This window comes from Myiozetetes cayanensis, unplaced genomic scaffold, assembly GCF_022539395.1.
Source record: "Myiozetetes cayanensis isolate MyiCay16 unplaced genomic scaffold, myiCay2020 scf10, whole genome shotgun sequence".
NCBI classification, from domain to species: Eukaryota; Metazoa; Chordata; class Aves; order Passeriformes; family Tyrannidae; genus Myiozetetes; species Myiozetetes cayanensis.
The window spans coordinates 27,475,919-27,536,076 of NW_026086605.1; the positions used below are offsets into that span (position 1 = coordinate 27,475,919).

The 60,158-nt window shown below is 43.4% G+C and overlaps 2 protein-coding genes across 2 annotated transcripts; both read left to right on the plus strand.

The window, feature by feature from the left end:
- Positions 1 to 17,697: 17,697 nt before the first annotated feature.
- On the plus strand, positions 17,698 to 19,278 carry SLC18A3 (solute carrier family 18 member A3). The gene has a single exon (XM_050340177.1). It carries the CDS (start codon positions 17,698 to 17,700, stop codon positions 19,276 to 19,278), a length of 1,581 nt encoding a protein of 526 aa, XP_050196134.1.
- Positions 19,279 to 24,478: 5,200 nt separating this feature from the next.
- On the plus strand, positions 24,479 to 53,246 carry CHAT (choline O-acetyltransferase). Its single transcript, XM_050340104.1, has 14 exons — positions 24,479 to 24,541; positions 26,451 to 26,642; positions 28,781 to 28,899; positions 30,329 to 30,382; positions 33,017 to 33,197; positions 34,161 to 34,338; positions 38,733 to 38,902; positions 40,955 to 41,055; positions 41,248 to 41,376; positions 41,894 to 42,016; positions 43,456 to 43,597; positions 46,696 to 46,758; positions 50,843 to 50,980; positions 52,677 to 53,246. The coding sequence occupies exons 1-14, from the start codon at positions 24,479 to 24,481 to the stop codon at positions 52,944 to 52,946; spliced, it is 1,923 nt and encodes a 640-aa protein (XP_050196061.1). The 3' UTR covers positions 52,947 to 53,246.
- Positions 53,247 to 60,158: the final 6,912 nt, after the last annotated feature.

Here is a 60,158-nt window from a genome sequence, read left to right on the forward strand (position 1 = left end):
AACTAGAGGTACACGCACACTCTCTGTGAGCAGACCTCAGGCAAGCCCTGAACAGGCAGCACTTTACAAAATTAATTTCATCCTCTAAAGCAGAAAACACAAATTACCCTTTCTCCCTGAGGAAAGGGGAGATGGTGGAGGATGTGACCAGTTGAGAGTAGAGAGTTGGGTGGCTCATTCCCTTGTGCTCTCAAGGGTTTTGACTATCATTAAGCACTGAGGCAAAAAGAGCACTGGTCACTGAGTGACAGCTTCAAGGGCCTGCTGCAATGTACAGAGACTGGCTCTGATCATGGATTACCTCATTTATTGAGCAGGCATAATATTCTGTGCCACTGTAGGGTGCAAGTCTCTTTGGGCCGTTTTCTCTTAGAGAAAATAATACTGATCACTTACAAAACACTCAGATGTGTTATCTGTCATCAAATATATCAGCATCATACTATTTTCCTTTTCGAGGTCTTCCATACCTTTTTACAGTAATTAAGTACACCACATCAAAAACCAAATCAGTGCAGAGTCACAGTGATCCCCAACATGTCAGACAACTCATGTTGTTTCAGCATATGATGGAAAAAGCTGATCAGAGGACAGCAAACAGCCTTGCAACAGTAATAATTAGACACACTTCTCCTAATTTGTTGCACATGATCTTCTGATGTGTGCTGCAGGCTCACCTGCCTACCATGCTATGGAACTGCAGACAACAGAGGACCAAGTCTAGGCAATCTATGCATCCCATAATTCCTCCAAAGGCCCTCTTCTAGGCATTTCCCCTGCTGTTCTAAATATGATCAACAGACTGACAAAGTTCATTTTAAAAATGAGCATTGTCTAAGCCTTCTATTTTGACACTGATATAGCCTTACCAACACTGGTACAAACACTGCTTCAAAATTAGAGACAAAAAACACAGTCCAAGACATTCTCCTTCAAGGGGACTGGTGCTGCCTGCCCCATTAAACGTCTCCTCCTCCACAGGTCTCCATAAAGCCAGGGCTGCTCTCACAATCACAGATCCTCTGTGACTGTCCCACTGCACTCACAACAGCCAAATACCACCATTTGAGAGCACCTGCTTAGAGCAGGGATTTGGTGATCCAAGATGTAAATATAGGAAAGTGAGACAGGAAAGGATACATAACAGAATTATGGTTTCCATCTTTAGTTTCCTGAAGAAAACCCTGTTCTGTCAGTGTGACTCCAAAGGTGAAGAGTCAGTTCCCATCACCTGTCACAGCAAGAAAAGAAAAAAGAAAAAATCACCTTTGGATAATCGCATCCTGGGGATAATCATGTTAGCTCAGCCTGACAGATGCTGCAGATCTGAGAAGCAGGAGGAGCAGATGCAGCATGATATGGGAGCCCAGCTCTTCATGAAAGCCACCTTCACTCCTGGGTGGTTGGAGCCATGCTCTGGGCAGGGGTCTCTGCTTTCCTGGGCATCCCACCTTCCCACAGCAATGGCAGCACCTGACTGTTGCTGCAGCATCCAAAACTACAGAACAAAATGGCATGATCTCCTTAAACCACAGAATCTACCTGGCAGTGGATTTCTGAGTGATTACCACATATCTCAGGTTGTCCCTGGACTTTAATCACCCAAGAAGTGTGATAATCTCCAAAATACACGCCTTAGAGTGTCTTTACCAGTAGCAGAAATTACAGTGATGGATAAACAATGAGCTGTGCTTTCCACATGCGCTTGGATCTGGTATGAATCCCAGGAGCCAACTCATGCCCTCTTCTGGGTCAAGTGCAGAAATCATGTCTCTCCCTTCGCCACTGCCAGCTCAAAGGTACGACACAAGGACATCTCCAAACACACCACATCAAACATTTGCTGACTAGATACTTGCACTCACAGCTGGGAGACGGAAGGTCATTCAGTGCTGTGCCTCCTCTGAAAAGATAATATTGCTTGGAAGAAAGCTGCTGAATATAGATCATCAGTCCCAGACTGACGGCACAAAGTGGCAGAAAGCAGAGCACTGAGAAGGGTTCTCTGTGATAACGTATCTTCAGTTTTAGAAATTGCTTTTATGTTCCCTCAACAGGGAATAGCTTCAGTCTTTGCTGAAGCTTTAGTAGATATGAACTATTTCTGCTGGATTTTGAATTAGTAGTGGACTACACAATTTCCTGCAGAAATCAGGGTGTCCTCTCTCAGCACCCATCCAGACTGTATATAAAAGAAGGTTGAACAAGACCAGAACCAAGAGGGTGTTTAAATTCAAAGATGGCACTGGAAGGATGCCTGAAAACACAGGAAATATTCTTTGGAAGAAGGCCAAGAGGTACATCTCAGACTATAGTTACAAAATAGTTTAAACACCTAAAGCCCTGGCTGGCCCCTCCATTCCCCAGCTTGTCTAAGGAGCCCAGCCAGGGCTCAGCTTGTGATTTATTTTAGACTTACAGGACAGAGCTGGCTATAGCAAGTCAGAGGGACATTCATTATCCGGTCTCCTCAGGCCAGTGGCCACTGGCAGCTCATCTCACTGCAGCCTAATCGGCTCTAAGCAGCCCAGACAGAGCAGCTGCCATTTGCTTTGTGCTCTTGCATAAATGCTGAGGATTTTACTCTGAAATCTGGATTTGACAAACTGGGAACAAATAAAGATAGCTGATCATGACACCCAAGCATCTGAGCAGACTGCCCTTAATAGACAAGAACTCTGCCAGAAAGAAATCGGTTTCTTATACTTTTAAGATTTATGTATTTGTTTGCTGTTCACCAAACACATCCTTTGAGCAATATTAATCTCCTCCGTCGTGACACGTCTCCACTGACATAATCTTAATGCATTACTGAAATTACAATAGACAGAAATAAGGAGGAAAAAAAGACAATGCCACAAGTGAATTAATATTTGATCCACTGATTAAACTACAGTGTATACATCCTCAGAGAGAAGAAACTTTTGTCATGATCTTTATTAACCGTTTAGAGAGTATAAAACTAGGACTTCCTCATACAAAACTCCTGTTGAAGTCAATAACTTTAAGGTCATTCCTAAGTGAGGAAGAAGTTGTTCTATCAAGCACAAAGATACCAACATTTATCAAGGAAACTTTTTATGTCAAAAACACTGTCTTGTACTTCTTAATTCTTTTCAAATAGTTCTACCACTACATACATACCATTACCTAGTAAGTCATCTAGTGAAAATATACATTTACTAACAAATTTTCTGGACAAAGACAACTCCCATCAGGGTCTCAGAGGCATGAAATCAGACAGCTTCTGTGCAGAATTTAGTGTCAGCAAGACACCAGCCAAGAACACTACTTGGTAAAGCAGCAAATCAGGCTTTATACTGGTAAGTAATGGAGAATGAAGTTTATATATCAAACACTCCGAGAAGTAGGAGGAAATATTAAATAAGTGTGTTCTGTTAACCTGAAGGTGGAATTAATTTCTTGGTATTCCCCAATAACTAAATTCCTTCTCACTTCAGAAAAGCGAGTGGTTTTTACATGCAAAAGGTGGCATCAGACCATTGCGCTAAGGAATGAAAAGGCAGAATTTTCTTCATAGCTAAAATATGAAAATAAAATGTTTTCCCACCAAAAAAAAAAAAAAAAGTCAGAAATGCTGTGCTGTCAGTAACAATAAAATACTACCTAGAAAATAGTGAGTTGTTGTAGAGGGAACCCTATCCCCTGCCAGACTGCATCTCCTGTATCAACTGGCATATGTGCAAAGTGAAATGAAATTCTATTAAATAATGCCTCTCCATTCGCTTACACTCTGCTTCTTCTATGCTCTCTTTTTCTTTTGCGGTTAAAAACGTTCCTAAACAGTACGCAGTAGATAACCGGTGTGGGGCTGAGATGAAAAAGAAAAGGGCTTTTTCCACCCCAAAAAACACACGCTACCTTTGCACCCCCTACTGGGGAAAGAGGTACGAGCAAACAGCCCAGAGCTCTTCCCCCATCACCCAAATGTAACCACCGAGGATCGGTTTTCACCTTAAACAGTTCGTTTCTTTTAGCCCCGTGATATCAGTTCGATTCTAACCATAATCTTCACTGACTTAAGCTGTAGTCAGTGAAAAGTTTACACATAGGATTAGTGCACAGTAAGAAAAGCTTATGGAAATCCCTTATTTATCACATTCCTGTAAGGTAGCTCAATTCTTTTCTTTTTGTAAGGAAGGAGTCCTCTTGTGCTGAGTAGTAAGGCTGTTTTAATACCAAAACAACTCTAGCAGCAATATATCATTAAATAACAAGGACAAACATTTTCTAGCTACTGAAAATCGGGCCTCTGCTATTGACAGACAGAAATGACTGGGGCAGATTTTCTATAGCAAATCTGGCAAGCCCTTTTCTGGAACTTTGACTCTCTCTTTTAGGTCAGCAATAGCAGATAATATAATATAATATTTTTATTCTTTTCAGTATTTTTATTGATATAAATAGTGATTCAAGCTAAAATTTTCATGTTAGTTAATAGAAAAAATGTGTTAAAATAAAAGTATCCAAGAAGGCAACGAAAGAAGTTAGGTATTTGGTTATCCCGGTTTATCAAAGACAGCAATAAACGCATTTCTGAGAGCATCTCTGCTGTTACATTTATAACCAGAAGGTGGCATCAAATGGCCACAAATCTGTTCCGAGTGTCCTTAACTGCTGCCTGGCAGAGCCTAACAGGGAAGGGTCCTGGGCATTTCACAAAGCGTAAATCTGTCGTTTAAGATACTGGGGTAAACTCCTTGGAATTAGAGCACTGCAGTCAACGACTAATCTGTGCGACACTAGCAACAAAAGTGTTTTATTTCTTCCCTCACGTTTGTTCCCCCTCATTCAACTGGCCCCTAGCGTATCTACCCTGCCTTTTCTGGAAGTCCACTGAAACCACAAGACTTAGAAGGATCCCATGTCCCTTTGTGTGTACAACATGTGCAATACTCTCACATGCAGTAGTGGAGCAGAATCTCAAAAACTCGGGGGAATTTCAGAGAAACTGGTTCCCATTATCCTTAGCACATATTCACATCATCTCCTTTGAAAAGGTCACATTAGAGGAACTGAGGATTTGGTTAAACCCTCAGTTGGTTTGCAGCAATTCTGAAGGCCATGCTGCCACCCTGCCAGGTTTTACTGAGAAAGAAGTCCTCTCAGTCACTGGTCCACAGATGGGAGCCTTACCCAAGTGCAGTGGAAAGACATCCAATACAACTGGGTGCACAGATACAAACTGAAAGCATCTCTCACATGCTTGAAGTCTCGGGAACAAAAGTGCACACACAGTCACCTGCACGCTGACAGCAAAGAGAGCCCCAGAGTTTCCATCGAGCAGGAGGCTCTATTCCCTCCTGCACTGCTCTAGATCTGCACTGTTCCCCTCAGTCCCGGGGCTGATACCCACTCTTGAGGGGTGGGACACCCCAGAGCAGGCACTGCCCTGGCTGCTCCACCAGCTGTCTGTCACAGATGCAGAAGAGCTGTCCCGTGACATAAAAGAGTGAAGGTTAGAAGGATGCTGGGAATATCCTGGTAAATCTGCTGCTACAGAGTAACCCTCACCCCTGCACTGCATGCAAAGCGAACAGCAGAATGCACGAGCAGCACTAGAGACAGCCACACGCACAGGTTGCTCCACAGCTCCAAGCTGCCCCTCAGTGCAGTGGCAAGATTTCCAAGTGGACTGCAGCAAACAGCAGAGCAGGGAGAGAAGAGCCGGGGTCCTGCTCCCCTTGGTCTGCCACATTCCCACATCAGGTTGTGGTCACACCATCCTCTTTGAAGGAGAGGGCTTTGCAGCCACAGGGCCAGCCATCAATCAGACAGTCCTGCCTAACAGCACACAAACACAGGGTGCTCTGCCCGGGACGAGCTGCTGTCTCACCACAGGCTCTGCCATACTGACAGAAAAGGACTTTAAAACAACAAAAAAAATGTTTTTTCTCTACTAAGATACCTCAAGATGGTTATTTAATTTACCATTTTTAATGAGTTGGTCATTACTCTTTTTTTTATTGAAGCCTTGTCTTACTTTTTCTAGCGTTGCCCCAGCCCACTGAAAATAATACATCTGGGAGAAGAAATTGCCATTTACTAAAAAAAAGTAAAACTGAAAAAAGAAATAAGTAGGCATCCAAAGTCACAAAAGGGAAGGATCAGTTTCAGGATATTCCAACTGTAATGCAGGATAAGGTGACAAGGTGAATACTGGGACTTCCCTCTTTCTATGATCATTTCCATGCAAATGCAAAGGAGACTCTTGCAAGGAAGAATCCAGTTGTTGGAATTATTTTGTATTTACACAGAATAAGTAGCAATTCTCTCAGTGAGGTTTGACCTTCTCTCAAATTATATTTGTAGCTTTGCTTGGGAAAGAAATAAAAAGAAAAATAATTTTTTTCCTGCTCTTCATATAAATAATTCAGAGATTTCTGAGTGTTTGGAAGTTTCTTTGTTTTGAAGAGAAGGAAGGGGCTCTAGTGATGGACATCTAAAGAAGAGATCAGCTTTGTCAACACCCATGTGGCAGCCCAGACAAGATGAATATATGCATGCAGAGTAAAAGCAGAGAAATAAAATTCAGGGTTGGAATAAACCTTGCCATTTGGGCTGTCATTCATCTGGATCAGCACAGCCTCCTGACAGCCCACAAATCTGCATTCCCTTTGCCTGGGATTTGGTAGTGGAAGGACAGGGAGAACAGGCTGAGACCATTTCTCAGCCTGACATGAGCTAGACATGGTCGAGTCACATCTGGACCTACAATGTCAGCATGGTGTGGGGGGGGGGGTGTTATGTGTGAGCTCTATTACTGCTGCCTCAGAAAAGGTGAGGCAAGGCAAGGTTTGGAGTGAACAGGCAATGGCAGGTAGCTCTGATCAAGAGCACAGTGATGCTCAGTTTGTAGCACATGAAACTGCTGAAAGATTGAGTGCTCAGAGAGACTGAGGGAAATGCAAACAGAGCCCCCGGAGGGGAACCATTTTTCAGCAGGTCACGAGCAAGCCAATAATGATTTCCACTTCATTTGTATGTGTGCTAAACATACTTGGCATTACTTCAGAGACTGGGGTCAAAAGTTCAATGATTATAGATCTTTGCTAAAGGCATTGTGCTAGAAAATGCATCTGGATAGCTGCTAGGGGAGGGTCAGAACCAGGTTTGCACTAACCCTTACCCCTGCCCTGTCCTGGTAGAGTTTCCCAGCTGAGATCTATTCTATAGGCAGATGGCACACTGAGAAATGGCCACAAAGCTCATCTTGCACGTTTCCTCAGTGCCAGGATGCTTCAAAACAGTAAACAGGAAGCAGAGCAACTAGGGCCAGCATTCCTTTTGTATCTCCCAATAGCCTTTCCATGCTGCCCAGAGCCAGCAAGAGCCTTTCTTTGCTCCAGACTCTTTTCAGCACATCCTCCAAAAACATATCTAGAGTACAACAGACACAAAAATTGAGTGATGCACATATGAGCAAGGGGGAAGGACAGCCATCTTCACTATTAGCTGCCAGGGAAAGGTAATTACAGAAGGGCAAATTAGAGCACTTGAAATTAGCCAGTGCCTAACACAGAGAGTGCAAATACTTCCCCTTGCAATAATCAGCATACACAGTCTTGCTCTCTCTATAGTGGTGCCTGCAGTTGTTGAAGCCCTTGTATATGTTTCAACACCCACTGCTTTCTCAACACACAGGACACTCTTTTTCCAGGTACAAACACAGTACTTGGTCTTAAGGGTATCCTCAGGGGTCTTTAAGTGTCTGCTTAATGTCATTTCCCCAGGGCAAGTAGTAGCAGATGGCTGTTCCGAACCCCAGGGCAGCTCTGTAACAAGCCAGCATCCATCTGAATACCCCAGCCCCTGGAGCAGCACAGCAGGGTCAGCAGGCAGCTCCCTCACAATCACTGCCACTGCCTCTCTGGAAATGGAGGGTACTGCAGCATTAGCTGCTTCACTGCTGGCATTTCCATAATGCAGCAGCAGCAGCAAAGCCAGTCCCAGCATTAGCTGGTGTGCCTTGAGCCAAGAGAAACACTTAGCAAGCCAAGGGTCAGACAGCCAATAACTTAGCTTACTGGAAACACCACCAGCATTTTAACCTCATCCTTTAGGCTTTAGTGGTCCACTGGACTCACAGTGTCAGCATCACATGCTCAGAGATACAAGGTAGAGTTTCCTGCCCACCTCTAAAGTGGTCCTTACACTCACCCTCATGGTCGCAGTAGCACTTGGCTGTTACTGCTTGGGGATGAACCTAAGAGAAGGTGCAAAAACATGTTTCTCTGCCTGAAGAACATAACAGAGCTGCAGGGGAAAAAGAGGGTCAGGTACACAATCACAATTCTTGGAGTGTCCCTTTGCACCAGCTCTTGATTTCTTCTTCACTCCTGCCTTTTTCTGACACATGCCTGTGTGGCAGGGACTCCCACAACTCACTGAGTTTCAGCACACAGTTTGACTTTCTTTACATTGAACTGGCAGGAAAGGAGGAGATTTCTGTTGGCCCCAGGTGCACTACATTGACTTGTTTTCCAGGCACGAGTAGCCTCACAGAAAAGAAATCTTCCAGGGAAGCCACAAGCAGACTCAAGGGAAATGGAGGACCAGAGGCTTGCATTAACTCACACAGGGTTTGGCTGAACTGGATTCAGGTAATGAATACTGGCTGGTGAAGATATAGGCTCATTTTTCAAGGACTCCTGTGCAACTTTCTTTAACTTGAATAGGAGCTTGCAACACATGCTGTAAGGGCACAAACCTGATAGACATGCATTGTCAATATGACTTTTCACGAGGTTGGGAGGGGTAAAGGAAACAAACTAATTTCTTTTTTTAGCCACTCTCCCCTTCCCCCTCCTTTTTTCGTAATTAAATTCACCATAATGACCACTGTAATCTAAATCTAATAAGAAGTCTGAGTTTCTGGTTTCCATTGGCAGCCATTTGCACTGCTCAATTTAGGCAACTCACTAAAGCATACGAACAATATTGCAAGACAACCTTCTTGAGTCAGTGAGTAAGAAGAAAAGCTTACCTAGACAGTACTAAATCACTAAAATTGATTGCACCCTATTGCTTATGCTCCTATTGCACTGGCAGGAAAGGTATGAGCTAGCTTATTTACACACGCACACAAGTGAACTCATTCACACACAGCTGATTTCCACTTCAGAGCACTGAAAATTAATAATAAAAATAATTAAACCTCATCAGCATTTGGAAACCCCAGAGCCCCATTGCCAGATCCTCTGAAAATGCATCAGCCTCCTCATGAGAGACTGGGGCTCGGTTCCTGCAGAGACCGGCTGCCAGAACTACCACGGCGCCTGGTCGTCACACTCCAGCAACAGATTATTCCCTGGTATCGACCCCCCTGCTCTGGGTTAATTCTTTTAATTGTCTCACCACATCTTTTCCCATTAGGCTGAGGTAACTTGTTTAAGCATACACAGATTGATTTACGACAGCACTAGGGATGTTAATCAGATGCCTGCTCTCCAGTTAATGCACGCTTAGTGAGAGATGCAGGACAGCAGTTTCCCACATGGGAGCTCTAGCCTTTTGCCTTCAAATCATAGGCAGCCTCCCAGCAAGAGCAGAATTACAGGGCTCTAAGAATAGGTGGCTTCCACAGCGCTATGGGTAAGGCAAGGTCACTGCATCCTGCTCTCAGTTCTCGAGTGCCATCTTCTTTAAATATAGCAGCAATCAAGGAAATGGAAAATCTCTTTAAAAGTTCACTGTTAAGGAAATTATTGGACCCTACTGAACTCCTAAAAACCTTGTCAGGAGGTAAAGGGTTCCCTTCAAATGCTGTCTCATTTATCTCCAATTAGAGACACTTTCCTTCACAGTGTATGTTCAACATCCTTTAGCTCACTGCTGCATGTTCCCTGCGTTTCCCTTTTACTCAAGGGATGTGCATAGTGCAAAAGCCTGCAGAGAACAGCCTTCTGTTCCATACATACAGTTTAGGTCATGCAATGCACAGAATACATAATGTTCAGATACTATGGAAATAGTTGAAAAATCGAGTTCTCAGCAGTACCAGTAAAAATTTGAAAAGTCTTTGGAAAAAGAATAGGACACCCTACAGATCCAAAGTACTTTCCATTCTATTGCCATGTTCACAATTAAATCAATTGGATACACTCAGTAAAAATGAAGTTCATCTGCAGGTGCCACCATCTCACTGCTTGAGAAAACTGAAATTCTGATTCTGAATCCAACCTACATAACCAAGCATTCTTTGAGATTACAGCAGGGACAACACCAGTCCCATCACATTTTGACAGCAAATCCCATGCATTTTCCCACCATCAAGAGGGCTCAGAGCAGGAGATCTCTCAACTGATTCTCCCAGGTGATCCTCCTGCTACCCAGCCGGTCCTGCCTTGGTCAGCAAATGGACTTCATCTCCTTAGATTTGCAAATCCCCCAGAGCGCTTTCAGTGCAACTTCTAAACACAAAGTTACTGGATGTGCTGAAAATCTGAAGAAGAATTTACATAAAAAAATTGTAGAAATGATCTCTCGAACTGAGTTCCAGACCTGTGTCAGACTCTTTGAACACAGCAGAAGGGAAGCTGATTTGAATGCAACCAAGAAAAGAGAAGAGCAAATACAAGGTCCAAAAGTGACTTAACTGATGGCAGTCCCAGAGGCTTTGGGGAGGACAAACAGTTCCACAGCCAAGCAGGGACACACTTCCAGAACCAAATAACAAATGGAAGACCTGCACTTTCACAGTTTTCTTACGTGACTTCTCCTGCAGCCAGCCCACAGTCAGTGATACCCCTCCATCCGTGCTGTGCAGCTTGGAACCTGCTCACTGCAGCCCTTGAGCAGGGCCAGGGCTGCCCTGGGCAGGGAGCAGGAAACAGCCCCATGGCACTGGCCAGGCCAGGGCACTGCCCAACACTGCCTGTCGCTCCACTGACAAGCCCAGCTCTCATCCAGCAAGGGTCTCCAGAAGCATCAACCAGCCCCAAGGAAGATTTCCCAAAGGCCTGCATTGGCATAAACATGCTAAGGGTGAGACATCAGGAACGAGAAAGGAAACTCCACATGCTTCCAGCCCAAGCAGGGAAGCAACAGGATGTGCCCTGGCCCTGAGAGCCAGTCAGTGCAGTGCAGATGTCTAATGTTAGGTATCTTGTACTTGCAGCATGTTCTTTGAGAACAACCTTCATGCTGAGAGCAACTTCTAATATTTTCAAACAAAGTGAGAAGCAACTGTACAAGCACCTTCAGATGATTCATGAACAAAGATCAAAAAAAAATTACCTAATGCATTATTAAGTATAGCTATTCAACTTTATTCAAAAATACCCAAGGCTGCTTTGATAGACCTAAAAGCACCAGCAGGAGCCACCGTCCTTTGTACCTTGCCAAGAAGAGCCCCCAGCTGGCAAGGGCCACATGGACATACTACTCTGAAGCTGCAGTGACAACAAAGATCTCAGCAAATAACACAAGTGACAAAAAGCATCACAAAATCATTACCTTCACTCTTTCGCCTCTACCATCAATCTGTGCCAATCCTTCACTCCAACAGCAGCTTCACAGCAACACTGGTTCATCCCAACTCAAAGTTAGCCTCAGCTGCTGCCAGAGCCCATCCTCCCCAGCAGGATAAGACTCAATCTTATAAGTTCCTGAGGTACCAGCCATGATGCACACCTGATTCCCCTTCCTAAATTTGTGTGCATACTAATCCTACACACCTGCAGATATCTACAAGGTGGCTTCAGTCTCCACCTGTTTTACCTATGCAGCAGAAAGGACCATTTCCTCCCCTTGTTCTCAAGTGTTTTCAATGCTTTGAAATGCCACAGCTGTTCAATATGGTAGGGCAGAGTATGAAAGCTACAGAAACATAACTTTATATGAACTAAAGAACGCAATGAGAAGGGAGGGGCAGGACTGGTGATAAATTCTGCCACAAACAAACCTAACATGTAATATATGCACATGAGTAAATACCTAAGGCACTGAGTAATTATCTAGGTTTATCTTTTCTGACTTTCTTAAGTCACACTGAAAAGTAGGATCCACTACAACATTATGTTGTCTTCAGACATGAACACCTATTTTGCCTATTTCATACTTTACTCAGAATTGTCTCCTTTGCAATAATTTTGTAGAAAGGCGTTAGAAAATTGCCAGATGCCAAAGCTTTCCTTGGCAGTGAAATTTCACTTAAATAGTGAGGATACAAGCTGACTTATATCCTGTCACTGGGGTATGTCATTTACAATATATCCTGTAAACATATATTTAATTATTTGCCAAGATATTTGCCTTACCATTTGAGTAAAACATATTCAGTTCATATTCAGTTCATTCTGCTTGGGACAATGTTGATCACTTTGCAGATTACCAAACCAAAATATCTGACAGGTTTTTTGAAATATGCTTATTCTGCAGTCAGCAGGAGGAGAATGTCCAGAATGATGGAAATGTACATTTAAACTGTCAGCAAATCAGATTGCCAATCTGATACCTCTTTTATAAGCCACAGAAAGTATTTGTGTCCGTGGCAGATGTGTTTCCTGCTACCATAACTCTGAGAGGCTGTTAAGCAATGAGGAGCTAATGAGGAAGTTGATTTGGACTACAGCAATGTCCCAAAAATGAGCAGATATGAGTGGCTAGTGGAAAAGCATACTAAGAAGACCAAGTAGCATCAAAACATTTCTTCAGCTCCTGTTTCCTGCAAAATTGGATCAGAAATGAGTACACACATGAAGTTAAGGGGTTTTGCAGCAAGCATAGATTCGGTATTTTTACAATTGAAAAGCTGAAAAACATGGTAACCTTGGTAAAAAAAGTATATTTTTGCGGTTGGTTGGAGAATATTTTGACAGGCTTCTGCAAAAGAGTAGAGAAAGACACGAGAGGACAAAAGTGATGCTAAAGTAGTCAGAAGAGAAGCAGTCATTGGGAAGAACAGCATCTTCCCAGGTTTTATAGATGCTTCTTATATGTCAAAGATGGACACCATTTGTCATTCTCATTTATTCTGGGACTGACATAGCAAATGTTTGAAGGATGTAAAGAAGAGCAGAAGGTGGTTTAAGGTGACACATATAGTAAACATAGGCTTAGTGGGAACAAAACAGGAAAAGAAATTTCAAACTGAACACCAGGAGACTACTCAAGTCTTGAATGTTACTGGATAGCTAAGTATTCTATAAGAGAGAAAGTGGAAACTCAATTTGCTGGGCTATTTAAAAGTACAGACATAAATTTATCAGAGAGAATACCCTGTACTTCTAGAGTTGGAAGACACACCATAATTTAATAGCTCTCTTTTAACTCTAACTGAAGAACTGTCTATTACAACTAACAAGAACATCAACAATTGCTAGAGCTAACATAAGTTTAGACAGAAATCCTTGAACCACTTTGTCTCTTATTCACATCTAAATTTCTGTCTCTCTCTAAGCATTATTGCCAAAAAATTAAAGCAGTCATGAAGTATAGGTTTAACATCAATTAAAAAAAAAGCCAAACCCTGATCATTTACCATTCCTCAAAAAAAAGGGTTATGACAACCATTTATAAAAAGAGCAGTTTTGCTTATTGAACAAACCTATTACAGGAATGGATAGGCACATTTTCATGTGCAATCCCCATCCCACGTTACACCTGCATCCCATATGAAGTTCTGAAAGAGAACTACAACAATTCTGGCCTCCCCAGAAGGCTGTGCCTCATGGCTATTCCCACTAACACCAAAAGCACCCTTGGCTGAAGGGGCTAAGGCTTGCCCACCCCATTCTGCCAACCAGCCCAGGAGGAACCCGAAGCAGGACCTTGGGCACCAAGCCCTGCCTGACAAACCCCTGCCCAGTGCCATCACATGGCACCACCAGCCATGGGACTTGCCAGCCCCTGCCAGGACTCCCTCTTTCCCCTGCTCTCCAAATCTCCTCTGCATGCCTTTGTGTGCCCCTGACTGTACCCATGTGTCCATCTGCCTTGGCAACAAAGATTTTAGTGCCCAACAGGAAGGGAAGGAACCTCAGCTAATACTGACATATGGGAATGTGTTAATGGTCAAGGCAAAAACCAATGTTTTCTCAATAATTCCACTCATGACAATAACTTATTGGCTTCCATTTGACATCCCAACCATTTTCTGCACAAAAATGCTTTTGAAATTAAGTTGAAAATGGACCTTATCTTCTATCTCCTCCCTTTTCCTCTACCACATTTCTAAAGGCTATAACATACTTGTCAAACTGGTGAGCCTCTCCTACTTGGCAGAATCAGATTATCAGGTCTTTTAATCAGAAAAGAAACACATAATTAGTTTAGTACTAAGTGCTAAAAAGTATTGCCATATCCTTAAGAGGACAAGCTCTCTACTGCAGACACTAAGTACTCGGGCTATTAAGAATATTAATATTTTGCAGACCTGTGGAACTCTAAAGTCTCTGACTCATTGTGCTTGGACACCTCACAGCAAAAACCTTTTCTCCTGTGGAAGGCTCCTAAGGATTAATTTAAGCCCATTCTTGAAAGCCGAGTGCATCACAGCAGTTGTTGCTTCTCTCCCTCTTTCTCTGTAAAATCACCCTGATACAGCATCAAAAACAACTGTCATTCCAGAGCTCAAGGACTATCAATTCAGCAGGCAGCAGGACAAGCATGAGCAGGCTGTACACAAGTCATTTTATCTGTTTAACTACTCAGATATTTATTTTGATGTTTGGACAGAAACCTTTCTCATTTTTCAAAATTCTCAGTGCAGGTAGGTTTTCCTTTTTAAAATCAAGTGAGTGTTAGAATTGTGATCAACTGGTCATATTAACCCTCATTTTCCCCTTGTGTTCAGCTTAAACTGATACCTTCATCAGACATGTAGGTTTACATGCTTATATAGGGTATATATTTTCTAGGGGTTTTTTTTTTCTGAAATCTTGAAGATCCTAAGTATAATTTCCTTTCCTGGGCCCTGGGCTTTTTTTTGGAGTCAAGAATAAATTCCTCTTTATTGCTCAGTAGTCATCACGAGTGACTTTTCCTTCATCTACAGCCTCTAGAATAAAGACAATGATAAGAAGTCCTGGTGCAGTCAACTCTGCTCTTTTTGTAGGCCTAAAATCTTCTCTCTCTCCTTGACATTAACAGTGGCTTTTCAAAACCGCATGTTCTGCACTGGAGGACAAATGAAGTACATCACCTCCTCCACATTCCTGCTCTCAAACTAAATATTTGTCACATCTCAGGCTTTGGGATAAAAGCACAAAATTTTAAAAGTCATCTCATCTCACCTTGAAGTCCCTTCCCAAACATAATTATAAATTTCTAAGCCAAACACAAGGGAGACTTTTTTTCTTACTTTAATTCACTATGGGTCCATCAACCTGGACCACGTTTGAAGGTACATTTTCTCCCCATTAGTTCTGTCTAGTCAAACAAGCTCACGTAGCGATGACGCATCTCTTGCAGATAAGGGTATCCGCTGATTTGATTTACTAAGGAGGCTAAATTTATTATGCAACATTTTACAAGTATAATTCTGCTTTCTCTTGATGGTAATAAATTCGATATCAACTCCCCTGAGACAAGAGAACCAGTCCTTTTATTATCCAGACATGACCCCCAGAGCCAGATTCCATTTTAGAGACGGGAAATGACCATATCTCTGATTAAAAGGGAAACTTTAATCAAATAAAGTGCCTCATCAAGCGAGAGCCAAGATTCCAATACTCCTGACTGCAGCACAGCAATGATCCAAAGTCATATCTGCCCCCAACCCATTACCGCTTACTGCAAACGTGATATCCATCCCAAACAGGAGATGCATCCTTCAGCAGTTCCATTATCATCTGGGTAGCTGCTCCTACTGTGCTCACAGTCCCACACAGAAACACGGTCTCAGACAGACCCCAGGGTTTGCTTAAAGAATCAGATAAGAATGACCTTTGTGGTGTTCGGTTTGGGGTTTTTTCCCAACGAAATCAACCTCACAGGTGACAAATATCTTGAACCATGCAGCCAAGTGCAGCAACCATGGCTTTCAGCTCGGGACCCTTCCAGTAAGACTCTTCTATTCTTTCACTTACCTTTCTTCTAAACCTTGAATTTAGCTTTTGAAGCATTTAGGATAATAGCTTATTTGAGTCCCAGGTAAAGAGCTTTATCCCGATTTTCAGTGGTGTATTTCTGTAGTTTTACAGTAGAGTAATAAAGGAATTACAAATAATGATAACTATGACAGTATGGATGTCTAGGGGTATTTTTATTTTAACTGTGCTTTAAGGTTCTACTTCTGTGCAAGCACCACTGGATCTGTATGCCACTCCATGCAGGGATCCATCTTAAAGTCTTTCTGGCCATCTAAACAGTTTTCTTGCAACAGAGCAAGATACAACAACTGACAGATAAATCATCTCCCTTTCAGCTGCGAAAGTCCAGCTACGCAAGCAAATGAAGGTGCCCGAACTCCACATCTACTCAGGAATCACTCGGCTGAAAGATGCAGTTATTTCATACAGCCTTCTGCAGAGATCCTCCTCGGACCAGCCCACATGTCATTTCTGCTACAGGAGTAATGATATGCTGCTTTATGGTACGAGTTATTCTTAACACCAAAGCCTCACCGAGTGAGGCCCCTTGCCCCGCAGGGCTTCCAGCTGCCACACTGGCCCGGTAAAATGCGGGCAGAACGCAGCATCACCGCACTTGGGCATCATCTCCTCGGTGTTTGTCCGAGCGTTAGACACTCGCACGCAGGAAGACGGTTGCTCTCCTGCTTTCCAAAAGAAGCTCCCATCGTCTCCCCCACCCCCGAGGAGGGGCAGGGCTCAGCCCAGCCCTGCCTAACCGCGTTCCCGATTAGTCCAAGTCCCCCCCGGGTGCCCTCGTGCCCTGTCCTGGCCCGGCTGCGCCGTCGCGGGCGGAGCCGCACCGGGTGTTGGCGGCGAGCTCCGAGCAGCTGCGGGGTTTGACGGCGGCAGCCGCCGCGTCCGGCTGCGCGGGGAGGCGCAGGGTGGCCGGGGAGGGGGCGGCTGTTCCGGGCGGCCCCGGCTCGGGGGACACGAGGTCTTTGCGGCTCGCACCGTACAGGGGTCCAGCCTGTAGTCAAGGACCTCCGCCGGCCAGCCGGGCTCCGCCGAGGCAGCGGCGGCACAGGGCGGCACAGGGCCGAGAGCAGCCGGGACCGCTGCCCGCAGCACCGACGGGCGCACGTCGGAGCCAGCCCGCTGCCGCCCAGGCCCGGGGAGAAGCGATGGAGAGAGGACTCCGGGAGGCTGCAGGAGAGCCAGAGGTGCGTCCAGCGGCACTCTAACACCCACGGCCGCCCGCGCCATCGGGCCGGCGAGAGTTGCCGTCGGGCCCCCGTCTCGGGGGCGGTGCCGCCGCCCCTCCGTCCCTCCAGGCACACGCCCGGGGCGGGCAGGCCCCGGAGGCACCCCCGCCCCGCAGCCCCCCGGTTGTGTCCGGCGCGGTGCAGCGGGGCGGGGCGCGGAGGGCGGGCGGGCGTGCGGCGGGGCCGGCGCGGTGGCGGGGGCGGGTGGGGTTTCCGTGCGCGGCGCTTATTAGTGTGGTGATGGAGGACCGGCCCCTCGGAGCCGCCTCGCAGCGGCGGCTCGGGCTGGCGGCGGCCGCCGGGAGGTGAGCGGCAGCGGCTCGGGCAGCGGAGGCGGCGGGGCCGCCCCCGCCGTGCCCCATGCGGGCGGCGGGGCGGCGGCGGCGGCGCTGAGGGCGATGTCGGAGGCGGGGGGCGCGGGCCGGGCTCGGGCCGCCGTGGAGCGGCTCTCGGAGGCGGTGGGCGAGCGGCGGCGGCAACTGGGCACCGCCATGGGGGAAGCGCGGCGGCAGCGGCGGCTGCTGCTGGTGGTGGTGTGCGTGGCCCTGCTGCTGGACAACATGCTCTACATGGTCATCGTGCCCATCATCCCCGACTACATCGCGGCCATGCGCGGCGGCACCGCCGGCCCGTCCGCGCCCGCGGGGGGCAACGGGAGCGGCGGCGGTAACCGGAGCCTTCTGCCGGCGCGGTACCCGCCGGCCACAGGGGGCAACGAGGACGTGCAGATCGGGGTGCTGTTCGCCTCCAAAGCCATGCTGCAGCTGCTGGTGAACCCCCTCAGCGGCACCCTCATCGACCGCGTGGGTTACGAGGTGCCGCTGCTGGCCGGGCTGGCCGTCATGTTCCTCTCCACCGCCACCTTCGCCTTTGCCGAGAACTACGCGACGCTGTTCGCGGCGCGCAGCCTGCAGGGGCTGGGCTCGGCTTTCGCCGACACCGCCGGCATCGCCCTCATCGCCGACCGCTACGCCGAGGAGCCGGCGCGGAGCCGCGCCCTGGGCACGGCGCTGGCCTGCATCTCCTTCGGCAGCCTGGCCGCACCCCCCTTCGGCGGCGTCCTCTACGAGTTCGCCGGCAAGCGGGTGCCCTTCCTGGTGCTGGCCTGCGTCTGCCTCCTCGACGGGCTGCTGCTGCTGGCCCTGGCGCCGCCCGGTGCCACCGGGGCACGGGCCAACATGCCTGTCGGCACCCCCATCCACCGCCTCATGATCGACCCCTACATCGCCGTAGTGGCAGGGGCCCTGGCCACCTGCAACATTCCCCTGGCCTTCTTGGAGCCCACCATCGCCAACTGGATGAAGGATTCCATGGGGGCCAGCGAGTGGGAGGTGGGCCTCACCTGGCTGCCCGCCTTCTTCCCCCACGTGCTGGGTGTCTACGTCACTGTCCGGCTGGCTGCTGCGTACCCCCACCTTCAGTGGTTCTACGGGGCCCTGGGCATGGCCATCATCGGCGCCAGCTCCTGCTTGGTGCCAGCCTGCAGGAATTTCGGGCAGGTCATCATTCCCCTCTGTGGCATCTGCTTCGGCATCGCCCTGGTGGACACAGCCCTGCTGCCCACCCTGGCTTTCCTGGTGGACGTGCGCCACGTCTCTGTCTACGGCAGCGTCTACGCCATTGCAGACATCTCCTACTCGGTGGCGTACGCCCTGGGGCCCATCGTGGCCGGCCAGATTGTGCACACCATGGGCTTTGCACAGCTCAACCTGGGCATGGGGCTTGCCAACGTGCTTTATGCCCCTGTCCTCCTCTTTCTCAAAAACGTCTGCCAAATGAAGCCCTCTCACTCGGAGAGGAACATCCTCCTTGAGGAAGGACCTAAGGGACTCTATGACACCATCAAAATGGAGGAGCGCAAAGGCATGGGCAAAAGCCTGCAGCCAGCGGGTGAGATGGATGAGAATGGCATGGACTCATATCACAGGGACTTGAAAGGGGTGTCAGAGGAGGACTCATCAGACTATGAGTACAGTTAGATTTCCCCCATGCAGCCCAGCCCCATGAGCAAGGAAGGACATGTGGGGGAGAGAGAGGGAAATGGGGGGATAAAAGTGTTACTGCATTATGTTTCTGTACTGATGTGCAATATATACAGTTTAACCTTTGTCATGATGTAATGGCTTTCTTCTAGATTTATTTTTAATTGGTATTTCTTTCAGCATTCTGGCAAAGTGGATAGGGTGGGGAATGGGGGAACTATACTGAAGAAAATTATTGGAGTAATCATTGGCATAAATCTGAGGGGATCCTTCAAAAAAACCCACCAAAAAGAAAACAAAAAACCCATCAGCCTTGTAGCTGGGGTATAGTTGTGCAGAGTGTCCTCAAGCTGAAACTGTTTGTGACATACTGTATATCTCTGTAAAAAATACAAGAAAAGTAAAAAAAGTATGTGTAAAATTTCAAATGGCTTATTCAGGGACTTAAGAAATCTTGTGTATATATACTCAGACTTTCAGTTGGTTTCATATATTTAAGAAGAGCAACAACTGTCACACTGTCACATTCTATTCTTCCTTGGGAATAAACTGAAGTATTGTAATTTTTTTTTTCTCTCTTGTGCTGCTCTCCAGTAAGTGCAATCTGCTGTATTATGTTGAAGTCCAAATTACAAGAATAATGCAATCTGAATAAATGGAATTGAAGGGGATCGATTGTCTTTTGTTTGTTGTTGAGGGCTGCTTGAGGGAGGGAGCTAGTTGTCCTCATTGTAACCCCTGCACTAACAATTAATTCCCCATTGCACAAATCTCAGTACCTACCTAAATTGCACAGGAGACGACCCCAGTACAAAATGTTCTCATTCATTTTTCACAACATGCCGGGTCTGAGCAAACAACATCGCAATGCAAACACGCTACCAATTGCCTAAAAACAGCTCCTTGTATTCTTATTCGAATTTAATTTTAATTCCCACAGTGATGAATTTCAATTTTCGAGTATTTAAAAAATTACATGACCAGCAGTTAAGAGATACAGTACTAGAAAATGCCTTTTGTGGCGTTAAATGCTGCCCCAGTTGCAACATGCCCGACTCATTGGGTTGGCAGGGATTAAACAAAACAAAAGATGGGTGAAGTACTTCATTCAAACATTCGCAAAAAGTGGAAACCTTCGATCCAACCACAGTGCAACCAGGCTGCATGATTTTCCCTGCAAATTTCTGTCGATACGGAATAAAATCGTTTATTTAAATTCCTAGATTATTAGGAAACAAAATAAATTACTTGTAATCTCAAGAGGGAAAGAAAAAAATTACGAACGGCCACGGCGGCTGTTTAAGGGCTCCCACCCGTCCCTGGGGATCCAGGCGCCGCGAGGGACCGGCGGACGAGCGGCCGGTGCGTTCCGCGGGGCTGCGCGGGACGCGCGGCCCCGCAGCTCCTGCCGGGGCGGGCGAGTCGCTGCTTAAGCGGCGCAAAACTCATGGAAACAGCGCGACGGCTCTTTGGCACGGGGGTTCGGCGAAGGAGCGATGGCCACGGCGGTGGGAGGTGAGCCTCGCCTCCCTAAACCGCAGCCGCTTCTTCGCGGTAAGCGGACACAGCGGTGCCGCCTCCGGTCCGCCGCCCGCGCTCCCCCTGCTGCCGCCGGCCCCGGGGCAGCTCCCGCAGAGCCCCTCCCGGTACCGCTGCCGCCCGGTCGCAGCATCCACCCCTCCCGGCAGTGTGCCGGCAGCCCACCGGCAGCGCCGCCCGCCCCTGTGCGGCCGCGGAGCTTTCAGGAGCAGCAGGTGCCCCGCGGCGACACTGCTCGGCGACGGCGACAACCCCCGTGTCAACGCGGGCCAGCGAGCGCAGTAACCCCTCAGGGCTCCCCTTTTCCCCGCCGCCCAGGGAGCCTCTCGGCTGACCCCGACGGCGGTGAGAGCACGGGCGAGCCCGGCTCTGCCCGGCTCCCCCCGCCCCCCTCACGGGACGCGGCGGGCACGGGCCGAGCTGGCGCCGGTGCAACCGGCGGGCAGAGCCCCTCGCACGGGCGGAACAGGCGCGGGGCAGCGCAGTAACCAACGCCTGTTGCGCGCAGCGGGAGGGGCGGGTAGGGCAGGGCAGGGCAGGGCCGGGCCGGGCGGTGCGGGGCGGGGAGGAGCCAGGCGGCGGCGGAGACGAGCCGCCCTTCGCACGCCCCCGCCCAGAGGGGACCTGGCCGCGGAGGAGGCGGCGGTACCTTGGACAGAGCCGCCGCGACTCGAGAGCCCGCCCGGCAGCCGCTCCGGAGCGCCCCGACGAGCAGGTACGGGCGGGCGGGCTGCGCTCTCCGCGCCTCCCGCTGCCCCGACGGCGCGGCTGCAGGCGCCGGGAGAGCCAGGGGCTTGGGAGCGGGGAAAGGGGGCGGCGGGTCCCGCGGAGCGGAGCCGAGCGGGCTCCCCTCGCCAAACAACGCGGCTCCGGCGGCACCCACGGGGCCGCTTGGTTGCCGCCGCCCGGGTGTCCCGTCGCGACGGGAGGTTCGGGAGGGAAGGTGGGCCCCCGGGGATAAGGCTCGGGAAGGGCTTGGGACGCGCCGAGAGCCTCTGGCGGAGCGTGGGCGCTCCCCGACAGGTCCGGCGCTGCCCGCAGGGAGCTCGCGGCCGGCGACAGGGCGGCTCCTGGCTCCTCTGGCAGTGTCATCGGCTGCAGCAGCGCGCACTTCACACTTGTATTCCTGATAACGCAGACATCCCTCTTAACTGTAACCAGAGATTCCTGAGAACTTTAAGCTTATTCTTCTGATAACACCGAGAGTGAGGATGACTAGAGAGACGGGGGCCGAGTGTATTGCCCTAACAATATTATATGCTGCAAGCTGCCTCCTGAGTCCACAATGTATGGAGAACTCAACTATAAGCATATGGGCTTATTTCAGTTCTCCTCTGCTATCTGCTAACAGAGAGCAGTGCCTTTTGTTGTGGATTTGAGTTGCTGCTTTGAGCTGTGGGGAAGGCCACCCGCTCCTCAGCCTGCTGTGACTCGCAGCCACCCTGCTAAGCCTCTCACCCCAGCCCTCAGCTAAGTCAGCTGTAAATAAAAACAGCTAGGATTATTTTATATTTTTTGCCTAATAACTTTGACAATACGCCTCACAGCCTTCTAGTGAGCAACTTTGAAGTCATCTTGAATTTCTGCAGGATTTTCTCCTGTGTCAGTTTTCTTCGTCCTTTATTAAGCAAATACAGGATTGTGTGTGATGTTAAGCTGTCACCACTTGAACCAGAGACAAAGCCTCCGTTCATCCCCGTGCCAGAGAAAAGCACAGTTCAGGCTACCACCTCCAAACTCCTTATCACACTGTTTTCACAGATATGCGGATCAGGTCTATTAGTAGTAGCATTTCCCAAAGACACGGAGCCAGTATAGATTTGTAGTGGGCAAAGAAAGAAAGAAAAGAAAGAACGAAAGTCCCAGTGAGAAGAATACTTGCAGGATTTTCCCTTTAAGGGAATACAGTTTTAGGGGCTCTAAAGACAAAATGGCTGCTCTGTGTTTGAACACAGGTGGGGAGCCAGTCTATAAACAACTGGGCAAGCCACAGTCTTCCAAGAGTTACAAGACATGACCATTATTTGAAGTGCTTTGACCCTGTGTTGCTAGGAATAGAGTGCAGGGCTGAGTGATGAGACCTGTGCAGCACACAAGAGGGAGCGAAGCAGCACAGTGGGTTAATGTGGCCTCTCCATGAGGGAAATCATCTCTCACCTGGGTTGAAATTGTGAGCAGATGACAGATCAACATGAGTTTGCTGTGTGGCTCATTGCAGGGCCCCGGGGACATGTCTCAGCCTCATACAACCTATTTCACAGCACATGGCTCCACTGAAAGCCATTGCGGGACAGGATCGACACCAGGTGTCAGTGACCACATACACGTTGGCAGAGCTGGAATAGCCAAGCCAATCCTCAGGAGAGGAATAATGCACTGCCCATTGCTAAACAGAACTCTTCATCTCACTTTCATACACTGTAGGCTTTTTAACCCAATTGTTCTTAAAACCTGTTTTAAAAATATCTCAAGTGTCCTGAATGTATAGTCCCAAAGATTACAGAAAAAAGGTATTTTCTACATAGTCAACACATGTTGTCTTTTATATTTTGCATACACAGAGTGGAAAGTAATTAAAATAAAACCATCAAGATCTGACTGAACACAAAGAACTTGCTCTGCTTTAGCTGTCTTTATACACTATCATAACTGAATGACAATTGCTTGGTGTGGGCATTATTATGCCAGAAGAAATACATGTATCATGTAGCTTACTTTCGTATAGAAAAGCAGTAAGAGGCATCTTTAGAAGGCAAAACCAGGATAAGCACAAAACCAGAGAGACACCAGTGGAAGTATTTGCTCTGTCACAGATTACTTTTGTGACTTTTGGCAGGTTAAGCCATCTCCCTGGATAGTTGTGTGCTATTTGGGAAGACCTCTGTATGAAGCACAGTGTATGCCACTGCTGCCAGTCCTCCCACAGCCAGCCTGCCTTAGGCAGTCTCATGGGGTCCCCCAGCCCACATCTATGCCCCAAAGCACTGGCACCCAGTGAGCTTCTAGGTTGCAGGGGGCAAAGGCACATTTCCATCAAGCTCCTTTCTACAGCTTTTACATCTTCTAGCACAGCAGCTCACTGTATCTGTGGAACCACGCAGTGACAAATACATTTAAAGACTGTGGTGCTTTCATATAAAATGGTAAATGGAGGAAATACAAGATCCTTAGACAGAAAATTGCAGCCTTACTATTACCTGTGTCAGCATAAGTACACTCAAAGAAAAGTCACCTCTTTCCTCCAGCTAACATGTAACAGTCATATAAAGTGCACAGATCACGCCACAATAAATTGCAAAGTAAATTACAGTGACAAAATAAACCATGCTGAGAAGGGACCTTTTATGAGCATCAGATAATTCTGAATAAATAAATTTATAGCAAAATGAGACAAACAGAATGTCAGAGCAATCTCCAAAGGGCTCAGTTCAGCTACTTTTGACTGCTATACTTCTAGTTCTCTCCAGCTTTGCATTCTGAAGCTCCTGCGTATGCTTGCGCAGGGAATACTCCCCTCGTACATTTTGGTTATAAATAATGGGTACTGACAGGACTTTAAATCTCTTCTGTTTCCAGAACTGAGGCGTGAGGCTCCATAAGTGCCCCCAAGTGACTTCAATTTCTGTCCTCAACAAAAGACACCAAAAGAAATGCAGAAATGCCTGACCTAGAAAAAAACACGCAGAAGAAAGAGAAAGATACATGCAGTAAAGATGAGACAGTAAGTGACTGTTTCCGGGAAAACAAAAAGAAAAACAAAAAGAAGAGACCTAACAACTTTTAATACTGTAAATTAACGTAATTTGATAATCATTGTAGCCTAAGCTCTGTTCCAGAGCCTATTTCTTTATTTCAGGGAATGCTTCTCACATTCAAATATACTCTTTCTCCCAACATCCTGTGAAGAATTCCAGTAAATGAAATATTATTATACAACAGCAGATGCGTTGCTACCAAGTCAGGGATGGCATGTAATTATTTCTTAATAGTACAGAACTATCAAACTATCACATATGATTCATTTTAAAGCTGCTTTAGGAGATGCCAGATGTGTGTGCCTGTAAGTAGTCAACCTCTTGGGTTTAAAGCTTTTTTCCTAAGCAGAGTCATGAACTGTTCAGTAACCTAACCCAGGAAGACAGGGCTGAAGCAAGGTATCAAAAAGAAATACCGTTTAGCACATTGACCAAGAAATCAATGGCAGAAGAAATATGTCTTGACTAAATATGGCTTGAAACTGTAGAATTGCCATTCTCTTATTTTTGAGATCCAGGATGCATTACAGGCTAAATTGGATTTGCATTTCCATCATTAACAGGTAATCCTATGACACTTCTTATAAGTATCTAAAATCTTCAGTGTCTAGATAGGGAAATGTAATGCAGCACTGGCTTTTCTGTGGATGTCAGAAGGCAGAGCTGGTATTTGAGCTCAGAGGACAGTGAGTCCCTGCCCACTGTTCATAGCATTTTCTCCACCCCCTCCCTCCCTGCATGCACTAGCAGAGAAGTCTGCAGCTAGATTTACTCTGAGCAGCAGGTGAGACAAGGTGACTGCTAGTCCTTTCTTCCAACCAAAATCACACTCTGGTCCTGCTGTCCTCTGAAAATCAATGTCTGTTACACTAAGATGTATTAAAAAAATTGTGAAATTTCCGTACTTTGGGAGATAGGCAAAAATCTAATTAGAAAAAGAAACCCTCCAAAAGTTTATGGCCTACACTGATCACTAATGGACAAGCATAGCTGCATTAGATGCTCGTTTCTCAGCTGGGAGACACAGCCACCTCCCTGAGGAGCCATGCTTAGAGCATCACAGCCTTTTGCAATTTCCCAGTCTTTTATGAACTACCTCCTTGTTTGATTTTCCCACTGCCCCCATAACTGCTCTGGCTTTTAAATGACTAATTACACTTCACTTGGTTAATTCTACATTAAAAAACAAAGGAAGCTTAATTGCATGGGTAACATGAGACTCTTTCCTTCCCACATACTATTGCTCCAAAACAGGATAAGGATAAAGCGAGTATAAACATAAATGTTTTATCAAGCTGACTAGGGGGGTTCCAGACTGACTGACAGCAAAGGTTTGCCAGAGTAAAACACAGGTTTACTGAGGACTGTACATAGTCAGTACTAATAAACAGGAAGACCTACATGCTTTTTATTTCTGTAGTTTTATAACCTCTCATATTATCAATTAGACAAGTATTAACCCATGGTTTTACTAATCACAAGCTAAATGTACTTCTTTACTAATGAAATATACCTTTTATTCAGTCATTATATTACTGTGCTGTCATGTATTTGCAGATTTCCTAGAGTCTAGCTGAGACTATATGCTTGCATCATGACTCGTTGTCCTAGGATTTCTAGAATTTTTACCAAGGAATATTCTCCTTGGTAGTTTTCCACTACTCCCCTAGTCTATCCATTTGAAAGCTTTCAAATAGAGTTACTGGAGAGCACATTTGAAGTAATCAGGCCTTCAGCTGCTAAAACAGAATAAATCCATTAAAAAATGGATGCAATATATTAATCAGCAACAAAAGAAAAAAAATAATTAAAAAAGGGGACAGATTAGGAACAAGTAGAATTACTTGCTAATATATGTATTTTTTTAATGACTAGGCAGTGCCAAAACTTCCAGTTCCACCACTGCAACAGACCTTAGGCATGTACCTACAGTGCATGAAACACTTGGTGCCAGAGGAGCAATTTAAGAAGACCAAGGTCATAGTGGAACAGTTTGGAATTCCAGGAGGCCTGGGGGAATCCTTGCAGAAAATTCTTGAGGAAAGAAGGGAAAAGACAATGAACTGGGTAAGCAAATACAGATGAGAAAAATAATTGCTGTGTTGGCTGATGCTCATTTACAAGCTCCTTCTGTTGTTCTATATGCAATCACTGTTTTCTTTCAGCTGGGCAATGCAATCAGGGGTCACACATCAGATTCTGACAAAGGCAATGAGTATTTCCAACATATTAGGCTAAATTTTTCAAATTATGTAAAAATCTGTATCACCATTATGCTTTCAGATCAACAGTTTGTTGGCATCAATGAGGACGTTCATTCACCTCAGGTACATGCACAGAGGTGTCAGCAAGACCTGTAGGAAGCACTATATTACATCATTTTTGGATGCAATTTCTTCCTTTCCCTTTAATAACAGGATTTAGATTTTTTTATTGAAATGAAAAATGCTTTCTGATAGGGCTATAAAAAGTGCCTTGCATACACATCTACCCAAAGCTCTGATCCACTCAGATTATTCTGGAATGGAATATTTCATGATAGGAATTACTCTTTTAAAACTGAACTATTATTTTCCATTCGCTGTGACACTATACCAATGTATTTACCTTGAAGTATTTACTTTGTCAAATATACACATACATATACGTGTATATCTATCACACAGACCACACTGAGACCTCAGCCTTTTTAGAAGTCCAGCTTTCTACTTCCCAAGGCAGGAAAATTAAATAAGCCGTAGCTAAAGTAGATTTTATCACTCCACAAAGTTGCAGTTCACCCTGCCTGCATTAACTGTGGGGCAGCTGAAAACAAAAACTTTACTGAAGTCCTTCCATCCCAACAAGGAAAATGGTTTCACGGATTCAGTGAAATCCTGCAGGCTTGCTACTCATGTCACTGAATTGAGGTTCTCCCTTTACTTTTCAGTTGTGTGACACACAAGAAAACGCCACCAAATTGCTGCTATAATCAGGGACAAAAAGGCTACAGTACTGGCAGTGCTTTTATTTTAAAAACACTGCTTCATTTCTGAATGAAATGCTGCCCGATCTTGTTTTGTTATTTTGATCGTAGAACTTCATGGGTTTGGTGTCTAAGCTAACCATCATTTAGTGTTCCTGATAGCAAGTAGTGTTCCAGGAGGCAACTGCTCATTTGACCACTTACAACATGAAAACCACAGAGGAAGGATTCGTAAACATTTTCTGAAAATGTGTCAATTTTAAAAACTGGTTATTAAAATGAAATACCTGATTCTTAAGATAAATCAGAAATGGTTTTATGCAGAATTTAACTTGCCAGGAGTGTAGCTCTAGCATGTTCTCCTGAAGACTCCAGAGACTGTGGGGGAAGCATCTGTTCTAACTGCAATGAAATATCTCGGAGGAAAACTTTTTCAACTGATGCATGCATTTGTAATTATTTTTGCATAATTTCGTTGTTGTTTATAGTTGCCATATGCAAAGCCTGCCCACTCAGAAAGACCATTTGATCATTTTATGAAAGCCTCCGTTTTCCAAATAATGATTCTTCAATCTCTGCTCAGACATAAAGGAATGAAGTTATTGTACATCTGTGCTTTCAATAAAAATGGTTAGAAATTTAGTAAGTGTGTTTGTCTGGGTCAAGCATCAGCAATCTGTATTTGTGTCAGTGGACACAGAGGGAATTCTCCAGGAGCCCAATCCACATGCCAGTATCTGCAGGACTAAACCATCAGGCCTGGAAAATTCTTTTCTTGCTCTTTCTTGCTACAGGACAGTATCTGATGGCTAACAATAGCACATCCTGGCATCATTGACAAATATTTGAAGCCGCTTGAGGAAAGCCATCACCAGTAAAACTCTGTCCCATCTATTAAACATATCCTAATCACAGTGCAAGAGTTATTATGTTGTACTCAAGCATTTTTTGGTTGTAGAGAGAAGGAAACAACAAAATACTCAAATCACCATGATATAGAGCTTGTTTACTTTTTAATGGAACACACTGTAAATTGCCATTGATTGAAAAATAGGATTATGGAATTGCGGCTGACTTCAGCTGAGCTGAGGTCGCGGAGCCCGGGCTGAAAATGCTCAGCAGCTCCATTAATCAGAGCCCAGGCCTGACACCAGGAGCACCAAGCCCTCTCCCCTCACCCCCGGGGCTGCCTTTCCACGTGCTGTTTGTAGCTTTAAGATTTCGTGTCCCCTTCCCTTAGGTGTTTAACTACTGGCTGGATGACATGTACCTCAACAACCGGCTGGCTCTTCCAGTCAATTCCAGCCCAGCAATTATCTTTGCTCGTCAGTATTTCAAGGATGTAAATGACCAGCTGAGGTAATGTACTACGACTTTGCAGCTTTTGCTAAATGAAAGGATATTTTAAATGTACTGCTTTTGCAAAAAGACCATCAACTTTCATTAAAAAATAAGAGCTGTAGCCATTAAATGATTTCCTACTAGGCCTGCTGACTGAGGGCAGTGTTTCTGGGGTTACTCATACTAATATTCAGAAAGGAAAATGTCATTACTATTACATTTATTGCATGAAAAAATGCCATGAGATTTATATTTTTAAGGAATATTTGCAAAGCTTTTTATTGTATGTAATCCAAGTAAACCACTTTGTGAGGAAAAAAATAAATACTCATTTCTGCCACATAGTTTGAAGGAAAATAATCTTTAACATGCCATCACTGTGACTTGTAGCCACCCTGCAAACTGAAAAGGCCACGCTGGCATTACATAGTCCCTTTCAGATGCCCGAAAGGGCACCAGAAACACAGGGGATCTCAGAATAAGAATTCAGAAATCATTCTTCTCCAAGAACACTGCTTCCTTCAGGCCCATAATTCCCAGCCCTGAACTGATCTTTCTCCTTTGAGCTACTGTGGGCAATTACTATCATTTAAAAAGTGAAAAGGTAAGCACGTAGCCAAGCACAGAATATACCTCTCCAGACACCCTTAAAACAGGGTTCCATTCTTCAGCCTTTGCCAAAACATTTCCTCCTTTTAAAACAGCAAAACAGATCAAATCCACCTTCATACAGTGCAATTTTCCTCCTTGCTTTTAGCACTCTCTAGCTGCTCATTACTGAAATAATTAACTGCATGTGAATTTATGCTATTATAAAACAGCCAGAACCTTGAAACCAATATGCATTATTTTAACATTTTGTGTAGACAGCTAATGCATCTTTTTACTTTAGTTTAAATATAACTATAAATGCTTCCATTCACTACTGACTAAATTTATGGTGCACACAGCTTTCAAAAAACCTCCCCTTTGCATTTTCTAGTGCACGTGCTTTAACAAGGAAATATTTTTCTCAGAGCCTCCCATTCTGACACAGTGCAAATGGACAATGTCAGGAAATAATACACCTGTCCTCAGCTCTGCAAAAAGAATATCTGCTTAGGACAGGAAGTACTCTAATAAATTGGACAGCTTATGAGTATTGATACTGAAACCCATGTAAAGGATTCAAATAAATATTCAGCCCCTGTTCCCATTCTCTAAATAAATGCTTTCAGGCTTCCTCCTGTGTTCTGTTTAACCATTTGAGGGGGCTGTCTCTAGGATTTCATATTTCTCTTGACATGAATTAAATTTAGGTTTCGGGTGGGGGCAGGGAACTCTTCTTGCCAAGCCAGAAGACTTTCTCCCCTTATGCTGTGTCATCAATCATTCCTCTGTCTCTCAGAAAAAGCCCAGTGTTGCCAAATGACAAAAGACTGATGTCACTTCTATCTGCCACTTGCAGGTTTGCCGCCAATCTCATTTCAGGAGTGCAAGACTACAAAGCTTTACTGGACACGTAAGTAGCTTGGAAGGAGAGCTGCTGCTTGAGTATCCACAGGGCTTCTGATTCAAAGGTGCTCTCAATACAAAATTGGGCTGTATTGCACCCCTCCATCATTTGGAAGGGCTGGGGCTCCAGCATGCTTCAGGGTAAGGGCTTCAGCAATTTTTTATGCACTTTCTCCTTTATTACTGCAATATAACAGGTAGAAGAGGGATCCTTTTTGATGGCTGGTAGTCATCAGTCTAGCAGGCACAGGGCAGCACAAAAGGACAGGCACAATCTGCCTAACAGTTATTGAGAACACCAGAGGAAGTCTGTGCTCTCCACACCCAAAGAGCAGCAGCACTGTGGGTACACAGCCTGCACACCTTTGCTGGCACTCTCTACCTGCCAGGGCACTGCACCCCTTCCACGTCCTGCACTCTGCATTTGGAACACCAATCCTCCCTCCCCACAGAGAAATAACACATTTAGGGGAAGGAAGCCTCACCACAGACAGGCTGGCTCAGTAGCTAGTCAAAGTAAGTTACTTATGCAATTGTTACTTTCTGTATATATAGACACAGGGGAAATACAGGATTCTTCAAGTTGTGTATGAGGTAACTCATAATATTTACATAGCAGTTCTTAACCTCACCTAGTATGTTTCAAGTTTACTGCTGAAACCACCACTCCCTGAAGAATAGAAACAGTGGAGAGCCAAGCACAACACAGACCACACTATAGTAGAGACCAGATAATTTTCTTGTCTGGAAATACAAGAAGCCTATGTGATATGCTTTAACCAATGCTTATTTGGATTAGGAATTCAAACAATAAAGTTCCTGTCATCTATGAATAAGATAAAGAAATAAGCTGTTTGATGTTTCACTTCAAAAGTCTGACAGCTACTCAGAAAGTATAGCAGAGCTACTTATTTAAGAACATGTGCTTTTGTCCAAGATATGCCTTGTGACTGCATACACCAGCACTGGTGTGCTGGGAAGTACTGTTGCATACTGCTGGAGTTGCATCTTTATGTGACAGCATCTGAGATGAGATAAAGGAACCACATTGCTCAAACAAAGGACAATTTAAATTCTTACTGTTTTGACCTCACTACTCTGGAGCCAAAGACTCCTGTGATCGGATTTGCTTGTCTTAAATCAATAGCCACTGAAATCCTCCCTGCTGTATTTTCATTTGTTATTTCTGTTTGATTATCACTGTGTAACTATGAGGACACCATAATCGTAGCATTTTCAGTTCCTTGTTGTTAAGGACTTGTACCAGCAAGTGTACTGCTCTCTCCTCTTGGATCATCCCACATGCAGATGTACAATATTTCAGCCCAAACCCAGGTGTTTAGCTTTAACCGTGCAGATATTCCACTTCAAACAAAGGCTACCTTGCTAATATGAAAGAGTTGTAGAATCTTACACAGGCGTATAAATAAGTACAAGATTTGCTGGTGCCATCAGTTGGAGGTAATAACACCTTTCTTAACTGCTATAAGTACAGATTGTCTTCTATTTAACCTACCATGCTATCCCACTGTTTTCTATCATCATAGATGCTCTTTTAAGTGTGGTTAAGTATAAGGGGATTTCTGCATTATGCAAAATGTGGGAGAACACCAATGACCCTGTTTTGCTGATAGGGAACAAAAACATTAAGCACATTTATGAGGAAATAAGTGATACAGAAAGTTTGAGAACTGGGAACTAAAGTGCATATCCCTGGTTCAGAACTGCAACAGTTCTAAAGACACGGTTAAACAAGATAAAATAGCATAAGACATTACCCCTTATCAGCTGTATGACAGTAACCCTCCTTGCCTGCTTCTTTGATCCTGCCCCTCTCTGCAAGCTAGAAATGTACTCCTCTTTTGCTGAGGGAAAGCCTCTGTACCACAAGATCCTCTTCACTCCTGTGGTCCCTGCAGCCTCTCCCAACCAACAGCACTATTATTTTCTTCTCCAGCATCAATGGGGTATTTTACAATCCATAATCATAATTGGGATATCACCTTTTTTTTATGGCCACTAAAGAAGACTTTTAGATGTTGTTTTCACCTGCCTTCCAATCAAAAAGGAATAGGTTTTCAATGCATAATACCCCGTAGGTTTAAGTAAGAATTAGCACAAAATCAAGGATCTGTGGAACACGGAAATTCCCTCCATATTGCCCAAGTGATTCCTGTTCATCAAGCAAGGTCCTCTCACACGCTCTCTAACAACACTGCACAGCACAGGGCCACTGTGATTTGCAGGGAGTTTCATCAGTACCTTTCTTCAAGGTGCTATGTCTTTTCCAGCTGTTCTGCTGACTTCCATCCTGCCAAGTTTCCGGGATCCCATCTAGGCAGGCTTCCTACGCGCATTCCAAAGCTGCTTGTGACCTGCTATTCTTTCCATTTCCACTAGATCATAATGCAATTGCTTAATGAATATGCATGAAGCTGCCACGAATGATGTATTTAACTTTGGTATGGGAATTCATCTATTTCCCTTATACTGTAATCTCATTTTATTATTCAATTTGTGTTATACCTGATCTAATTGTAACAGAACAAAGGACAGATTAGATTTCTTTTCCCTTCTGTCTCTCTCTCCCCTCTCTCCCCTCTTTTCCTCTGGCTTTGTTTTTCTCCTTCTCTTTCTGCAGCCATGCTTTACCTGCTGATTTTTCTCGTGGACAGCTGTCTGGTCATCCTCTCTGTATGAAGCAATACTATGGACTCTTTTCTTCCTATCGCCTTCCAGGACCTACCAAAGATACCCTTGTGGCCCAGAAAAGCAATGTAATGCCAGAACCAGAACACATCATTGTTGCTTGTAACAATCAGGTAAAAGAGTTTCTTTTTTTATACCTTTCTATATTTCTTAATTTGCTTTAATTTCACTCCAGAAGAGCCTAATCTAATCTCTGTTCAGAAATGCAATTAGCATGCTATGTATGAGCTCACTTCTTACCAAGCGTTTGCAGTCAGAATTTCCAAAAGATGCTTCTGCAGCATTTTTGTCCTTGGCCCACATTATGTTCCAAGAACAGTGATGCAGAAAGTAGGAACATGGCAGAATTCATTTGCTCTCTCTTTCAAACAAAAATGTATAATACACAGAGATGAAACTGCCGAGAAAAAGTATCTGCTTAGAGTGCATCTGCTGGAAATGCGCTTCTCTGGGCAGTCAAGTATTGGCACACAATATAATGGTATATATATCATGATATAAATGTGAATGGCACATACACCCTGTAGGGGGGCCTAAGCTGTGCCTGAAGAAGATAGCAGAGGTGCACGCAGAAATACTGAAGCATTAAAGTGAATCTGCCCCAATCAGTAACTGCATATACTCAGCAGCAGAGTATATTGGTTGAGCAGAATACCTTATAGCCCAGCCTGACTATTTGCAGTACTGGAGTCATGCCTGCAGGCCTTCTTGGAATGAAGGGGTAGATTCCAGTGGTCCCTTTTCCAGGAAGTCCTAGGTTATTTCTAAACAAATAATACCATGATAATTATTTACATATTTCCTAGTTTTATCTCTTCAGGTTTTTTTAAGCTTATTCAAATAGCATTTTGTTTTTTGAGTCCAATATACAATGTAAGTCTCCTGTAGCAACTGGTATTACACTGGTGTTAAAACACAGGAGGAGTGAGCCCTGGGACAGTCCCCAGTGGTTTTGTGCTCCACTGCCTGCCTCTCCAGGCAGGACTTCAGCATCTCAACACCTGCCCCAGGCAACAGCAAAATGTTGGACCACAAAGGGTCTGACTGTTCTTCTGACTTCTGTAATTTTTTTGCAGTTTTTTGTTTTGGATGTTGTCATTAATTTCCGCCGTCTCAGTGAGGGAGATCTTTTCACTCAATTACAAAAGATAGCCAAAATGGCAGAGAATGAAGAGGAAATGCTGCCTCCAATTGGCCTGCTGACAACAGATGGAAGAACAGAGTGGGCAGAGGCCAGGACGATCCTTATGAAAGGTTAGCAGCAACCATCCCAGCTTTCTCTTCTTCATCATCTTCCTCCTCTTCCTTCTCACCATCATTACTTTTCTCTGCTGGGAGTGAACGTCACAGCAAATATAGGACTGAATGTGCAACATTCCTGCTGAATTTTTGCAGCAGCAGGAAACTCAGTATGTGCAAGTGTTCAGATGTGTGTTACCAGGGGAGCAGCAGATGCGGCTTGACCCTTTGGCTGCGTATGTTTATGTGTTAATGCCATGTAATAACTCTCACTCCATTCTCTGTTTTTCATTGCATAAATTACATTACATCAGATTTTGTGATTTGTCTCTTTCTTCACATCCATTTTGCAGTAGGAATGCATTTACCAGTTGGGATGATGCATTCTCTTAGCTTTTGACAACTGTCAGACATTTCTGATCTTATCTAACAAAGGCATCTACAAGTTAAGCACCTACTGAATATGGCTGTGTACTCACTCTAGCCAATGGAGAAGGTACCACAGCTGATGCAACCAAATCTTAACTATCTAGGAAAGACAACACCAGTTATTATTTGGGGCAGTTCTCTCTCTCTTCCAACAGGCAGCATTTAGTTGTCTCAGATTCTGGACTTGAATGTCAAACTTTGAAACGGTTGAAAATAAAGGGTGGGGTTAGTGATCTTTATCACACCATGCCTAATGTATTTTATTGAGAAGCTAAACACCCTCTTTTTGCCATTTTACATGTCTGAAGTATTCACCTTTCCTTCCTGAAGATAATGCTAATTCATCTCTTTATCTCCAGTGCAGCAGTGCTACAGAAAATATTGCTGGTTTACAAATGCCCTGGAATATAGAAGAGTTGCCAATAGTCTCAAAGTATGTTTACCATCCCAAGGAAGATTTCCCTTCTCTTGTTCAAGTATTTTCTGTGCTTATAAAAACTTAGTATAGATAAATACACACACACACACACGGAGTCCTGGCCATTATTTCAGCAATATTATGTAACACCAGTCTCATCTTTACCTCTTCCCCTTCTCTTCCTTCCCTTATTTTAATGATAACTCAGGTAAACACCTAATCATTTGTTTGCATGTCACGCTTTTAAGTAAAACAGTGAATGCCTTGAAACCTGCTGCAAAATCATCTTGTAAACCTACATCATCGGGGGGGAGGGGAATCAACAAAAGCTAGCAGAACCATCTCTATAGTGTTTTTAGATGGCCTGGCATTTGCCAAAATATTCATTCTAATCAGGAAGCAAACCAACTCAGTCATGCAGCTGAAAAAACCCAGATCCTGCACTAGCAAATATCACCATATAGCACCCTGGTGTGAGCCTTCTCTTATCTAAGCAGGATCCCATCCCAGACCGCTGATATTAGCACAGCTCCTCTATATAGGAGAATGCATTGCTGTTACACGTGGATACAAGATCTTTAACAGCCCTTTTTTCTTCCTTGTCTGTGATGGCGAAGTGTTCATGCAACAATAACTAACAGAGGGAGAGAAAACCTGTGAAGCAATGTGAAGTGAAAGGGGTCATTCCACAGCTGTTCTGATCTGGGCAGGGCAAGAGAGGATGCTGTGGGACAGAGAAGACCTATTACAGTGCTTTGCAGAGGATACGAAGGAGAGATATCCATGGGCCTGCACAGACCTGAAAATAGATGATAGGTCTTCTAGGTGAGAAGATTTCAAAGATATTGTAATAATCCCAGCCATCAGTGATTTATAAACACACTCATTGATGTAACTGCCTTCAGGCTGCAGAACAAACTCACTCTTCCTAAGCAGAGGAAGTGAATTCTTACTGCTACCAGGGCTGCAGTCCCATGCATACTATATCTGAATTTGGTTCAGTACTGTCTTTTCCTTTTTAAAACTAAAACCAAAAACCCCAACTAACCAACTGCTGACTGGCCAATTCAATGCAATTGTGCATAAGAAAGGCAGAAGGACAAGAAAAGTCATGCAGGGCTTTAGGCTTGTTCTCACACTTCTCTGTTTCAGCTCTTGTCATGGTTCATGAGTTCTTGTGCAATTTATTGCCTGCTTCACAGGATAATTTTTTCAGTGTTTGATCAGCTCTCTAGACATGTCTGTTTCCTTCTGTAAGGCCATCTTTCCCCTACTTTTCTGTTTCTAGCAGAGCTTAATTTTATTCACTCTGATACCTACACTCCAGATACCCTGAAGCCATATGTCAGAGTAAGGGCTTCGTATCTGTCAGAGATGTGTGGGTAGCAGCCACAATGAAATATATATAAACCTATCAAACAACGTAAAGCAGAATGCTGAGCAAGCTGGGAACAGTTTGTAAATCACCATCCAAGCTGTTTTTTCTTGAAGGTGCCTCTCTGCAAACACCAGAAGCTGATGTATACCAGGCAGCTTCCATTCACAAGGATCTTTTCAGCCTTTGCATCAACATACCCAGACCATCAATGAAAAAAAATACCACAATTATGGTCAGCCCTGCAATGGGAGATACTAAAAGAGCTTTACAGTCAAGAGGACAGGGACATGGCTTCTTCCTTATGAAGTTTATGAATGCTTTTGAAGACACCTCGTAGGGATGCCGGTGTTTCACATGTAGGGTGATCATTGGCAGAAAGCTTAACATGCCCCATCAAATGCAATCTCCTGGCTTAAGTGTTTGTAGGAGCTGGCAGGCACTGGTGCCAGCTAGGTGCCTCCAGTAGGATTCTGCTTCTGTGGGTGAGAGAAGACAACAATCTTCACTCCACCAGGTCCCCACGCAGCCTGCAAGGAGCCAGGCTGACCATCCCTGTCACTTGGTCCCATGGCTGCTAATGTTCCCTCACAGGAGCTGCCAAACAGCAGCACACAGTATTTACCATAACCTGCAAAAGGCCACAGCTCCCCCTCTCCCTTCTCAGTCACTGCTGTCACCTGCTTCTCCCTCTCCTGACACCTTTTTAATTTCTTGCATGTTTTAGCTCTTTTTCACTACAAAACATCTAGAGAATGAACCTGGATGATAACAAGCATCTGTTATTTTTCTAGCTCCTCATTAACCTATGTTACTCCTTCTAGGAAGGTGCATTTTTTTCTTACTTTGAAAAATCTTGTTCTTTCAGAGGATCCATCTACTTTTCATATGTGCAAACCTTAAAACCATGCACATATTGAAATGGCTCCACGTACTTTAAATGCGAATCATAATTGTTTAATTTTAAATATTTTTCCATTCTTTCAGCTGAAATCATCTCCTGAATTGAGCACAGACTTGTTGAACTCAGCACAAACTTGAAAGAAGTTTTGATCAATCTGAATTCATATCTCTAGTTAAGAACGTCCTGAAACAAAAATCGTTTACACCAAAATCTAGCAAAACCAGTAGATGAAAGTTGACCTGTTAAGAATGGAAGGAATTCTAAACTCACATTTGAAAGCCCTTTTTCCTTTGATCTTGTTAACAACCATTTAATAATAATTAATAATGTTATATGCCTCTAAATAAAACAAGTTCTTGTCATATGTTCCACACTTCTATACTTTCAAATTAAGAGCTATATTAAGTGCTCACAATCAGAAATTTTCTACGCTTCAAACTGGTCCTCAGATGCAAACAAACCCTTAAACTTTGTAATATTTTTGAGTTAGATAAAGAATCTGAGAAAAAAATGCACGTAAATACACCACGAATAAGGAGGAACACACTGAGGACAAGGTAAAAATAGTCTCAGTAGTCCAACTCTATAAGCAAGAGTGTCAGGATAGGGAAAATAAACAGCAAGAGATCCAGAAAAACCCCATTTTATTCAGCAGTTCACTAGTGACAGGAGGGAAGTGGAATGTGGCAACCTATGGCTTTGGCAAAATCACGTTCAAAAACTAAACCTCACAACCTCACCCACAGATATTTTCCTCATGTGATGTAGGCAATACAGGCTAATGACCAGGGATAGGAGAGAGAAGAGGGTTTTGATACAATAACACAAAAACAACATGGGGTTTCAATGGGAGAACAGCACAAAACCAGTACAAGCCCTGCTGTTCCAGAGCAGAATACTGCAGCAACCACATGAGCCCTGAAATTTTCTATTTTCCACCTGTCCTCTCTAACTGTTACATATAAAATAAGTAAGCATTGCTGGCTTTAAGAGTAAAATAGATCTATTTTGTAATATAATTACTTCAGGAAATGAAAGGCAGAGAAAGAAAGTGGATATTATTGAATCACATGAAAGATACGCAGAGATATTACAAAAGTTAACACATGAATTAATACCTCGGTATAATGTTTCCTTGCTCTGAGATGATCTGCTGTGGAGAGAGCTCTGCAAACACCAGCTCCCTGCAGATCTCCAGTGCTGTCCAAGGCAGCAGGGCTCCCCAGCCAGTCCTGCACTTGGAGGCAAGAGGATGTGAACATTTCCCGTTTTTTTATCCCCAGACTCCACTAACCGCGACTCTCTTGACATGATTGAACGGTGCATATGCCTGGTGTGCCTGGACAGCCCCAGTGGGGTGGAACTCAATGATACAAACATGGCATTGCAACTGCTGCACGGAGGAGGCTACCACAAAAACGGGGCCAATCGCTGGTATGACAAACCCATGCAGGTAAAAAACCTTACAGTGCGCTATGATGTTGCTTGCACGTGGCAAGGGACTCCCATTGCCTTGTGGCAGGGACCACTGGGAGTCAAGTGGGAGAAAGAGGGGAAGGTGGTGTCAGCATCTGGCCAGGCAGGGTTGGTGTGAGCAAGGCTGTTCCTCGCAGGGCAGGGGGAGGCGGACGGACTGCCCTGCTGGCAGTGTCAGGGCATTCCCCAACACAAATGCACTTTCACATTTTCCAAAGCTGCCCTTTGCACTTGAGGAGGTAAGACAGATACACAGACATGGGGGTAGGTAGATATCTGATATAAAAAAGAAAGAAGAATGCAATTTTATTACACTCAATCAAATGAAATAAAAATGCTGGCCTGGCATCCCAGAATGAAAAAGAAAAGCACAATATTTTTCCTCTGTTTTCTCTTCTCCTCCTCCACATTTTCCTGACATCCTACAAATACTACAATTTAGCATGTGTATAAGTCCTCACTTAACAGACTGTTTACTCATTTAATGACATCCTTGTTGAGGCTTTCCTGGAAGTATTGACTTCTCCAGCCTTTTTCCCAATCAGATTTTGATTGTCATATTTGAAAGTGTCTCACAGTTATTTTCACACTTTGCAATAGACCCAGGATGAAGCAATGTATTAATCTCCAACTGTCAACAATGTTGACACCTCATGAAAAATTGAAAAAACCCCTGGCTGATACATGGCTTGCATAATGCTTGTTGCTCTTGCCATATCTAAGAACAGTAACATGAAAAGAGAAACCCCTAAAACAATTTCACTTCCACTGACCTACCCCAGTGAAAATACATTTCAGTAGTCATTCCTGATTTATGCCACTGCAAATGATGTTATTAGCAAACCCAGTGCTGCATTTTGGAAGAAATAATTTGTCTTTAGTTAGAATCCTGTTATTTACAGGGTCTCTTGTTGAGATGTTTCAAGCAGACGAGAGTAAACAAGATTTCTTTTTGTTTACTATTATAAGGTAACAGAAAGCAAATAAAATTGCGTAGTATAGGGGAAAGCTTCATCTGTCCAGATGTATTCAGACCAGCAGTTTAAAAGTGAAGAGAAATTCTTAGGGAAATAAGATCCCATGTTCTTTCATGCATACACATATTATGTAGGAAGCCATTCTCACAGTGGAACTTGTTCTTTCTCTCCATATTCTTCTTCACCTTTGCAGTAAGGCATCACAAAATGTCCAGGTGAACCTTTTGCATCATGCACACACACACGCTCTGTGAAAACCTCATGGAAAGCAGGAAGGCAGGAGGCATGTGTGTGATGCAAATGCACAGAGTGAGCTGAGGGAGAGAAGTCCAGCCAAATATACTTCAAAAGAAGTGTGGAGGAAAATCCAGAAAAAGGACAGGAAACGTGTGAGACAAGTTGCAGTATTGTCCTAGACATCTGCTTTAGTTTGAGATGCAGAAATAACCAACTGCATGGCTGTATCACAGAATTAGAGTGCAGCAGGTTGTCACCAGCTATGCCACATGTACACAATGAAATAAAGAATGAAGACAAGTAAGAGGGAAATGAAGAAAACACCTCAAATTAAAAAAAAAAAAAACAAACTTAAAAACAAGCTATGAGAAAGCTATCAAATAAGGATGAGCTTTGTAATAAAATGGGACCCTATGGATTTCCCAGATCTAGACGTTGCATTGTTCCCAAATGTGGAAGGAGAACCCTGGCCCGTCTTTCTATCGATGGGTTTTCTGTACCATAAAGCACATGCTAAGTCAAATTTTCAGACTCCAATAGGAATTCCTAAAATTTACATTCTCACAGGACTCACAGTCTGAGATAGCAGCAAGAAAGGGATTCCATGCAATGCCTTTCACAGGACAAGAAAGTGTCCTGTGGTAGACCTGTAAGTCGCCCACTGCTCTGTAAGGCAAGGAAGATCCTGATATGAGCAATGAGAAAACCACAGGAGAATAATAACGTCTCCTTTAGTTAGTTTTCCATCATGAGTAACTTGGCCAGAACACGATTTATTCTCTGTATATCTTGTACCTGTTCTTTTCCTTGTTTAGTTTGTGGTAGGAAGAGACGGAGTCTGCGGCACCGTGTGTGAACATTCCCCCTTCGATGGCATCGTCATGGTGCAGTGCACTGAATACTTGCTCAAGCACGTGTGAGTTCCCTTTCAGTACAGCTTTTGTACCCACTCCAGCCCCTGGGGAAGCCTCTGCCAGTGGAAAATTCCCCCTGATGCTCTAAGACCCATAAAACTATTGGAAACCAGTGATTCACCTGCTAAAAAAGCAGTGCTGAACAGAGCGATTAATCCTGTGACCCTAATGATTTCTGTCTCATATACTAACAGGAAAGAAAATTCCAAGAAATTGGTCCGAGCTGATTCAGTGAGCGAGCTTCCTGCTCCACGGAGACTAAGATGGAAATGTTCCCCTGAAATTCAGACACATTTGGCATCATCAGCAGAAAAACTCCAAAGGTAGAACAGATGCCTCATTTTTCTCAACAGTAACTGCAAGCTGGGAACTACACAGCACACTGTGTGCAGGCATGGGTTTCCTCCTAGAAGGCTTCCTGCCCTTCTGCTCCTCCTCATCTTCCCAACCTGGACATACCTAGCATCTCTTTGTGGGCTGGAACTACTTCACTGTATTCAGGAATTGCATTACCATTGTTTTCCTCCCCTGTAAATATTAGGAATGCTAAAAACCACCAGAAAAAACAGTTTTAGTCCTATTTTCACAGGATGCAAACAATGCAGGTCCTCTGTTTTTGTCCTTTATGGGTTTGAGCTGATTCAATCTGAAGCCAGAGCAACAGGGATGCATAGGGGGGGACAGTAGAATACAACTGGTTTAAATCAATAATTTGGATTCAGGAATGTAATTTGTTTACGTTCATATTGCTCCTCCAAAGGCTAGTTCTTTTCCATCCTTAAAAATTCTATAAGATTCTTGCATCTCCTCCTGGAGTAACTGCTTCTGCTTGCTTTCCAGGATAGTGGAAAATCTGGATTTTATTGCCTACAAGTTTGAGCACTACGGAAAGGAATTTATTAAGAAACAAAAGGTTAGCCCAGATGCCTACATTCAAGTAGCACTTCAGCTGGCATTCTACAGGTAAGGTTAATTCAGATCATAGGAACAAGGTACACAAGGGTAGTGGTTTTTTAAAAGAGAGTCCACCCTGCATGGAAATGAGCGATCATGCCTAATGGCTACAGGAGAGGCAAGATAGAAATGGACACCCAGTTCTCAGACTACTCATTTTCTTTGCTCCCTTTGCCTCTTTGTGCTCATCATCCCTGTGTCCTACACATGCCTTTCCCAGCCAGTACCCTCCCCACAGCTGTCCCTGCCCTTGGCAATGAGAAGAGGGTGAGGGGCTGTGGCAGGGAGTAGAGGGGTTGTCTGTAGCAGCAGCAGCTGTAGGAGTCCAAGTCCCTGGGGCAGAAACACTCCCTTGCCACTGTGGGTGGCTTGGGAAGGACGTGGCAGTAACCCTGAGCTCACCACACATGCACCTCCTGCACTGCAGGGTGAAAAGCATTCACAGGGGAGAATTCTACAGCAGCATATCAGATCAGAGTTCTGACACAGGATAGTAGCTACTGCTGCCTCCTTCACAGACATCCCAAGGTTTGATAATATCCTCCAATTTCCACGGTATTACCAAAGTCAAAAGCTCCTTTCTACATTGCCAGAACTCCAGACTAGAGATTGGTTGCATGGTTTCCTGCAGAACAGCCTATTCCCAAATAATTCTGTGTCATGTCAAATTAAATCCTGACGTGGTCTTTATCCAGTCAAAACCAGAGGTGCCCAACACATTTCGTGTCCTCCATTAACATCTATTCAACATCCATTTTTTTGCATATTCCATTAATCAAACTTCAAAAATTACCTGGTCCAAGATTTTTATCTGGATTCCAGCCATAATATAAATCCAATGTTTGCAACAAAAGCCTTAGGGGACAGTTACATTCTGAGACCCCCTGCTTCAACTGAAAGACACACTAGGTCTCCTGAAGCAAGGAATAGTGGCCGTATACCTGGACCCAAATTAAACAACAGTCTTCACATTCTGTTCTTATTGCTATGTGGGTTTTCATTTCAGCTCACAAATAGTACTAATACCCTTTTCAGTTTTCTACTTTTCATTCACACACAGAGTGTATTTTTTGTTATTTTAAATAAAACGTATTTCAAGCCCATAAATAAATGATTAATTACACAATTATTTTATGATGCAGTACAAATAAAACATTCCTTGAGATCTTTCAGTAAATTTTAGTTTTACTAGCCTTGTTTTTACACAGCAAGTCATTTTTTACTGGCAAGGCATAACTAAAACATATACAGCTGTATGGAGCTCCTCATATTAGAAGGGAGTTAGCATCGATCTTTTTTAAGTTTCTTATAGAATTCTATCAGATGAATACTGTGCAAAACGTAAAAGCGTGGCTGTAACAATAAAATGTACCAAGCCTATATTTCTCTTAGTCTTTATGACCCCTTGAAAGTAATTTTTCTTTGCTTTTCTTACTTCCTTCTTTCAGATGCCACAGGAGACTTGTCCCGACCTATGAAAGTGCTTCCCTACGCCGATTTGATGAGGGCCGGGTGGACAATATCAGGTCTTCTACCTCGGAAGCATTTGCTTTTGTAAAAGCAATGACTGATGACAAGACAGCTGTATCGGTATGTTGGTCTTCTTTGCCAAAACACTGAGTAAATAATGCTTTCATGGTCCCCAGTCTCTCATTTTTTTCACTGTTAACTGAGAACATAAAGGCATGAGGCAGGGTAGCAAGCCTCACAGGATTTTGCTTTTTGTACAAACCAACCATTAAGCTAAATATAAATATTCCCTTGTTTTTATTTAAGCATCCAAAAGATTCAGAGGTGCCTAAACACGACATTATAAAAAAAAAACAAAACCATTTGATTTCAGATTTAGTACTGTCTTATGAATGTTCTGTCATCAGATCCAAATTCAGCTCTCTGGAGGGATCTAGGCTGAACAAGCAAAGTTCAGGATCATTATACTGCCACACCAGGGGAATTGCCTGGCAGGTCCCCTGCAGTAGTTAGCTCTGCTGCAGACTAAAATGTGTGAAGTCATGTAATTCCCATGCTTTGATTTCTGGATAAGGTGGCTATGTCCTGGCTGCTCTTTTTTTGTTTTAAAGGTATGTTTCTACCAAATAGAGTTAGTTTTATGGGATCATCAAGGGAGCTGAACCTTAATAATGAAAAACTTCATCAAGCTGATCAAACAACTCTCCAAACTGTTCTAATATCATACTGCAAAAAGAAAAATTAAAATTACCTTGCTTTGAGGTGCCACCATCTGTTTCCAGAAACATGAGTACTGTACAGAGTAGATGGGAATGCAAAGAGGTACAGCTGAGAGTATAGCTGCACAAACAGCATTGTGCACTGTCCCCCCATCATCCCTGGAGAGCCTCCCTCAATGTCTCTCTCTGTGCCACTTCCACCCACTGCACTTCGCTGCCGTACAGGGAATTTCCAGGTGGCTGTTTAGATGCAAAACGCTGCCACAATACAGATTATTTTTCACAGTAAGCCCACTCCAGTGGCAACAGCCCACATGGCTGTTCTTTAGAATTCAGCATAGCGTTGCTAGATGCATTGCTGGGGTGTAGGTTAAGTGTAAATTAATGAAATATGATAAACCAAGCTGTAATGCCCCAGAGGATGATGAAAATTTGCCCAGAGAAGTGCTCTGTTCAGCCACTGCTTCTTCAGTCTCTTTAAGGTTACGAGCCTAGAATTTAGCTCCTGATGGACAAGACTCAAATTCCATGGTAAAATGATAACTCAAAAAACCAGTAATTCCCTGTGCTGAGTGGGTAATTCACAGCAGATTATGACCATCCTATTACACGTAATAGTGACTATCGTACAGAGGACAAGAAGAGGCTGTTGTTATTTGCTATCAGTGAACTGTCTGACAAGACTGTTCTTGATCTTATTTCATTAGAAGCTGCTGTTGTCTGTGCACACCTTTCTCTCCACACGTGTGCTCAGCACAGCCCCAGCCCCAGTGCACTTTGCAGCAGATTGACTGCACTCCTGGGAGGAGCCAGCCTGCTCCTCACATGTTGTTCTAACAGATCCTCCTTATTCCTTCCAATAGTCTCTTCCTTCCTTCCATATTCCAATACTTACTAGCTTTTGCAGCTCTCCCAAAGCTACAGCATCGCTCACGGTTTCAGCGCCCAAATCTGAGGTTGTGCTCCCCTTTCACAGCACCGCTTCATGCAAGCAAGCCAAGGAATGCCACGTGTGCCTACACTGAGCTCAGTCTCAGCCCCCATATCTTTCCACTGCCTGCCTTGGCAGTAACAAATAGGGAGAAAAATGGTTTCATTGCCCCTGGAAAACCTACTATCACAATGCAAACCAATGCACTGATGGTTTCCCTGGCTTCTTTTCCACTGAGAGATACAAAGGACATTTATACTGGTCTGGGATTGTTCTTTCAAAGAGGCATTTAGAAATCTTTGTTTTGATGTGAGCATCTTCGTCTTTCAGTTCAAAACTATATATATATAATTATCACAGAAACATTAGAAGCAAAATTAATTTAATACAACCCTAATCCAAGGTGATTTCTTTAAGTCAAACTGCCTCTGAACGTTAAGGGATTATTTCTATTTTTTGGACAAAGAGCTGCATCACTTGCTTTAAGTAGCCTTGAACTCCCCAAAATATTTTTTGTTAATAGTCATTAATTCAAATAACATTTAAAACCATTTTCCTTCTGATGCTAATAAAAATTATCTTCAAACCATAGCTTGAACAGTCACCAAAGATTGATTGAGTCAGATTGATTCTTTAGCAGGAGAAATATCTCATGCATTTGACACTTGCTGTAAAAGCAGCAGCTACTGACACTAGAGAGATTGCTTGAATAGCTGTAAATTAATCAGATTTAAAGACTGCCTTTGGTAATTTAATCTGTATAAGGGAACTAAGTCCTAACTCTAGCCCTGCAAAAAAATATCAGACTGTATTTTGAAGGTCCCTGATGGTGACCTTGACTTGCTTCTAAAATGAATTCTTTGTTCAAAAGATCATTCATCGTCCATAGGAGCTGAAGGTCTCCTGTTTATCTGAAGACCCAGACATTTCTGGCTGTTTCAGGGTCTCCCACGGTTGCAGTGTGGGACTTGATGTACAGCAAGGCAGCACTTCTTAGGATGGTTCCCTTAATATAAAAGGCTGCCTTTTGACAGGAGTCAAAATTTACTACCTTGTTATCTGAAATGCGAGGCACCTGTGGAGGGTAGAGCAGCCTTGGAAAATTCTAGATGCCCTTTCACACATGGAAGTAATTTTTCGACTGGCTAGTAAAATATCAGTAATGGCTTTCATTAATATCACTGTCATTGTCCAGATAAACCGTTCTGGAGAAGATGCACTGCCTGTCTTTTTTGAAAACACTGAATTACACTAGGCAAACATTTTCCCTATTTCAAATGGGGTGATTCAATTAGTAATAATCTACACCCCCAGAATCCATGGAAGGAATCCACAAAAGGAACTAGAAACCACCACCAATAAACCTGTTCAACTCTTGCACAACAAGGCACCGTTGCTGATCGGGACATTGATCCCTATGGCTTTTCAGGTACAATGAGTACTTACACCTGAGGCAGGAGCAAAGGACATTTGAGAGTGCTTGCAGTTTGGCTATTGGTTAGTTGATGGAAGATGCTATTTCTTTGAGAATTTATTCAATAATGTATATATTTTGATTACCTCAACAGGATTCTGAGAAGATGCAGAGATTTAAGGATGCAATTACAGCTCAGACTAATTACTCTATTCTGGTGAGTAAAACCTTCTGCCTGTCGGAATAAGAACTACTTGGCTTTTTCAAGAAAAGTATGAAGATACAATCACTATTTTAACACTAGAAAAATGTAGGCACCTCCAAATAGGAAAGTGTCTGCCACGTCATCCTTATGAACATTTCCAATGGCTGAAATAGCCATATTCAACTACCCTTACCTTAAAAAATACTTCCTCAAAAAGCAAGATAACAAAATACTACATGAGACATAAATGGAAAGACCATGACTCTCTGGCATTAGCTCTCTTAATCTAGCACTGTCATGGGACATGACACTCTGTATTCAACCTATTCACAGTGAACGTGCATCTGTGAAACATTTATGATTTATATCTGTGTCATTATTAGGAGTCCCAGCCACAAAGTAGGATTGCACTAACCTTGGAGTTGTACAAATTAACAATTCACAAATGGCCTCCATCTTAAAGAGCTTGCAATCCAAATTTCATGAAGGGATTTTGATTTTTTTTTATAAATACTGAAGGGTTTTGAAGGGAGAACAGTAGCCAGGTGAAACAAGTCTTTATTCTTTGTGTTCTGTGATCAGCATGAAATGTTGGCCATGAAGGTAGCCAAGCAAAGTGGCAGTGAGGTGCTCAATGGGGTATGACAAGCAGAAAGCCTCATCAGAGATGAGAAGTATGCAAGGCTTAAAGCACCCAATTTAACTGCTGTGTAACATCCATGAAAAATAAAGTTCCAACTGCAAAATTCAGATCCCCCAAATTTACAGGTGTTTAGACCCATAAGCTATATCATTGCAGATAATCTTGAGACAGTTGTAACACATCAGGAACAATTTTTACCCCTAAAACTAACCATCTATGCATTTTCTTATATTTCTCTTCACTAGAGGAGAGGGGTCCCTATCTGGGACTTGATTCTGAGATGGACTGGTATTCTGGAAAGTGTATTCTGGTATTCCAAAGTGCCATTTCTAATAAAGGTCATTAAATGAGGGAATGATTATAGTAAGTTCTGTTTTAAAGACCTGAATGCAGTATATAATTAAAGAAAGAGATGTCCTCCAGTGAAGAAATCAGTTTAGTATCAAATACAACTCATTTTCTCTTGATTACAAATGAAACCATTCAGCCTGAGTAATGCTGTACATCCCACTGTGCCAAGACAAAGCACAGACTTATTCTATAAACAACTTAGTCATAGCACTCATGAAATTAATAAATGTTAATAACCAGCTATGATAAGTGAATTTGTTACCTATGGTTTTACCTCAGACCATTGCCTAATAAGCCCACATTGTTGAGTACTGTTTAGATATTCATAATGTTCAAGAAATCATTCACTTTCAGAGGTGGCTTCAAAGGTAAACTCAGAGCATTGGAGAAGCAAAGTGTTGCTTTCAGGCAGGATCTGTGCCTAAAACTGTGAAACAAAAGAAGCAGGGAAGAAAAACAATTCTGTGTTTCAAGCCTTGTGCTGAGAACCCACATTCTAGAAACTGATATTCCGTGTAATCTGTACAGTGAAGGGAAGTCTTATCTCAGGGTAAGTGTCTCACCTGAACCATCTCAGGATAACTTCACAATGAGGACAACATACTGTAGGTCTACTAGGTCACAACCAATGACATTTCTGTATATGTCTTTAAAAAACAACAACAGAAAAATAAAAAAAAAGAAAAAAGAAAAAAAAAAAGAAAAGAAAATCTCCCCTCCAAGCTCCAAGTCATTTGAGATCCAGAAACTGTTATAAAATTCAGCCTCCAGTGTAGATCATGGGAAAATATTAAAACTGCCACTGGAAAAATAATTTATCTTTAAATTCAAAAAGCTCTCCAGGTATTTCTACTCAACAAGCTTCCCCTTCTTTCTCAGAATAGCAGAATGTAATTGTTGTGCCTTTAAACTCTGGGTAAAACTTAGATGGTCTGACTAAATTGTGTGCAACAGACTGAAATGTAATAGCTCCTAGGAAAAACAAGAAAAAAAAATCTACTTCATAAAACAAAAAGCAATTTACTGATTTTATTTCCCCTTGTTAAGGCTTACTAGTAGCATTGCTATCTTAAATGTGGAGCTCTAAAATTCAATTTAGCACAGTTTTTTCCTATGCGTTGACTCACAGTTTATTTCGTTAGCCTGTCTCGGCCTCTCTTCAGACATGACATTGATCTATGTTGCAAAAATGTCATTGCTAACAGCCTTATAAATCTTGTGTGATAGCAAAATATTTCCTTTGATTATCAAGTTGGTTTCCCTGTATGGGAAAAAGAACGTAAGCACAGCCCTGATGTATGCCACCTTTCTGCAAGCATCCTTCCTCTGTGTGGGCTGATGGACAAATAGCCCCCTTACCAGTGGGTGCTAGTCCTTCATAACCCAAATAAGATTCTGTGCACTCCCAAACCCCTGCTTCAGGCAGTTACCAGTGGTTAAAGATATTCTCCCTATAAGAGGAAAAGCACACTTGTGTTTTTCTTTAATTTTTTTTTTCTTTAATCCTTAAGAGGAAAACCAAGCTCGTGCTCTTTTTTAAATCCCGCCTTTTATGAGGCTGCTGTTTCCCTTGTTACAAGGATCCTGTGCCACAGGGATATCAGTTCTGCTCTCAGTGTAGTACAATGTCCCAGGTTCTCTTCCTATATGACTTCTGTCTGGATCAGGGATGAGCTACAGCTCAGTCCACAAAATCAGTGCTTTCACCAGCAAGAACAAACCTAGACTGAAGGATTTTAGATGCAGGTATTACCTGAGGCAATTCCTACCTGGTTGCAACAAATTTTGAGTTGGTTTCCTAAAGAAACTAAACTCTGTAACTATCCCGTCTGCCAGTCTCCCAGTGCTCATTTTTGATCCCATTAGCCATCTTCAATCACATTTGCTAGCAAGGCAAAGATCCTAAAGCGAATAAATCCCTTAAGTCTACAGCTATTAGGGAGCTGGACAGAGCAGAGACCCAAGCAGGGCAAGCTGCTGGCAGAAAGCCTCAGTGCAGGCTCAGCAGCAGTTCTTGTGACCCGGTCAGCCAGCCACCAGTGTGCCACTGTTGCCAACCTTCAGCCCCCACACGTGTTTCCTATCACCTTACCTGCGATCCTGAGACAGGAGAGGGAATTAGGGACATTCAAGAGCAGGATCAGGGGGCAAGCATGGCTGGTTCTGCATTGGGGATCATGGTAAGCAGAGACATGGGGGAGCAGGACAGCGAGTAGAGACTGCTGAGAGCCTCTTGCTTGTCAAAAACTTTATTCTCCTTTGTTAAACCCTGTTTAGTTTGATCCCAGACTCCTGGTACCCCAACTATGGTACCATCCAACTATGCTACCATCCAACTATGCTGTCCTACACTTATTGTTTCCAGTTGCCTCATTGGAGTGAAGGCTAAAGTAGTGAGACATTCCAGCTCTGCAGTGAAGCCAACACAGGGAGGGGGGAAGAAACTGGATATTTTGGCAGTGAATTAAATTTCAGTGGCATTCTATATCCCCAAACCCAGTGTTCCCAAGCAGTGGGATATGCTAAACAGATCTGTGAAGGATCACTGGCAAATCTATCTGTTATTCTGTGAGCACTGTTAAATCTGTTGCAGACACCTACTAGATCTTTGGATCTAGATGCTATGGAATGACACATGCTTTAACTGCCAGAGTGAGATGCAAGTAGCAAGGCAATGAAAGACTAATTTGTTCTAATCTGGAGCTGTTTTGAAGCCTTCTATCTTAAAATATAACCCTAATGATGCACAGAAAATTCCAAAACATGCTTAGGAATTTCTGGTGTCCCATATGCTCCCCTCAGCATCATTGGAAGCCCGGCCCATGACAGTCAGCTCTGAGAGATGATAAACACCCAGATAACATCAGCACACAGTACATCCCAAGACCGTTTCCTTTCTAATTTTTACATCTTCAGAGCACCACATGAATTTCTAGTTACTGATCCTCTGCAAAGTACACACTCAGAGTAATATCAGAACATTACAGGCATTACGTCACCCTAACCAAGTTCATCAACTCTGACCAGAAAACTAGGGAGTAACAGTCCAAAAAATGTCTCCAAACTCAGTTAAATGCTGTTGTCTTATCACACTGTACACAGGCTATTACAGGAATGGCAATAGACAATCACCTGCTAGGGCTCAGAGAGGTGGCACGGGAACACTTCAAGGAACTGCCAGAGATATTTACGGATGAGACATACTTGACAAGCAATCGATTCATCCTCTCAACCAGCCAGGTGAGTCTCTCCTGTTCACTGGTCTTGCTAAGCAAAGGCTAATTCATTTGTGTTCTGCCAGACCTTGTGGCTCACCGTGAAAACAATGTAAAGAAGTAAAACAAACAAAAGTGGTATCATCAAGAAGTCTGCAAATTGCTCCACATTTTCAGTCCACTTCTAGTCCATCAGCACACTAAATCAGCAACATCAGCGCAGTGAATACTGAATGAAGTTACCACTACATTTGCAACATTCCATAGCCCTTCCTGGAAATTCTGGAAATGCACACAAACAAACTCAGTAAAAGTCACATGAGGGCTCAAAGTTTCCTCAGTTTCCAAACTACTTATGTTCCCATTCCCTTTCTTCTCCTCCTTCCCCCAAGATGACAGCTCTAGTGGGAAGTGACAGTACAGCCACAAGCCAGATGAGCTGCCACTCTGAGAAACAAGAAGCCGAGAGCCACAAGGACATTTTACTCTTAAAAGTAGCTGTGTTTGAAATCTTTGAGAGCCTTCAGTTATTCACTGTAAGAATGCAACCCATGCAGACATGCAACTTAGATTTACAGACATTTCAGACACGTACAGATATATAGGGATTTACAGCTATTCGCACATTCAAAGATACTCTAAGAGTCAACACTTCCTACATTTAATGTTCTGAATAAGGAAGAATCCTTATGGCATACAGCCTAAAAATTAAACGTTTCATTGCATGTAGTAGCAGTCCTAATGAAAGAAGGAATCTATGTATGAATTCATTAACTGAAACACTAACCCAACTGCACAGATTGGAACTCTGCAACAAAAGAGAGTTATAATATCATGCTACAGCATAAAACCTTAATAAGTAATTTGATCTTGTCATAATGTTTGCAGGCTTTCAGACATGAGTGAATGTGACCAACACACTACTACATAAATTCTCCAAGAAACTATCCATGAGCAAAGAGTGCTTCTGAATAGCTTTATGGCCTTCGGCTGTTGCACAGCAAATTTATCTGACAATTCTATGGCTCTATTAGCAGGACTGATGGCTTGTTCTACACCATTAAAAAGCCAAATGTCGTTTGTGAAGGCCCATGTACACAAAGTCTGAAACATATAGAATTCTAACACATCTTTTATTTTCTGCTGTAGAAAGTGTTTCACTGCCTTATTATGCCATGATTAAACTGGGGTGTAAGAGAAATATAGCACCTAGATGCATTAAAATGTTTTCACACATCATCCCAATTATAAACTATTATTAGAAATGGACAATACTAATTTCTATAATTCAATGCAGTCCTCACATTACAAGTTTAACATAACCTTAGGATAACCTTAAGAAATTAAAAACCTCAGAGAAGTTTTATGTACCATAATTTTGTGTATGAGAATTACATAAAATTCCTATCTATCTGTAACAAAGCTTATAGCTTTTAAACATCTATATAAATTGAGCAAAGAAATGCATTCTAGCTACTTCAAATGATAGCAGTTTTTAAATGATACCAAACAAACAGAGCGACCAAATTCTATACCGAGTTCAGCTTTTACCTGGCAAGGTAAATGAGCTCCAGGTCTGGACTTCCGAAGCCAGTGATACTCCATAAGGGGGGATTCACCACACTACCAGCATTTGTTTGTCTTTCTCCTCACTCCTAACCAGATGATTGCAGGTCCCCTGATTAATCAGAGATCACTCCTTCCCTTCTCCCCACAACCAGGTTCCAACTACTATGGAAATGTTCTGCTGCTACGGGCCTGTGGTGCCCAATGGATATGGGGCATGTTATAACCCTCAGCCAGAGCATATATTATTCTGCATCTCAAGCTTTAAAGAATGTAAAGAAACCTCCTCAGCTGTGTTTGCAAAAGCTGTGGAAGAGAGTCTCCTAGCAATGAGAGATCTGTGCAATAAATGCAATTCTGCTACGGCAAAGCCACTTGCTAAACAAGATGCAGCCACACAGCTGCAGAGTGTCAGCAAACACTAAAAGGATGTGAGAATTATTCTCCCGATCCACCTTGTGAAGAAACGTGACATAGTTGTTCAAAGGCAAGATCATAATAGTAATAGAACAGTGTGCAACCAAAGTGTCATTTGTTTCTCATTGTTGCCAATATTTACAACTCTGTGTACTAAATCTACCATTTCTCGCTTAAGGGTCAGAAAAAAAGTTTGGTCTCCCTGGCTGAAATGAAGGAGGAAGTAATACAAGTATGTGTTGTACTACCATCTCTAACCATAATTAACTTGTGCCATATTATTACCTAAAAAATTGAGGAAGTTTGTATGTGACGTGAATTAAATACTAAGGCACACCAATTAATTAATATCCCCTTGCAAGTAGTTCTAAAATATTCACATCTATTCCTACAAGATTTGCATGTAAAAAAAAAAAAAAAAGACATTTCCCCTACTGGGAATTTTGAGAGTAACACTGTAAATAATAGGCTGAAACCATTACATCTTGAATATTTGCATGAAGAGTATTTAATACCACCAGTCTATTCACTATATAAGAAAAACTGATAACTTTTAAGAGTGGCCACTGTGCATTTCCACAGAGATTAAAAGACAACACTAGCGTTTACATGTTACCCCAATTCAAAAATGCTGCAGAAATAATTTAGCCTTTATTCTGGTTTGCACTGGCCTCAAGCACAGTCCTATTCTGAAAGTAGCATATTGGAGACATGATCCATCACAGAGAACTGGGAGAATTTTGTCCATAATGAATTGACTTAATTATTTCTTTCTATCAGTGAGCAAAATCCAGTCTGACAGAGCAGCAAAGCATAAGCACCACTCAATCCTACTTAAGACCTTTTCTGTTTGCATGGGAATGAATTTAGTCACTGTGACTAGGAGGAGAGTATATGCAAACACACAAAATCAAAGAGCAATAACAAGAACGAAGAGGCAAATTTGCAATATAAGGAAGTCTTCAAGCTGGAGCTATGAATACCAGTTTAAGAGTACTGATACTTGTATCAGTCTTTGCATCATCCCATGTGAAGGGATTTATATTTTATATTTTTTAATAGCATAACTAGCATATCATATCCTGCAATATACAGTAAATTCAATCAGGAAAATAATAGAGTATCTAGTAAAATCCCCATATTATGTGAGTGTTATCCTGAGGGTTTTCTCATTATGTCTTTCATTCCCTACAAATCCTTCCAAGGACTGATATTTTCAGTTACTCTCTCTCAAGCCAAAATATGTTGCCTTACTTAGAAGTGTTCAGTCACTGGTAGAATACAACTTAGTAAGTAAAGACACTTACCTACTCACTCCAGTGCAGATCCCTTGCTACACAAGCTGGAACACACTCTGAGGCTTACTTGCCTGTGGAGAGGTGGAGATGCTTCTTCTTCTTCTTCTTTTGCAGACTGAACAATCCCACACTTAAGCACTCTCAAGCCTAAAAGCAGCAGAAGAGATTTATTACAATAAACTAGAGATGCAGATGTATTTCTGTTTAAGAACTCTAGATACAGAATCAGTAGATTCTATATGTCTGTGCCTGTTTTACTGCCTCTTTGGAGTGGCATGTGTGCAATTAAGCAGTCTACTAGATAAAGGATATCCCTAACCCCATAAGTAAAGCACAGTGGGCCTGATAATCAATTGGAGAAAAGTCAGCTGTGTTGGAGTAAACCAGCTATGATGACTTACAGACGTTAAGAGCTGGGCTCATTTTTTTAAAGTTATTATGTTTCACTTAAAAAATATGTATGTTTCATTACTTCATAAGCTTTGGTTCAAATCAAAGATAAAATCTATTTTTAGATTATATAAATAATATTATGGCATAAAATCTGCCCCACAATTATCATTGAATGGTTTAGATTGGAAAGGACCTTAAAGATCATCTCTGTTCTCACTTCCCTGCCGTGGGCCAGGACACCTTCACTAGACCAGGCTGCCCAGAGCCCCACCAAGCTTGGCCTTGAACACTTCCAGGGATGGGGCATCCACAACTTCTCTGAGCACCCTGTTCCAGGGCCTCACCACCATCACATTAAAGAGCATCTTCCTAACATCTAATCTAATCTAGAAGTTAGGATGTGAAAATAAATAAATAAAAATCAAGAAAACTGCTAGTCAAACCAAATGTTCACTTAAAGCATACACTGTTCAAAATATAACTTTAAATTTTTCCTATACTGTAATTATGAAAATTTCCTTAGAACATTCCCAGTAATTTTTCTTTGTCTCATTTCACTACAAAAGCATTCTGCATTATTAACATAAATGTAGCACTACATTTTTTCATAGAATTTTATGCTTAAAATTATAATATTTGAAGTGTATAACAGTACTGTAAATAGTTATTTGATAATTTATTAGCTTTCTTCTAATTAAACATACAATTTTATTTTGTATTCCTACTTACATAGGTACTGATAGTTATTTGCAAGTATTACCTGTTTCTTATTTTACTTTTTTGTTTGGAATTGTAACAATAGCTTAGACACTGTACTCAACACAGTCACTGTGAGAATTCAAACTGCAACTACACCCACACCTGAAACCTTGTAACAATTTATCCTTAAGAGCCCCTTACTTGTCTGCAGCTGCCATAACAGGTGTTTTGGATTCTCCAACTGCAATATGCTGGTGGTGGAAGATACTGACACCATATTTTTACTTGAGGACCAGTGACCACCCACCCTTCCTATTTATTTAGCTAACCATTCCAGACTTGCATCTTAGTGATCTGGTTTTAGTATTCAGCCTGAGTACCTGAAAGGAGCAGCTCTGATGAACTCAGCCCCTCCAGAGGAAGCCATTTGTGCACATGCTTTACCTTAGCCACTACCCCTGCTAAAAGCACTGCCTGCCAAGTACCTGACTTTGTGCAAGGACCTTCAGACTCAGTTCAGGTCTGTTTAAAGTGGAGAGTCCTGGTTAAATTACGGATGGATAAAATTCACAGGGCATCACAAACTTCTCTGTTTGACAGCAGGAGCTTCCTAAGGGACTGTGCTGCTTCTCAGTTAACAGAATCCCCTACACCTGTGTGGGATGATCTCATACTGCAGCTGCATCTGTTAAGGATTTCAGGAAATAGGTAGTTTTTTTGAGTCCTTATTTAAAATTATTTGTATTATATAAATGAAGTTCCTTTCTGAAGTTTAAAAATACACACTTCTATGCACTTACAGAAATCAAACATGAAGCTTTTAAAATGTTCCTAACCAGAAAACTGTGGAATAGATTGTTCAGCATAAAAAGAGAGAAAATTTTGATTGACAAACCAAGTGTAATTACGTTAATGTAACAAGTGGCAATGATTTAATAAGCCTCTTGGTGGGACCCGGGACACACAGCCCCCCTGCAAGAGAACTTTGAGAAGGTAATTGTTTTGATCTTTCCGTGGGCGTACACCACCGTTCACGCAGTGCTGGGATGAAGGAAATTAAAAAGCCAATTTTTTCGTGAAATTTTGTATTCACAGCGAGCAAAAGTAAAAGACGTTTGAGTTCAAAACAGGGGTGTTTCAAGGGTGTAAAAGCCCGACCTCGCTCCTTTGACAGGAGTGCTGCCAGAGTCCCCTGTGCCACGGGTAATTTGGCAGGACATGGCTGCGACAACACAGCGTTATGAGTTGCAGACGACATAGAAATATTTTAGTGATACTTTTATTTTTATAAAAAAAGTATAGATTTATGACAAATGTAAATGTGTGTTTATAGCACTTGTTGTTCCTGCTGTGTCTCAGTCGAAATACATTTATCTGTCTATATCGATATATACGCGAAGTGTACGCCGGTAACGCGAGTTCAGCTCGAAGGCAGGCGGAGCTCCGCACCGCAAATAAAAGCCGCCAGAGGAACAGCCTTTGTCGCCTTTTTCTGCCGGGCAGCCCCGAAGCCCCCGAGTCCCCCTGGCCCCCACACAGGGACCCTCAGGGGGCGGGGGAGCCCCCGAGCCGGGGCCGCTCCGACGGCGGCTCCCGGTGGCTCCACGCCGCTCCCCCCTGTCCTGGCACCAGCCACCTGATTCCCTGTAGCCCTGCCCTAGGGAAGGCTCTCGCATCGCAGGGCTAGCAGGCTGCGAAGGGGGCTCCGGCAATTGTGTCAGAGCGAGAGGGGGAAAGAGCTGCTCCCCAAACACGCCTCGGAAAGCACAAACACCTCCATCTTTTGTGTTCGCTCAAATAAGCTCGCATTACACTGTGTGTATATTTTTCTTTTCCAGTTGCACAGACTCATTAAAAACGCAATAATAAATAAACTCCGAAATACAAACTCATAAACCAAAGACGGAAACGTTTAAACCCAAATTTAGCCATAAATTTAGCAAAGTACTCGAGAGTAAGAAGCAACATTTGTTGCTTACAACTCAGCTGTTATTTCCAGCAGCCAACACCACGCAGGCAGCAGGTGCCCCCGGGGTCGGAGCAGCTGTGCCACGTTTCGGAGCTGCCGCATCCGCAGGTGAGCTCCGCCGTCGGAGCGGGACCGGGCCGGCTGTGCGGCTCCCGGCACCGCTGCAGGGTGTGGAGCGGCTCCACGGCAGCTCCAGCAGAAGAGCAGCGCCTCGGGGCATCGCTGAGTTAGCGAGCGCTGCAGAACTTCGCTCGCCATACCTCAGGTTGCCGTGATGCATCACCCACAGAGGAGGGTTGTAGCAATTTTTTTCTAATTCACCCCATTAAGTACTGGTGGGGTCTATTTCCCGTTTATTAGGGAAGGAGCAACGCTTTTCCTCTGTTGCTTTCCAGTCATAAGAGCACACATGATAAAAATCTCTGCCTACCAAAACTAATCTAAGGTTACAAGACAAGTCGAATTGCACGCGTGTGATCTCAAGTATTCAAGTAAGTAAAATTTGGTGATTAAAAAAGGCTTTAGATCACATAGAGCCACCAAAAAACAATATGTATATACTCAGTATCAGATAAATCACTATTTGCTTGACACTGGAAACTTGAGAGCACGAGTTAATGCAATGTATGGGCTACTGGCAACTCATTCCAGTTGTCTCACTGGGGTTGGTAGATCATTGCAATGTACCTGACATGGACTGAGAGAGACCAGGCCCTAACCTGGGGAAACTGATAGGGTGGGCTTTTTAATTTAGAGCCCACAGTATAGAGATGTCATCTCCCTCATCCATTTTATAAGTGTAAATTAATTGTTAGAGATTGCCATTAAAGCTTCCTAGAAAGCAGCAAGAGCTGTCTGATGAGGATGGCAAAACAGCAGCAGAAGATGAAAGCATGCTGCTTAATGAAACAGACTGATTCCTCAGCCACTTTGCCTACTTTTTCAGTAAGCTGAATTAAAATACTGCAAACAGCTGTGGCAGGTGAAGGCAGTTAGGTTAAATGTTTGAGGAACACTGACCCCATACAGCTGCAGTGGAACCAGGATACAGAATGCAGTGCTCCACTTGCCAAAATAACTGATGTGTGATGGTCAGCACAGCCCTAACACAGAGCTGATAGAAACCTGGAAAGGTGAGACCTCGAGTGTTCAACTATACAAGAATCTGCTTCTGCCTTGTAACACAAGTCAATAGAAAGGAACGAATTAAAACACATTTAAATCTATGGGGGGCCAGTATGTGGCCTTCCCATGTTGCTGGAACTGCATTATCAGCCAGTTCTCTTATTTTGCCAGTTCTGATTAATTTACAACATTATACAATGTACCTTAATAAAACTAAATAGCACCTAATTCATTAAAAAAAATATATATGTGGGTCAGGAGATGGTTTTGTCTGTTCTGGTTTGATTCTCAGCTTCACAAAAACCTCAAGTCTTTAAGGTCCTGAGGAATTACTCTTTCAGTAGAAGCAAAATGAATTATGCGTCAATGAACAATTGGGTTATCAAGGTTGTTCACTTAATGTTCCAGCTGTTCTATAATACCATTTTAATGCTTATTGGAGATTTCTTTTGAATTTAGTCTCATTCCATGGTACTTACAAATAAATACATTGTGTTTCTTACAGCTGCTGTGCCAGTTAATGGCAAATACAAGTACAAAATTAATTTCTTGCCTTTTACCATTAGAACTAGAAATGACAGAGGGTGGAGGCTTCATTCAAAGGAGATCCATTAATGCAATAATAGTGAAGCCAGAGATTAAAGGTGACAGGCTTTGTGGGGAGTTTAGTACAGCACTTAACTACAGTTTTTGCTCCTTGCCCTCATAAGTGCTAAAACTTAGACACACTCAGGGTTCACAAGAAACCAAGCAAATACAGTACTGGTCACTACTTTTTTGTGCTTTTCCAACTGTCCTGCAGGCAGATGGACATCAGCTTATTCTGGAAGATACCAGAATGGAACGCTGTAGAGCTGGTGGTCGATGGAGAGATTGTATTTCATTGCAACATCAATGACCTGGATTTTGATAACTCCTGAGTTTTATGTATTACAGTCTGTCCAAAAGGACTTACATTTTGAAATGAATTCTTCCTAAGGCATAAACAGTCCAGGCTCCATCAACATTAACACTTTTAAGCTCTGCACTGCTTTATATTCGAGGTAGCTTGAAGGGCACAGGGGATGGCTTGGGAGTTAGGGCCATGCTTGGGAGAGCACCATTCAGGGCCATCCTGCATGCACCAGCACACAGCCACAAGAAAAACTGCTAGGTTTTGGTCCACAGAGGTATTACAGCTTCCTTCTGCTTTCAAAATAGTGATTTTTTTTTTTCCTTGAGCCCTACATTTCTTTGTGTGGGTGTTTGTTTGGTTGGTGGGCTTTTTTTTCATCTTCCCCTCCTCCTCCCCACCAAAACACAGCTAATAGCATTTCACTGCCTCACAAGAAGTAATTTGTTATCATTTTTTTGCAGCAGGCAAGACGAGTTCAGGGCTTAAGTTTTTTCATTTCCTGGGCAAATGTCTTGCAGAAAATGGCTGAAGGCCACTGCTTCTCCACTCCCCACTTTTCAACAGCTTCTCTAGGGCTGGGGACAGGAGTTGGGAAGCAAAAGCAGCAAACTGACCAAGGACAAGAGCTTTTACAGCACCACAGCCCTGTTGGTTTCACCTTCTTGAAAAGGAAGGCAAACAGACCGGGAACTGAGAGGTTCCTGTTGGAAATTTCTTCCAACAAAAGACTGTTTTGTTGTTGTTCCAATCCTAGACAGTGAAGTACTGGCTAGCAGTCCTTGCTGCTACATCCACTTTTTGCTCTGTTTCAAACCCAGATCAAAGTTGAATCCCTCAGATA

Excerpts from the sequence above, each read along its gene's own strand:
- SLC18A3 (XM_050340177.1), top strand. The coding sequence starts at position 17,698 with ATGTCGGAGGCGGGGGGCGCGGGCCGGGCTCGGGCCGCCGTGGAGCGG.
- CHAT (XM_050340104.1), top strand. The coding sequence starts at position 24,479 with ATGCCTGACCTAGAAAAAAACACGCAGAAGAAAGAGAAAGATACATGC. Across the intron at positions 41,377-41,893 it reads TCAGCAGAAAAACTCCAAAG|GATAGTGGAAAATCTGGATT; the intron begins GTAGAACAGATG and ends CTTGCTTTCCAG. Across the intron at positions 50,981-52,676 it reads TCATCCTCTCAACCAGCCAG|GTTCCAACTACTATGGAAAT; the intron begins GTGAGTCTCTCC and ends CCCCACAACCAG.